This window comes from Peromyscus maniculatus, chromosome 2 (genome assembly GCF_049852395.1).
Source record: "Peromyscus maniculatus bairdii isolate BWxNUB_F1_BW_parent chromosome 2, HU_Pman_BW_mat_3.1, whole genome shotgun sequence".
In the NCBI taxonomy this organism is placed as follows: domain Eukaryota; kingdom Metazoa; phylum Chordata; class Mammalia; order Rodentia; family Cricetidae; genus Peromyscus; species Peromyscus maniculatus.
In genome coordinates, this window is record NC_134853.1 from 155,945,495 (window position 1) to 156,006,442 (window position 60,948).

General features: G+C 43.1%; 1 protein-coding gene and 2 long non-coding RNA genes across 7 annotated transcripts; 2 read left to right on the top strand and 1 right to left on the bottom strand.

The window, feature by feature from the left end:
- Nucleotides 1–6,340: 6,340 nt before the first annotated feature.
- LOC121827420 (uncharacterized) lies at nucleotides 6,341–10,031 on the top strand. Its single transcript, XR_006069707.2, has 4 exons — nucleotides 6,341–6,444; nucleotides 7,349–7,407; nucleotides 7,673–7,855; nucleotides 9,863–10,031. It is a non-coding gene; the product is annotated as an uncharacterized LOC121827420 (long non-coding RNA).
- A 7,014-nt stretch (nucleotides 10,032–17,045) lies between these two features.
- Nucleotides 17,046–59,766, bottom strand: Cdc42 (cell division cycle 42). 5 transcript variants are annotated; one of them, XM_076565446.1, is made up of 8 exons: nucleotides 59,030–59,122; nucleotides 58,488–58,534; nucleotides 53,819–53,854; nucleotides 34,641–34,795; nucleotides 31,426–31,498; nucleotides 26,495–26,604; nucleotides 26,195–26,392; nucleotides 17,046–18,531 (listed from the first exon to the last, which is right to left on the bottom strand). In XM_076565446.1, exons 4-8 carry the CDS (start codon nucleotides 34,743–34,745, stop codon nucleotides 18,442–18,444), a joined length of 576 nt encoding a protein of 191 aa, XP_076421561.1. In that variant the 5' UTR covers nucleotides 34,746–34,795; nucleotides 53,819–53,854; nucleotides 58,488–58,534; nucleotides 59,030–59,122; the 3' UTR covers nucleotides 17,046–18,441. The 5 variants fall into 5 exon arrangements, with proteins under 5 accessions (XP_076421561.1, XP_076421560.1, XP_076421562.1 ...); XM_076565445.1 differs by lacking the exons at nucleotides 58,488–58,534; nucleotides 59,030–59,122 and adding an exon at nucleotides 59,307–59,359; XM_076565447.1 differs by lacking the exon at nucleotides 53,819–53,854.
- LOC121827421 (uncharacterized) lies at nucleotides 44,690–45,647 on the top strand. The gene is made up of 2 exons (XR_013049401.1): nucleotides 44,690–45,279; nucleotides 45,422–45,647. It is a non-coding gene; the product is annotated as an uncharacterized LOC121827421 (long non-coding RNA).
- Nucleotides 59,767–60,948: the final 1,182 nt, after the last annotated feature.

Consider the following 60,948-nt stretch of genomic DNA (forward strand, 5'->3'; position numbering starts at 1 on the left):
TGTGGGGGTCACAATCCCTCCTACAGGGGTCACCTGAGACCATTGGAAAACACAGATATTTACATTATGATCCCCCCCCCCCACAAGACATTGTTTCTCTGTGTAACCATGGCTATCCTTGGAACTCCCTCTGTAGACCAGGCTGGCCTCAAACTCACAGAGATCTGCCTGCCTCTGCCTCCCGAGTGCTGGGATTAAAGGCGTGTGCCACCACCCGCCCGGCTTACATTACAATTCTTAACAGTAGCAAAATTACAGTTATGAAGCAGCAATGAAAATAATTATATGGTTGAGGGTCACAACACGAGGAACTGTATTAAAGGGTTACAGCATTAGGAAGGTTGAGAACCACTTCCCTAGAACATTCAGCACAGAGCAAGGTATAAGGGATGAGGAGTCCTTTCCCCTAAAGTTCATGCAAACAAGGAGATTGCTTCCAAAGCAGATCTTTCACTGGGAAACTGAAAAAGCAAGCATATAAGCACACATAAACAAGCAAATCCCTCAACAGGACTGACTTCAACTAGCACCTAACCAGAGTTGTGGAGACATGCTGTCTGTCTCCTAACAGCTCCTCGGCCAGCAGACCGCAGACCCTGAAGCAATTCAGTAACCTCTGGCTCCCTCCTGAAAACAAGGGAAAGCCACAGAGCCAGGGCCAGACTGGGTCTTCTAAAGTTTGTGTCTATTCGCCCAATCTCCACTTTTCTACTATGGAAGACCACGTCAGGCTACGATGGAGTCTGCATGCAGACTGGGAAGGACCCTAGGGTCCAGATGACAGTCACCAGCCGACCCTTTCTTTAGGAGTCAGGAAGTGTGTGGTGGGACAGGAGGGGTAGCACAGGACGGGAGGGCAGGCCAGACTCCCGCAGGCTCAGCAGGCACCCGGCCCTGCTGGGTCTTCCCTCTCTCTGAGTCCCCCTCATCCCTCCCCCTACCTTCCAGCACCTCTTGCAGCACGCACTCCTCCCCTCCCTTTCTTGGACAGAGGCAGAGCCGCCTGTGATGCCTCAGGAATGGCTGATGGTTGGTTCTCACAGGTGGGGCAGGGCGGGCAGCTACCCTGATCGTTGTGGAGCTGCAATGATGTGGGGCTGCTCTGAAGTCAGACTGATGGAGGAAGAGGCTGAGAGTAGGGCAGTTCCGAAACTCAAATCAGAAGGGAAAAGAAGAGGGAACCTACTCACCCTTCAAAAATACAGGCATGGAGTGCTAAGAGCAGCCTGGGAGTCTCGGGTGCAGAGATCTGGGTCTGCAGCCCTTTGAGCCCCACCCTGGCCAGGTGACCTCAGCTAGGTTAGCTCCTGTGAGTCTCACAGCTGAAGGTTGCTCTGAGAACTGAACTGCAGTGCAAGTCGGTATCCAATAAGCTGTCCTCTTTTGCCCTGGGCCATGCACTGTCCTCTCCACCTCAGGCCAGTGGGCAGTCAGCGACATGGATGGTGGCACTCCACATAGAGAACCTAATAGTCTCTGAGAATCTGAGGTATACTCAACAGAACACGTGACTGCTAGTCCCCAAACTGCTCAGATATCCATCTGAACCACAGCAGGCCCCAGTTTAAAAAGAGCTCCAGCATAAGGAGGGGAATGAGAAGAGACTCCCATCCAATTCCCTCTCAAAAGCCAGAGTCCCATAGAGCTTTCCTGCTGGAGCAAGAGGATCTGGATCCAGGGAGACAAATCAACAGCAGTTTTCAAGTAGACATTTGAAATGCTATGTCTCTTCTGGCCATCAGCTACTCTGTCACTCCCCCTCAGGGTTGTCCAGTGGCAAAGAGCTTTGGAATCAGCAAACCCCAATTCTATGACTTCCTAGCTGTGGACCTGGAAGAGAAACTGGAGGAAGGGTGCCCACACTGAAGATAAAAGCACACTAACGCATCGCCGGGGACACACAGGGACATGACAGTTTACTGCTTATACATCTGTATCTGCACGGTGAACCACGCAATCCTTCAGAGTAGGATATGGTGCCTCAGGTCCATGGAAGGGAGCATTGAATAAAGGTCAGATGAACTGAGGCAGGAAGCTGGGGAAAGGCTAGCCAGTCAACTGAAGCAGGAAACAGGGACAAGGCAGACTGAGCTGAGAAGGGAAAGCAGGAGAGTGGGCTCCGTCCGGTCTGTCACAGCTCTACAAAGCAACCAATTGCCTGTTACTCTAGACCTTCTCAACCTTCCTAATGCTGCAACCCTTTAATACAGTTCCTCATGTGGTGGTGACCCCAAACCATAAAATCATTTTGTTGCCACTTCATAACTATAATTTTGCTTGTTATGAATCATTACATAAAATATTTGATATGCAGGATGTGACCCCCCAAAAAAGGTTGCGACCCATAGGCTGAGAACCACTGCCCTAGACTCTCCTCCTCCAGAATAAGTGAATCCACTCATCACTCTCCCTAAAGCCCAGGACCCAGTAATTCCCCCTCCAGGGCCCCAAAAGAGAACCTTGGCCTGGCCGGTGACCCCTGGTTCCTGCATAAGGCCTCCTTGGAGGCCAGCCCACATGGCTTTATTATAAATGACGCCCTGAATGGCCATCTGACCCATCTTGTCTCCTGGCCTCCTCATCTCCAAGTCCCTGAAGCCTCAGCCAAAGACAACAGTGTGGGCTTGTTTCTTTGGGGCCCAGAATAGAAAGCTCCCCAGCACCTGGAAGCAGCTGGACACTGGAACTCAAGGACTATGGTTGGCCTCCTCGTCCTGTGCCAAGTGCATCTGTAAACACGCCTTCTCAGTGGCTCCCTGCAGCTGCTCCCCGAGGGGTCAAAAAGAGGGAGAAAAAGGCTAGAGTCAGGGCAGCCTATAGCTTACAAGCGAGAGCTGAGCTAGCAGGGTCTGGCCTTAAAGGGGGCCAGAGGTTCAATGAGGCTTTTCACTGCTGGCCTTGTGCCCATTGCCTCGGATGGGCTCACTAGTGCCCAGGACTGATGTCTTGTGCCAAGCTGCAGGGACCCCCATGAGCCATGGGGCCTGTGTCACTGCTGTAGGTCCCACTGTTTTACAAGTTGGCGGGGAGAATGAGCTTGCTAGGGTGGAGATGCCTGGATGCTGGGCTGTTGTGCGTGATCCCGTTTGCTATAAAACAGCCAGACATTCCTAGGACCTGGAATCACGCCGAGGCCATGAAGCTAGCCTTCCCGGCCATATATCTCCAGGAGGGGGGACAGGCCTGAGACATCTGAGATAATAAAGACATGACTGTCTCAGCCCTGGGGCTTGTCTCCCCTTTGTCCCAGGACTCAGCAGCCAGCAAGTTTAAAGACATCCTCCCCCTTCTCCTGGGAAAGTACAGTTTCATCAGATTCTACAGCCCATGGGGTTAGCTTCCCAAGAGCCAGGCCTGGGCTGGACTCCTGTTCCCAGCTCAGCAGAGCATGAGGTGATCAAGGGCCTAGCTTTTAGCAATGCACAGAAAAGGGTGGCTAACTAGAGTGATCACTCACGCCACAACTATGGCATGACAACCATTCTCTGCACACAGGTCTCTAGCTCTCAACTGCCCTACACCATAGGATCTAACTTTCAGGGATGAAGAACAAAACCTCCAAGAGGCAAACAGGCTTTTCTAAAGTCCTACCTATGGATGGCAGACACCTGACACTATTTTGCCCAGTTTTGAAGCTATGGACCCATTCTTGCCATGCTTTTAACTCAGAGCGCCTTACTCTGAAGCCTGTAACTCCTGAAGTAACTCCGATGCTGTTTCCTCTTCCCTAGCTTCCCATGGCTCAACCTCAGTGGCAAGGGAGGCTCCTCTTTAACATCTGAAGGAGAAAATTCATACAAGGGAGGCAAATCCAGAAGCCAAAGCCACAGCCTGGTCGCCCATGAGTCACTTCCACCTCAATCTGACCAAGTAATGGCAACAGCCTGTCACTAGGGTGAGTGACGACTTTGTGAAGGGAACACGGAGACATGAGAGGAGCCAAGGATGGATCTGGCACACTGTGACTTGAAAGGTTATGCCTGACCCTCTAACCTCAGGGGCTGGAAAGAGGCACCACATCACACACATGTATAAGGAGAGGGAGAGCTAGGCACAAAACCTACAGGCCCAGGTTCAACCTGTAAAATCTTGTAAAGCTCAACTCTAAGCCAGTTTCTCATTTGCAAAATAAACACCTGTTCCATTGGCCATACCAGTCCTTGCAAAGATGAACATGAAAGCAGCCTGTGACAGCTTTATAAACAGATGACATCACGGCCCACATGTGCTTTTTCCTTGCTGTTTTCTTTTGCATTCCTGATGTCCCCCTCTCCCTGCTTTTCTTCTTGTCAAACATCTGAACTCACGATGTTCAATATCACATGAGTTCAACATGCACAAAAACCTGGGAATGATCCTCCTAGTCCAGCCATTTTTAAAAAGTGCCAAGCAGAGGCTCAAACACCTGCTAAGACAACAGACATATCACACAGCATGAGCCCAGAGCCAGCTGGTTCCTGGTGCACTGCAGGAGCAGACCTGCTGCGGCACAGAAAGGGCCAAGATCTGTCTACTTCTGTCAGTCTGAGCTCCAGGGCTGCCCAGACACTCTCAGTTCACTTGACAGCAGAGCCTCGGCGGTCGAGATTTAGTGTCTCCCTAATCCAACCCTTCTTCATGGGACCATTGCTATCTTGAGGCTGCTTCCAGCTGCAGATCTAGCCATCTAGACTCGTCCCTGTTCTTCTCAACCTCCATCTACAGGACTTTGCAAACCAGGGAGCTTCCACTCTATTAGGTACATAACTGCCCTCCTTGAGAGCAGAAGGCCACCAAGAGAAACCAAACTGTAGGAAATCCTGAGTGGCTCAAGAAAATAAGGCTAAGCATCTTCCTTATTTCCCCACTCTGGCTTTGAACCACAACAGAACACAGAGGCTGTCTGCTCCGAGGGTTTGAATGCATGTTCTCAAGAGTCCTGCTTGCACATTCCAACCAGCCTTGAAATAAACCAATTCCTCCTAAATCCCCACCTACATTTCATTATTCCTAAATCTGTCTACAACAGAGGCTGTCTCAGACAAAAAGCTCCCCAGGGGCAGTCGACATCAAAAACTCAGCATGACTCAATTTAAAAAAAGATGATCCTGGCTGCAAGTTACCTAAAAGGCAAACTAATTCACAAGAATCACGCAGACTGGGGACTAGGGGATTGGCAAGCAATCTGTTTGAGAACTGGAAATGGGATCCTTGGTTGGGGGGGGGGATAGTGGGGCTCCTCAGAAGTCAAAGAACGGCTGCAGTGACAAGACTGAGGCTGGGAGCTCTTTTCACAGTAGTTTTGGAGTCTGTGCTCTCACTAGAAATGAGAAAAACAAACTAGTAAGCTTCTTGAGACCTGGGCAACAGCGGCCAGGCTTTTCTTACTGCTTCTCTGCCACCTAGTGGATATTCTGCATCATTACAGAGCTACTTCAAGGCCATTCAGACAGGGGTACTGAGGATGTCTGACCTTCATTACTTCACAACACTGCAAAGCAGGCAGATGCCCTTTTTCAGTTAGGGTAGTGGTTCTCAACGGTCCCAATACTGTGACCCTTTAATTGTTCCTCATGTTGTGGTGACCTCCCCTTCGAACCATAACATTATTTCATCACTACTTCATAACTAATTTTGCTACTGTTATGAACTGTAATATCTGATGTGATCCCAAAGGGGTCTCTACCCATAGGTTGAGAACGGCTGAGTTAGGGAAAGTCATCCCAGGGTGCAGAAGACAGCAGAAAACACATGGCCAAAGTCTCCCTCAGGCAACACAACTGCTTCTGAAGAGAAAGGAGGCTCCAAACCCACAGCGATTTTAGTTCTCCTTCAAGTCCCTACATGTTGCTGATCCCTCTGGCCAGTTACCAGCCAAGTCAAACAGATGACACCAGCTTCCTCCAGCCCCAAATACACATGTGCATATCGCCCCACTCAATTTCCCCTTTTGAAAATTAAAAGCCATACAAAAATGTGTACTTGGGTTCACAACGGATGGAAAAAGTGTTACCCACTCATGGATCAATAAGCAAAACGTGACAGTCACAGGCCAGATGTAAAGAATGAAGCAGGCAGGGCCTACGACTTAGTAGCAGAGCTTGCCTTGAATTCCTGCAGACAGGGGATGAAGTAGTCACACACACATGCTACAATACACAGGGCCCTTGAAAACACACTAAGTGAGAGAGCCAAACACAAAACACTATGTAATACATCACCCTGTATACATACATAAAACTTCCAAACTGAGAAAACTTAGGGTAATAGACAGCCTGGAGGCTGTTTAAGACTACAAAGAAGGGGCAGAGGCTTCGAAAGGAATAGCTCAAGGGCTCTGGAGCTTCTTTATGAGGTACAATGTTCTAGAATGCCTGTATGAAGAAAACCCGGAGCAGAAAAAGGGCTTCTTGCCAGCTGATGCCTTAGACTTAGGATTACAGATAGGCGGCTGAGTCTCCAAAGGTAATGGGGTAGATTGGGGGTGTTTCTCATGATCCTGACTTTGTATGAGTTTAGAATTACTATGAATTTCGAACACCATCACATTACTGTTTCTTTACCCCATCTTTCGCTTTCCTGAAGGTGTGTTCTGTCCACTCTAACAGAAGCACCGTGTACTAGTGGGGCTAACATCTGAATGTGCTAAGTCAGGCCAGAGCGAGACATTAGGAAGACAGCCTCAGTGCCTAGCACAGTAACAGTCCCAGCTCTTGATTCTGCCCTCACCTCAGTCTTCCAAAGATTTGGGTGGAGTCTAGCTGGCCTGCGTAGTCAGGGGAAATTCCCCAGAGTTCCTGTTTCCTGTGATATGTTTAAGTTCTACTAAGTTCTTAATAGCAAAACCTCCTTCAGGAGAACCCACGGTCCTGTCCCCTAATCAGGGCTGCATGACCCAGGTTAGTCCTACCCCTAAATGAGCATTATTCAAATTCAAGCTGTCTTTTCAGAAACTGAAGGATTAAAGGTAAGCCTGGGTCTCTTCTAAGTATGTAAAACCTTCCCTAAGCCAGGCAGTGGCGCATACCTTTAATCCCAATATTTGGGAGGCAGAGCCAGGGGATCTCTGTGAGTTTGAGGCCAGCCTGGTCTATTGAGCAAGATCCAGGACAGGCACCAAAGCTACAAAGAGAAACCCTGTCTCAAAAAACAAAATAAAACAAACAAACAAAAACTTCCCTAACAGCTGTGGTTGTAAATATTCGTGAGTGCATGTGCTTGCCTGGCATGTACCAGGCCCCAGGCTTGGTTTCTAGCACAGCATAAACCAAGCATGGTAGCATATGCCTGCTTGGGAGTAGAAGTAGCAGTATCAGAAGTTATCTATCCAGAGCTAGTAAATATTCTTCGTTCTCTCCTTTAATCCCAGCATTTGGAAGGCAGAGGCAACTGGATCTCTATAAGTTCAAGGCCAGACTTCTCTACATGGTGAGTTCCAGGCTAACCCAAGCTATTAAAACAGAGGGTGGGGGTAACTAAGAAGCTAGAGTAAGGCCTACACCAATGGTATTTAAATCTCTTAGCAAAATCCCATGCACAGGGGCACACAGCTCAATTTGCTTGGGGCAGTAGTGCAGAGCAAAAGTGATGAGCCTCCATGAGCTGCAGGAGCTGCTTCACACTAGCTTTTGTATCTGTAATGGGGTTCTACCACACAAATCAAAAAGTCTCCAACTCCCAGAGCTTTTTCCAGTGGTATTGTCAGCACAGTGGGAGAAGTGGAAGGGAACATCAAAAACCACGCTGCAGCAGAAAGCATAGCCAGCGCTCGAGCCAGCCACTGGGGGTCTTGGAAGAAGCTGGCAGTGAGGACAGAGTCCTTACAGCAGCAAAGCAGTGAGTGCGGACTGAGCTCAGCTCCCCAGAGGCCAGGCAGGTACTGTCTACTATTCAGATGGAGGGATGGCTCTAACTAACTTCACTATCCCTATTCCCTTAACTAATAAAGGGCTTCCTTTTACAAGGGCTTCAGAAAGGAAGACTCAAATCCCCTTCCATCAGACCAGGACAGGACGGTCCTCTGATGCTCCACAAAAGCCAGACAGCTGGCATCAGGGCTCCAGGTTAAGTCTAAAACTTCAGGCACATTCCCCACACCTCCAAAACTGGTTAGAGATGAGAGGAAGAGATAGGGAGAGGAGATGGGGGTGGGGGGAGAGAAAGAACAAACACGAGGATCCCTCATTCACGGAGTAGCCCAAGGGCAGGAGTCAGTCAACAGACCTTTCTGGCCCTGCTTGACAATGACAAGGAAAAGTGAGGATGCTACCCACTTTCCAGCCTTACAGAAAGCAATTCTCTACCCTCAGCAAAACACAACTACTTCCACTTTGCATGGGAAATGTTTACTGGCCTCAAATTCGAGATCAGAGGAGTAGTCAAGCCAAACTCAAGCCCCAAGCCTATGTATGCAATCTGCACAGCACTACAATGCCACGATGTCTAACTTCACTCTCACCGACTACCCCTGCCTCTCTCCTCAGGGATGTGAGAGGATCAAGTAAACCAAAAATGGCTGAGAGCCTCTGTTGGGAAACATGCAGCTAGAGCCCAATTGTCAACCTAATTCGGGGCTAACAAATGAAGGGAGGAAGGCAAGCAGGCTTTAGGGCCCGGTTTCCATTCCCAGCCTCGGGGACTCACCTAGGCCTGGCCTGCTCTCATCCCCACCTCCTCAGTGCTGAGAATCAAACCAACCCAAAGCCTTGGGTATGCTAGGCAATTGCTTTCCACTCAGCTACACCCTCAGCCCTTTCAAGATCCTCTATTCCAAGGGTTCTCAACCTTCCTAATGCTGTGACCCTTTAAAGCAGTCCCTCACGTTGTGGTGATGCCCAACCACACCATTATTTTCCTTCCTACTTCATAACTATAATTTTGCTACTGTTATGAATTTTAAATGCTTTGAAGACAGAAGTTTGTCAAAGGGTCATGATCCACAGGATGAGAACTACTGCTCTAAGCCAGGGAAAGGAAAGGGTGCCCTACTCTAGCATTGGCCCTATGGTTCCTTCTCTAAAAGGCTGCTTCCTATTTACCTGCCCTGCACAGGAAGCCTTTTCCAGCGCTGTCGGCCCTGACCACTGTGAGATGCTCAGGCTAAATTTTCAGCTGTGTGATTAGTCACATGGATTTTACTTCCACAGAACACTAGTCAAACCCACATGTTCCAAGTCAGAAAGATCTGTTCTAACTCTGGCTGCAGACATTAGGGAATTTCAGATCAGAGTCCTTCTCTAGTCCATGAAGGTATCTGCATTATCAGCTTCACGGGCTGTTATAAACTTTAGTGTGATGCATACTCTGCACTCAGTCAACACAGCTATTACAGCAAACGCGTGTTGTTTCTCTTATGGTCCTGAATGTTAAGGGCCACTCCCCTCTTTAGTTGCAGGCCTTTGAGAGTCAGCTCTCCCCACTACACATATCTCTCCTCATGTTGTGGTGGAGCAAGACTCTTGGCTTCCCCTCAACATGCCCAGGCTCTCCCCTATTTGTTCAGGCTCCCACCCAGAAATTCTTAGCGATGCACCTTACTCATATACCTACACACTCATACATCACATTATTTCTGCATGTCAACTAAAAGGACAATTAAATGTCATTGGTGGGAGCAGTGGTACAAGCGACAACCATGTCATCTCCAGAGCTGACAGTTCATTTTTTGCAGAAGCCCTTCCTGGTTTATCTTACCCCCTTCCATATATCCAACTATGATTTCTCCTACAGTGTTCAGTAACTCCCCACTTACTTTCATTCTGACAGCTTTCATTCCAGTTTCTATCCCAAAGACCTCTCAGCAGTTTTTTAAAAATACATTGTCTCTACACAAAAGGCATTTAGGAGACGTGTGGTTTTAAGCATTTCTTATTCTTTCCAGCAGAATCCTTGTGTTAGCCATCCTGAAGACGGTCCTTACCATTCTGAGACACAGAATACCACACAGCTTGTCTGATCTTCAGACATTGATTATCCAGGGACACCAAAAAGGACAGAAGCCAACTAAATACTGTGCACATGAAGTACTTCTATTAAAGAGCTAGAGAGAAATACCACCTCTCATCAGGCTCTTCCTAAAGGAAGTGGAACTTCCTTGCACTGTTAACATTCTTCTCAAAAAAAAAAAAAGACTGAGTCTGAGGGTGTAGCTCAGTTGGTAGACTGCTTGCCTACCATGCACAAAACCCCATGTCTGACCTCCAGCACTGTATAAACAATGTGGCAGTTCATGCCTAAAATCATAGCAAGCAGGTGGACAAGGTCATCCTCAGCTATATAAAAAAGGTCAAGGTCAGCATGGGCTACAAGAGTTCCTGTCTGGAATTAATGAGCTTCTGACTCAAGGAAGAACAAGTGAGTGAGTCTATAGCTAGCTAGAGAAAACACAAAATTTCTGACACACCACAGTGGCGCCAGCCAGAACTTCACACACCATGTTCTTCCCCCTGCAATGCAAATCTACACACTGCTAAAAGCTATGATCTCATTTAGTCCTCACACTCAGGTACAGACTCAACCATTATCTCTCAACAAGCTACTGAAGTATCGGGGACACTCACACACTGTGCCAAGACTAAACAGCACAGTCAAGGCTCTGCACAATTTTCCTACATTAGAAGTTCCATGGATTTTACATTTTGATTGCCTATGGAATTTCTAGGCTAACTCTTGACATCTTGAACAATTCACTAGTCTTCTCAGTCCAGCAAGTCACTAAAGGCAGCTCTGTTACTTTCTGTCACTGATTTAAAAACAAAAACAAACAAACAAACAAAAAATACCCATAAGGAAGAACTCACATCCAAATTATAATTTGGATTCAACCACCATTTTAACCTAAATTTACCACTAGGTGGCGCTAATCTCAACCATCCAAGAAGCTCTTATCAGAAACTCTTGTCTAGGTTCTGAGCTAAGTCTCTCTAGGAATCATTCTAAAGAGCTAGACAGTGTGGTGTTAGCAGAAGCCTTCCCACCTCTGCTAACAGGTGCTAAAGGTAGCAGCTTTACCTTCCTAAAGCTGCTCCAAAGCTCATGATGAGAACTAGCTCGGTAACACCCTCCAGTTTATGCCTCCAAGATTGGCCAGATACCTAAGTTACAGCTCACAAATTAATCCACTTTTGTGGTACTACCACAAAACAGGTACTACCTGTTTAATCCTTTACAACTAAAAATCAATCCTAGCTGGGGGGCAGTAGTAATGTACCCTTTTAATCCCAGCAGGAGGCAGAAGCAGGCAGATCTGTGAGTTCAAGGCCAGCCTAGTCTACAGAGTGAGTTCCAGGACAGCCAAGGCAAAACGGAGAAACCCTGTCTTGAAAAATCAAAAATCAAAACAAAACAAAAATAGGAAGAACAAAGAAAGTAAAAATTATTAACCCTAAATAATCAGAAAAAAAAATTCAAGCCACCTACAATTTCCCACCAGCTGATGGAACATGGGCCTGACATTGTGCCGAGGTGAGGTGAGACAGATAACAGAGATGAAATCTTCAGCAAAGGAACGAACCATTGCTTCCATGAATTTCCTAGAAGCCCAACTTAGCCTATGAGAACAGCTTTAATTCATATTCACATCTAACCCTAATTCACAAGACCGGGAATTTGCTACTGTGTTCTCTCCGGGAGTGAACTGAAATATTCCTGAGTAGAAAATACACCAACTTCCATGAAAACTCACAGCACACTGTCAGGTTCTAGAAGGTGCTTTGGCTTAAAAGCACTTACACCACACTTAACTAAGACAGGACAGAAGTCAGCTTGCTTTCAGCTATATGGGTTTTTTCAGGTCAAAGTGATGCTTAACTCTGCTACAGGCACATTAATCACTGACCTGCCAGTGATACCTATCTCACTCTCCTTTGAGGCTAAAGACACAAAGATAAGGGTAATTAAGGCACCTCACTGTCAGCTTTTAGTGTCCTATTCCAGACCTCCATAAAGGCACCAGGAAACTTCAGTCACTGTCTCAATCTAAGTTACCTTAGATTCCAGACCATCAGAGCCTCCCAAATAGATCACACCATAATGAGATCACCCTCAACAGGACCTGTAATCTCCTGGGAACCAGAACAGAGCCTCAAGCAGTAACTTCACCAAATCACCCAGCAGAACCTGAACTGATGATTCACTGACCAAGCAGACCACACCAGTGGCTTAATTATTCGTACCTCTGGACCCTGCCCAATCCTTCCTATTTTTATAAAGCTTAAGTCATTACCCGCAAAGAGGACTTGGGAGTCAGTGTACCCCCTTTCCAGTATTCACCAGCTAGCTTAATTGCTGGCTTTTGGCACTACTCGTCCCTTTAGTTGGTATACTGGGGGTGAGTGGCTAGGCTCAGCATACTGGGGCCCCTGGTCTCTGATGGTATACTCCAGTGAAAAGAGCAGAATAAGCAAGACAGACAACTCAGAAGCCAGAGGGCAACTCAATAGGATCAACAAAATAGCTTCATCACAGGGATGCGCTTCTGCCTGAGGGTCAGTGATTCCTACAGAGAACAGTGGCCAGAGACCAGAGCTCACAGAGAATGCGGCTAGACAGGATGTGACAAGAGCAGCCAGGGCTGCTTCTGGTGTGTACTCTAATAGGTAACAGACTACTACATCACCTTTCCCTTCAAACCCTGTCCCTTCTACTTCAGAAAGAGTGCAGTGAGGGCCACTTACTGCAGGGCTTTCTTGACATCCTGGCCTCACTAATCTGCACAATTATTTTAAACCTCCCCTTCAGGCATATATCTCAGTCTTCCTGCAACCCAGGACTCTAATGTATATACTTTCAATAGCCAAATATCCACCATCACAAAATTTAACAATTCTGTCAATAGCTAGCTCTAATGCCCATAGTACCCAAAGGCAGCAAGACAGTAGGAAGAATCTAGGAAAAAGCAGAGATAGAAAGCAGTACTCAGTGCTGAGGACTAGGATGGGGCCCTACTACTCAAGCCTGGGACTAATAAACTGTAAGCAAACACTATAAAGGGGAAGCCAGGAATGTGGGCCCAGCTGTCACACAGCTGTGCAGGGAAAAGATGTCTAAATTGTCTCATTTTCTTCACTACACACACAATTAAGGGATTATATGAACCACTCTCAATTCTGTGATTACAAAATACAAGGACTATGAAAGAATCACAAAACTGTTCACCCACCCAGCTGTCCTTAGCTTGCTTTAAATTCTCCTACCTAAATTTGACAGAAAGTAACAACCACTTCAGCAGGGTAGAGCAGTGCTCAGCAGTTATGAGCACTGGCTACCCCTCCAGGGAACCCAGATTCAACTCCCATCACCCACATGGTGATGCACCCATTCCTCTAGGCCCAGGGGATCTGTCGCCCTCTTCTGGCCTCCCCAGACACTACATGTATGTGGTGCACAAACACACATGCAGGCAAACACCCAAACACATAAAAATATAATGAAAAGCCTGATGTGGTGCACACCTTTTAATCCCAGTGTTGAAAGAAAGAGAGAGGGAGTGAGGAAGGGAGGGAGGGAAGAATATTACTAGTACAGTTACCCAGTGTCTTTCAAAGTCTTACAGGGGGTTGACAGCGGGCCACATGCCCATCATGGCCTGCAGAGAACTATGGGTACTGCAGCACATGCACAGCAAATACAGTGGATAAAGCAACCTATGGGGTACTGACATCTTTACCCTGCCAGCTTACATGGGCATTGCTTGACACTTAGTTTCCAGTGCCCCAAATGGGACACATCCTCACTAAATACTGGAAAATGAATGTATCATGGTATGTACATAGGCAAGCCTTGGACTGTCTTGGGAGCAGTTCAAAGTAGGATGAGAGCATATGCTTATTCAAGAAGAGGCAGCTGTCAAAACCATAAGGGAAAGAAACTTCCACTAAAAGGCAGGTGTTAGCTAATTAATTCTGTTATATTCTCTAGTGCATTAAGGGTTTTTTCTTTTGTTGTTTTGTGTTTTAGACAGAGTATATGTAGCCTTGGCTGTCCTGAAACTCTGTGTAGACTGGACTGGCCTCATAACAGAGATCTGCTTCCTGGGTGCTAGGATTCAATGTACTTAAATGTGGCCCCCTTTACCCCCACATGCTGCTCATGATTAAGTCCCTCATAGGCAGTCACTGCTCTCTAGAGCTGGTTCTGGAGTGAGAAATATAGGACCCAGCTGAGTGCACCTGAAACTGGAGGTGTGTGCAAATGATCCAACTTGAGAAAGTAAACACTAAACTACTATCCTTCTTGTGGTTTACAGCACACTACCACGGCCACAGCTACTAAAATGGGCTTTAAAAAGAAGTGGGGCACTTTGAAGAGACTCAGAGAAATTCCTTACAAGGCAGTAGCAATAAAAGAACACACATGGTGAGGTCTTCAGCTTCTCTGTATAATTATGTCACCATGCTCTGAAGCTGGTGAACATAGGGAATGATTTACAAAGAACAAGGAAAGCTAAAATAGGAGTGTGATTGGAAGCCCCTTTCCTCATACTCAGTCAGAGATAGTCTGATTAACTGGTCATTCCTCAAAGATTACAGCAGTTATTACCAAGTAAGATGGTACCTTCCCTATTTACATAAGAGACTTCATCTAAAGAGGAAAGCCAGGATCAGCAAGGATCAAATTTTGAATTTGATTTTTGCTTGCTTGTTTGGGTATGGAGAAATTTAAGGTATGGTGGGGGCAGGAGTGAGGTCTCAGGACCTCATGTTGCCCAGACTGGTCTCAAACTTAATATATAGCCAAGGATGACCTTGAACTTCTGATCCTCCTGCCTCCACCTCCCAGGTGCTTAGGTTACAGGCATATGCCACCATTCTTGATTTTCAATCTTTAGGGAGGGCCACTGTATAAAGAGTATTTGTTTTTGAGACTGTAGCCCAGGCTAACCTGGAACTCACTATAGGCAGGTGAAGATGACATTAAACACCTCATCTTCCGACCTCTACCTCCCATGCTGGAGATAGAAAACAGGGCTTCATGCATATAGAGCAGGCACTTGACCAACAGACCTACATCCCCAGCCCCAGTAAACTACTCTTTAGAACACGAGTGATGTATTAATATTGTAAATTCTGCTACAAGCTAAGTCTGCTATTATGTATCCCAGGATATCTATGAATTTGCCAACATATTTGCAGATGATCAAGCCATATTGTCAACTGGCTGGAGAGGTAGCTCAGTGGTTAAGACAGAGCACTGTTCTTACAAAATAGCAGAGTTCAATTCCCAAGACCCATGTTAGGTAGCTCACAACTACCTGTAACTCTAGCTTCAGGGATTCTGATGCCCTCTTCTGGCCTGAACAGGTTATCTGCACTCCTGTATGTATAGCCCTACAAAGACACAGACACATAGACATACACACAAATTTAAATTGTCTTTAGTGTTGAAAATGCCATGAGTCTAACCCACCATACACTACAGAGCAGTATTACTCATAAAGACTAAACAAATACTTGTTTTCTTGAGTCAAAGAAAACAGTATTTAAGTAAAAAAAACCACATTATCTCCATCCATTTGCTACCCATACATGTCTTCTAAGATGAAGAAGCCAGAATGAAAAGTACTTAAAGTTAACTTCAATTACCTGTCACCCTTGTTCTTCTCATGTGTATACATCTACCATCAATGTCAGGAGCGATGGTACACACCTTTAATCTCAGCACCCAGGAGTCAAAGGCAGGTAGATCTCTATGAGTTCAATACAACCTGGACTACATAGCAAGTTCCAGGCCAGCTGGGACCACATAGCAAGACCCTGTCCAAAAATATAAAACCAGGGGGGAAAAAAATGTTTTTTTTTTCCTCAATCACATGGTCTGCTTTTGTGTACTCACTCTTAAAATCATGTACTTGCTGGGCCGTGGTGGTGCACGCCTTTAAACCCAGCACTTGGAGGCAGAGGCAGGCGGATCTCTGTGAGTTCGAGGCCAGCCTGGGCTACAGAGTGAGTTCCAGGAAAAGTGCAAAGTTACACAGAGAAACTGTGTCTGTGGTGGTGGTGGTGGTGGGGATTTACTTATCCAATAACTATCCTCAGCCAAATCTTGGGCTAAGTACCATTCTAAGACAGGTACAGAGCCACAATGGAGGACCCATAGCTACTGTACTAAGATATTGGGACAGACATCTCTGCTCTCCAAAATATCATTGCAAAATCCAGTTACCCCTCCCTAGACTGGTCAAAAAGCAAGGTGCACTGGTTAAAACATGCAAAGCAGGAGTCAGCAAGATAGCAGCTAATGGCTCAACTGGTTAAGATACTTGCTGCCAAGCCTGACAACCTGAGGTTAATCATGGGATTTACCTATGAAGGAGAGTTCATGTGCCATGGCATGCTCATACATATACTTACAAACAAAAAAAAGTAATTAAAAACAAAACCAAAAAAACCCAAAAACTAGTAAAGCTTCACTGTGCCTCTTTCAAACTCCTTCCCACCCCACCCTGCTTTTAACACAATGCAGTCATGCCAAACTTGAACTGGACCAAGTTTAAGCTATCCAAACAAATAGATATAATGCAACTAAGGTAAATATATCATTCTTACTGACCGAAGAAAATGAATCATATTGACAAAACAAAATTTTCTAATATGAGAGGAAAAACTATCTAGGAACTCAAACTTGACTGCATTTTAGAAATGCCTGGAACACTATCTGTAGATTTCACTATGCAAGTTGTACTTTGTTAAGTAATCAAATCTGAAAGCCACCAATGCAGACAGGCTGGGACAAATGGTCTACTTTCCCACTGCTCTATAGGAGTATATTAGTGCTTCCTTCCAACAACATGAGATGAGATCTTCACAAAATTTCTGCACTAACAACTGCTCTGACCTACTCAGCATACAAGGTGAGGAGTTTCTGAGCTAGCTAACAATTTAGGAGGGAAGGAATAAACCTGAACGAATGGAGGAAAACAACACCAGCTTATTGCCAGAAAACAAAACTAAAGCTTTAAAATTTTATCCCAAAATCTGTTCGATGTTGATGTCATGTAACAATCACATCCTCGGTTCTAAATACCTGAAAAGTAAGAGGCGAGGGAAAACAACGACCTTCAGGCTGGCTTGTGAAGGGTTTTGTTTGTTTAATACATCTGAAAAGAATTCATATACAAAGAACTGAGACACAAGAAAGCATTGGTTCAGCACTGACGAATTCACAAGATTAGGACTGGGGAAGGAGATTACCTAAACATTTTTTAAAATTGGAACCTGCAAACAAAATAATCTGATAAAATCTCTATTAACACTTATGAAGAGTCATGAGACTCTTAACCATTTTTCTTGAGTGAGAGAACTTCAGCCAGTTGTTCAAGGGTTCCTCACAGGCATGGAAGAAAAAAAGGGGATAGCCCTGACTGGTCCCCATGTTGATTAAGTATGCTGTGCTCCCCACCCCACATGCTCATAGCTTCTTAATGAAGCAGGCCTGTAACCTCATCACCTGAAAGGAGATGGCGATCATCAGGAACCACTTGTCTTCTAGCACCATCCCTTCAGGAACTCTATGTACCAGGTCTTCAGCTGAACCTGGGAACACTACAGTGAGCTGTAAATCTATGCTAAGCATATAAGAAAATGACTGACAGGGGCAAAAGAACTTCTTTTTTTAATTAGGAACTCAATCCATTTGGTGTGTTTCAAAAGGTGCAATACTTTTTTTTCATTTATCAATGAAAGAAGTTAGAAATTATCCCCCCTCCCCAAATCAGCAAATGGCAAACAAACCCCCTTGAAAGTCACAGTCACATATAGAGTGCATCCTAGAAAGAGAGGCCAGACAGCTTCCATCCACCTTCATGAGTTTCATCAAAGACTGGATCCACTCAAGGGTGGAGAGAAAAGGCAACTTTCAAGAAGGAGTATGTTATTAAACGAGGCATTCTACACTCCTTCCTAAGAGCACCAGGTGGGAAACATTTGCTAAACTATACCTGGGGAGTGGAATGTGGAAATAATCTGTCCTTCTCCCTAAGGGCTGTCCACTGGTTAACAAATTTTAAAAAACAAGACTAAGAAACACACACCCCAAAAGGAGAGAAGAGCTGGGGTGCGGGAGACCTAAGATGCCCCAGATTACTCTCCAAAATGGAACCAGGGAGCAGCTTTGACAATTTGAATTAGTCTGTTACAAAGTCATCACAAGCATGCCTTGCTTTTAAACAAAAAAACAAAACAAAACATTGGTGGGGATTTAGTTGTTGTTTTTTTTTTTTTTAAACAAGGAAACAAAAACTAGCACTCATCACTTTTCAGACAATACACAATTATTCAAAATTAACTATTACTGGGAGGGGGGCATACCAATGGGCCTTGTCTCACATGAGTGCATGTGGGTAGGTGCAGGGCGTTTGTCATTATTGCAGAAACGAATTTTAATTTTTAATCTTTAGTTTGATTTAAACATTGCTTTTAGTATGAGGACACCACCGGCTGTGCAGAAAGGGCTCTGGAGAGGCGTTCATAGCAGCACACACCTGCGGCTCTTCTTCGGTTCTGGAGGCTCCAGGGCAGCCAATATTGCTTCATCAAACACATTCTTTAGGCCTTTCTGAAAAGGGGTAGAAAGAAGAAATGGGCAATCTGATTTTCAGTTTAACAACAGAGCTGGAGTTCATGTTTAAAACAGACAAACCCCAAAGACAGTGGGCAAACAAAGAAATATTAATAACCCTGAAACTTGACCTAACAATCTTGCTTCACCCAGTTGTCTCGTCAGGGCACAGGAGAGATTCAGCAATGCTGGCACAGATGAGCAGATACTCGTGAGTGGTCCTCTGAGTTTTTTGCAAACCAGTATGTATCACAAGAAGCAAACAAGCACATGTCATTTGACCATTCGATGAGTTGTGTGATGTATTGCTAGAATACTGTACGTAGGAACAAGGGAAGCAGCTCTGCATTCAAATGGAGCAGCAGTATGTAAACAGAGAATACACCTAGGCAGTGGCATCCATGTTACATGAAAGGCAGGGGGTGGGCAGCAAGGGTATGGCAGCTATAAATATATTCACTTTCAACTCCCTTTATCCCACTAATTAGACAGAGCCAAGGGGATTCAAGTAAGCAGAGGTGAGTACCTGATACAAAAGTGAAGTTAGAGCCGGTCAGTGCAGTAAGAATAAAGCTTCACCAGGCATTTATACAAACAATTGTATATTTTTAATTTCAAAATGTAAAGATAACCACAATTGTATGTTTCCCTCACAACAGTAAAATCAAAAGCAGGAATATATAAAGGTAGTAGCTTTACATTTCAACATCAGCAAACCTTGAGTCAACTGTTGAATGGATGTTAGGATTAGGAGATAATGTGTAACAACAATGAACTCATATAAAGCAGTAGCAGATACATGGATACTGTCCCCATCCCAGAATGACAAACACTCCACCTACAGCACAAACAGCCAAAGCAAGAGCAACACAAAGTTTCACTGCACACAGGAAAACCACAGGAGAATCCTCCCTTCCCCAATACACTCTACTAGCAAGTCAACCTTTTTCATAGTTTGTCATGCAATTACAATTAACAATCAGTAATTACTGAGTAAAGTGATGTTTAGCAATACTTTGTCCATCTAGAACTAACATCTAGAAGTGTTAAAACTCTTATTTTCTCCAAGACATCATTCTTAATACCAAACCACATTCCTTTTCGCAATAATAATTCAAACCAAAGGCTCTGAGCATCAGGCAACTCAAGCAGCAGAAAGTTAAACAAGTCTAATGTGACTACTGATCACAAAAAATATTCTAAGATATTGCATTCATGATCAAAAATGAATACAGTTTGCTCTAATGTGTTGAGTAAGAAGACGCAGAGGCTTTCAAACAGGATGGTTTTATTCCTTTGTTTTAAATGATCTTTCTACAGTAGTGGGACAGGAAGCAGCAGCAAAGAGGGGAAGGAGAAAACAGTTTAGAATATACAGCACTTCCTTTTGGGTTGAGTTTCCGGAGGCTCGAGGGCAGCTAGGATAGCCTCATCAAACACATTCTTCAGACCTCTCTACAAGACAGAGGGGAGGAGAGAGAATAGCAGCCAGGTTAGAGGATTAGAGACTAGCAGATACAATAGCAGTCTGGGTTAAGAGCTGAATTCACAGAAGCAATGTGTTTAAGGAAAGGAGACATTAGAATGTTCGTTTTTGAGTGAGAGAGTACTGAGAGGGTAGATAACTGGACAGAAATGTCACCTCAAAAAAAGTTAACTAAGCAAGGAAAAAATAATAAAAAATGCAGTATGTAAACTTCTAAAGAATCACATACTGAAATCTAATATTACATTTTGGTATAAAATCTCAAGAAGAACAAAATAGCTATCTAAACACAAGATAGATGTGTTGGAAAAAGTGAGATTCCCCCAACATTACTATTGATGATGATGACATACATATTTTGGAAATCAATCTATTAGAATTCCAGGCTTTTGTGAATTCAGCCCCTGAATAACTGAAGGGCACAAACAGCAACTAACAGGCATGCTACATGTCTCTAGGTTCAGTGACATATCTGGATGGGATTAATCGGGATTTAGTAAGTCAGTTTCCCAGCCACTCAAAAGGATTCCCTGTGCAACAGCAGCAGCAACTGGAAGGAGTTTATAAAGAATGAATCCCAGAAACAGCATGCACTTCAGGTACTCAGCAATGTTATTAGAGCAAGGAACCACCACCCAAGTCATAAGGAAACAAAGAATGGGGTCTCAGAATGAGAGTCAGCAAGCAGTCCGATGCTTTCAGATGTCTGCATGGGTCCAGCGCATGTAGCATGGAATGAAAACAGACCGTCCTGACATCTACAGGGACTAGACTACAAATACACTTACAGCTCTGCCAGAAACTCCAAGGATACTGTGATTGGCAGCAGTGGAACTCTCGAACCCAGACAGCTCCTACCCTTGAGGCCACAGGTTTACTACCCAGAGCAGTTTCAGTGTTCTTTAGGTCAGTTTGATCTTTGGTTAAAAATGTCCCCAAAGTTCCAGAACATAGCCCCAGTGGTGTCATCCACTGGACTACCCAGGCTTCCCTCCTTATACCCTACATAACCCCAGAGGAACCATACCCACACAATCCATTTAATACAAAATAAATGAGAGCAATCAAAAAATGAGATTTGAACATTTTCTTCTTTTACCTCCTTTTTCTGGTAGAAATACTATGTAAACACTAAAGTACTTCTGCTATCTGTCCACACATCTGTATGAACGCTCACAGGCAAGTAAGAAGAAACAGTGGGAGGGAAATACTTGAAGGACATAAACAGAGGAAGAGGACTGCTAGAAAGCAGGGTATACCCCACTGAAGAAGAACTCCTAGCCAGGTGAAGTGGCTTAATCCCAGCACTCAGGAGGCAGAGAGGAGACGCTGAGCTTGGAGCCAGCCTGGGCTACACAGAGTGAAACCTGTCTCAAAAAATTTTTTTTAACAATCAAAACAGCAATCCTTTCTTGTATAATTACTTCAGGAAAAGATCAACAAATACCTTATGAAACAAGGCTAATCTTGGCTTTACTAGTACCTTGTTATATAAAACTTTTAGTTATAGAGGAGTCAACAAACAGAACCTGAAGTTTAAACTACTACACAAACCCACAACCCCGCGCCCCCCCCCCCCCTTTCTATCTTTTACCTCTCTGACTTCTCCTAACTTCAGAATCTGGAAAGAAAAATGTTCCTCCTAAGTATCTTCCACATGCTTCCAGTTCTAAGTAACTTGATAATCTGCTCACATTGTAGAAATCTTACATGAAGTATCCAACTGTCTAAAATAAGCTTCACCCGTGACCTAAAACTGGTCCACATGGCCTACTTGCCTCTCCTTCCCCTAAGGAACCCACATCTGAGGAACAGAGAGCATGCCTCAGATACATGTTGTCAGGTTCCACACACTTCTTACCAGACACACATCCCATGTCTGCCTTCACTTCTCAAGGGATGGTACTAGAACACTATTTGGTTATTGTCTCAGTCTGTACTCTGTGAAAAGGTTAAGTTTTATGAATTTTTCAATATTTGCTTCTACAATAAGATCAACTACTAAACTGGGCTGGGGGATGTAGAACTAAGAAATTGTGCCTTCAAGTTACCCTACAGAAATCTGGTTAAGTACAAAAGCTTTACACTTAAATACAAAATCAAGCAAAAAGCTGGGAGTTTAAATTATGCATCTGGTCTTATATACACTGAATTCCTCATAAAAATCTAAGTATGCATAATTATACATATATCACTGATAAAAAACATTTGATCAAGAACCCAACAGTATTAAAAATGACCAATAGCTAAAAAAGCACAATGAATATAATTGGATTTAATAATATACTAGTAACCTCTATTTTAATTAGGTATGTAAATCAGTGAGTCCAATGCTAATTATTTCCAAATTCTTTCCTTTGTTCCTAGAACCACACTCAAAACCAGGAATGGACAATGTATGGTTAGTAACTATCAACTTAACAGAATCCAGACATACCTGGGAAATGGCCTCTGGGTATGCTTGTGGAGGATGAACTTAATTACATTAACCAATGTGGGCAGACCCTTCTTAAATGTGGGTGGAACCATTCCCTGGGCAGAGGAGTTGGGACTCAATAAGGACAAAGTGAGCTAAGCACTAACTAGCACATTCATTTGTTCTGTCTCTTGACTGGATGCATGTGAGCAGCTGCTTAAGTTCCTGTACCTTGGCTTCCGCCATGATGAACTGTACTTTACCCTGTGAGCCAGAAGAAACCTTTCTCCTGTATGTTGCTTTGGTCAAGGTATTTTGCTAGAGCAAGAAGAAAAGGAACTAAGACACAATGCTCTAAAGCCTCAGAAGACTGAAATGCACACGCATGTTAAACTCTCACTCACTGCTCCCTGAACTCGTCTCTAAGAACACTTCTAGTCATATCACTCAGAAATGTCAGAAAAATTCCAAAAGGGAAATAATACCCTTCAAAACACAGGACTGGAAATTGGAGAGATGGCTCAGTTGTCAAGAGCACTGGCTGCTCTTTCAGAGAGCCTGAGTTCAATTCCCAACACTCACACGGTAGCTCACAATTATCTGTAAATGTAGTCCCATGGGATCAGATACCCTCTTCTGGTGTGCAGACATACATGCAGACAAAACAGCCATATACATAAAATAGATAAAAATAAATCATAGGGGGGAAAAAACAAACCACAGAATTGGAGATAATAGATAATAAACGATTGAGGACTATGACAAAAGTAGTCTACACAGTAGCCACACCTCCTTTGACTCAAAAGCCTCAAATATTATTATTAATTTTCTGTCCCAGTTGAATTACCCTATATCATTTGTCAGAACTAGGAAGGAAGAAAGATTTTTAGTATCTAAAGACAGACAGACAGACAGACAGACAGACAAAAAACGCACTCATCTTGACTATCCAAATCATACAAGAGTACAACATGGAAGAGAAACAATGCCAGACCTTTAAGAGACTAACAAGGCTCTCCATAAACACAGCCCTCTCACAAAACAACATACTGAAGCCAGGCATGTTCTTCTTGGACAGCTTTGAGCACTATTACTGCTGAACACCACTCTGTAAAGCCAGGCTTGGTGGTACAATTCTGTAACCTCAGGATTGAGGAGACTGCGTCAAGACTGCCACAAATTCCACACTAGCGTAGACTACATAGCAAATCACTACCTCAAGAAAAAGGGGGCTGGAGAGATGGCTCAGTGGCTAATAGAGCCTCCTACTCTTCCAGAGAACTGGGGTTACATTCCCAGCACCCACTACAGGCGGTTCACAACTTCTGAAACTCCAGTAAGTACAAGTTGTAAAGGTCTGAGGATGTGAAAGCTTAAGTTGTGAGGGTCTAAAAAAAGTGATTTAAGGTGTGTAAATGCAAGTTATAAAAGTCTGAGGAAGTGACTTAAGGTATGTGAAAAATGAGAAATGTTTCAGATTTCTTTCCCTCTCAATATACTATTTGTTATCAAGACTTCAAAAATTTGGGGGCTGGAGAGAGAGCTCAACAGTTAAAGAGCACTGACTGCTCTCTCAGAGGACCCAGGTTCAAGTCCCAGCACATGGCAGCTCACAACGGTCTATAACTCCAGTTCCAGAGGATCTGATATCCTTACACACAAGAGAAGCTGAAAGCTAAAAAAAAGACGCCAGGCAGTGGTGGCACAGGCCTTTAATCCCAGCACTCAGGAGGCAGAGCCAGGAGGATCTCTGTGAGTTCGAGGCCAGCATGGTCTACAGAGAGAGATCCAGGACAGGCACCAAAACTACACAGAGAAACCCTGTCTTGGGAGGGTGGGAGGGAAGACTTCAAAAACTAGAAATTTTAATATTAATCAGAGGAGTTCTAATAAGCTATTGACCTAGACCTGGTAAAGCACTGGCTGCTATTATAGTCACAGGCTCAAATTTTTTAACTTCTTTTAGTTGCTTCCTAATATAGACTTAAAAGTATTTCTCACTGAGCTTAAACATCTTTGGCTTATAGACATTTGCTAACTGCTTTTTTCTACAAGGAGGACTTCAGTGGAGATTATAAATAGTTGTAATGCTAAAACTTTCATCTTTTTATAAACTTTAAAAAAATTCATGTAAGCTTCAGGGAGTCAAGACTTGGATCCACCTATCAGAGGTCAACCAGACTCCAAATAAGTATTCCTATCAATCAACAGCTTAACCTTTCCTGCCTACTGCCTATCCCTGAGTGCTGGAGATGCTGTGAATGTGTTGCTCTGATTGGTTGATAAATAAAACGCTGATTGGCCAGTAGCCAGGCAGGAAGTATAATGTAGGCGGGATAAGGAGAGAGGAGAATTCTGAGAGATGGAAGGCTGAGTCAGGAGACACTGCCAGCCACCACTGCCATAAGAAGGAAGATGTAAGGTACCAGTAAGCCACAAGCCGTGTGGCAATGTATAGAATAATAGAAATGGGTCATTTTAAGATATAAGAACTAGATAGCAAGAAGCCTGAGCCATTAGGCCAAACAGTTTAAATAATATGAGTGTCTGTGTGTTTATTTGGGTCTGAGTGGCTGAGGGCCTGAGACTGAGCAGGACTGGAGAGAACTCCAGCTACACCTGAGGATGGGCTCTCTCCTTCTTCTGGTCTTGTGACTCCTTCCACCACCACCCCTTGCCCCCAACTACCAGGACCATAGGCCTGGAAGTTTCAAGTCTATACCCAAGATAAAGATTCTCCCCTAAGCTCCATATCTCTACCTTCTGTTCCTAGCCTCTATCCGTCCCCGCAGATTTCTAAACAACTACAGAATGCAAAGTGCTCCAAACATGCCAGCCTCAGGTGGTCCTTCAGAACCAGCAAAGCCTGGACTTGCTGAAAGCTGATGTAAACTAAACACTGCTGACAGAATTTCTGATAGGCTCAAGCTTTGGACTAGCATTCCAGCTTCAAAGCAGCCTAGCCTCCCCTACTCCCCCAGCCTTAAACCAACATTCCAGCCTTCTTGGTCTCCAACAATAATGTCCTAATTTCAGCTAAGACACAGTTACAGAAGAGATTACATTGCCTCTTATCACAAACAAAAGGCTGGAACATAAGGTTCAAATTCTGGCAGTTCCCCTCTACCAAAGAAGTCAATTCCTTATCAAAGGCAGAAGGGACAAGCAGCTATCTATGGTGCTCCTTAGCATATCAAAGCACATGCCCATCTACATGTTCCCTCACTATCACAAGTACCTGTTACACATTTCAGAGTCTATGCTAGCATCCTGGCTCTTCTCACCCCACTGCTTACCCTAAACTTCTCCAGCTAGAAGCTTCCCTCCCCATAGCTTCAACTGCTCTTTCCACTATGTCCTCTCTTGACCCCCTGTCTTGGTCATCTTTCTCTTTCTCTCTCACTCTACCCATCTCTCTCTTCTCATGACCAAGTCTAATCTGCTGGCCATGTTCAGCCTACAGTTTTCTCTCTCTGCTCTGGATGCATCCAGATGCCTCTGGCTACACTCTCCCTCATATCTACAATAAAAACCTTCCTCTCAGTCATGCCTTGCATGGTCATGTTGTCAGTTTACACACTCTGCAGAACTAAACTCACAGTATACATTCACAGACGTAAGTAATTGTTTCTTAATTTTTAAGGGAAAAAGAAAGAAAAAAAGGAAAAGAGCCACTGCTATCCTAATACTCAAAAAATAAAATAATAATAATATAATAAAAAACAACTACAGGGAGATATGGGTTCCAGAGCCCTTACCTGTGTGAGGGCGGAGCACTCCACATACTTGACCGCCTTCAGATCCCGGGCCAGCTTTTCGGCAGTCTCTGGAGTGATAGGCTTCTGTTTGTTCTTGGCAAGTTTCTCAATAGTAGAGGGGTCATCTCTGAGATCAATTTGGGTCCCAACAAGCAAGAAAGGAGTCTTTGGACAGTGGTGAGTTATCTCAGGCACCCACTAAAAGGAAGATTTCAAAATGCTTTTGTCAATCCACAAGCCTCTTAAACTGTAACAGGACAACAGAAAGAACATCTGTACAGGGGAAAGAGTCTAACTCACCTTTTCTTTCACATTTTCAAATGAGGATGGAGAAACCACTGAAAAACATACTAGAAAAACATCTGTTTGTGGGTAACTCAGTGGTCGTAGCCTGTCATAATCCTCCTGCCCTAAAGAAAAAGTTAGGAGAAGTCAGCAATTGAAATCTGATGGCCACGTGGCATTAAAATCACAGGTCTAAGAAAAGGAAATTCGCAGGTCAAGAGCTAAGGCAATAGCTCTTTAGTAGGTATTGAATACCTAGCATGCACAGAGCCCTGGGTTCAACCCTATACCACATTAAAACCAGGCATGGTTGACACAAAACTATAATCTCAGCACTAGGGAGACAGAAGCAGGAAGGTTAAGTGTGTGCCAGTGTGAGCAACATGAGACCATGAGACCAGGTACCACCACCCCCGCAAAAAAAAGTCAAAGATGGATAGGGCAGAGCTAGCAAGATCACTCAGTGGGTAAAGGTAGTGTCATGAGTTAGGCTACCATGCCTAACAACCTGAGTTCCATCCCCAGGAAACAGATAGTAAAAGGAAAGAACCAACTACCCTAAGTTTACCCCCTCTTGACCTTCAAACACATATGCTATGGCATGTACATCCACATAAGGAAAAAATTTTTTAAATATTTAAAAGGAAAAGAAATGGATAGTGGAACACACACCCATAAACTCAGCACTCAGGAGGCAGAGGCAGGAGAATCACAAGTTTGAGACCAGCCTGGTCTACAAAGCAAGATCCAAACCAGTCAAAATGACATAGCAAAACTCTTATTTCAAAAAACGAAGAGGGGGAGGGGGGAATCACAGCTCTGTCAATACTTCAAGTGTACATACAGTTCACAGCATACTGGCCATTAGCAACAAAACAAGTTACCTACTCAAAGGTGTGGCTTAGTATTATATGCTGTTTGGACAATACTCCTGAGGTAATTCTATTTACATGTGTCAATAACTTAAACGGCAAGGAAACTGGAGTATTATTTGCTTTTATTTCCAGTTTTTAGTTCTTTATTAGTAACTCAATAAAAAAATGTAGTAACAATAAACTACTGCTACAGGTGTGATTCAAAAGAAAATTCAAATCTACTTCTGGTTATGTAACAATCACAGTGAAACCACCTAACAAAATACTAATCTCAGTAAAGCTCTTAGTGAAGACAACCACTATCCATAATAACAATCAAACTAAGCCAAATACTTGCCACATGCATGTTAAAGCCCATATCTGAAACTGGAAAGGCCTAAGAAAAACGAACTTGGCAAGAATCAATAGATATGTTAAAAAAAAAAAAAAAAAAAAAAAGAATAAAATACTTAGGAATTAACCAGGAAAATGAAAAGGGCAAAAAGTAAAGAAGCCCTAAGAAATGGAAAGACATCCTATACTCATATGCTAGATGATCAAATATTAAGATACCATCAATTCTACCCTACATATCCAATGCTAGAAGACCCTATTTTTATTTCAAAGCTTAATAAATGGGGCTGGAGAGGGGCTCAGCAGTAAAGAGCACTTGTTGCTCTTCCAGAGGACCTGGGTTTGATTCCCAGCAACCACACAGTAGTTCACAACCATCTGTAACTCCAGCTCTAGGGATCCAATGCCAGCTTCTGACCTCTGGGGGCACTAAGCATGCACATGATGTACATACATTTATGTAGGCAAAATACCCACATACACCATAAAATGAATAGTTCTAATTTTTAAAAACTTTACTAAAAGGCTACAGTGAGCAAAAGAATATGATACTGAGTTAAAGACAAATAGACCAAGGAAAAAGAAAAGCCAGAAATAAATAATACAAAACAATTTTGACAAGGATCCAATAGTAAATAAAAAGTACTAGGAAAACTGGGTAGTCACAAAAATAATGAAGTTTGGCCCTTATCTAATATTACACAGAAAAATTAACTCAAAATGGATCAAAGACCTAAACCTGAAAACTCTCAGAAAACCTAGAGCAGACCTTCATAGCATCATGCCTGACAATTACTGGAGGGAGAGGAGGGCATTAATAACATCAAAAGTACAGGAACCAAAGACAAAGTATAGATTAGACTTCATGAAAATGTAATATTTTTATGCATCAAAAGCCAGTATCAATAAGCTGGAGAGAAGGCTCAGTGGTTAAGAGTATTGGTTGTATTTCCAGAGGACCCAGGTTCAATTCCCAGTACCTACATGGAGGTTCACAACTGTCAGTAACTCCAATTCCAAGGGATCCAATGACTTCTTTTGACCTCCACAGGCCCTGCACGCATGTGGTGCACAGAAATGCATGCAAGCAAAACACCCATACACAGACAAAAAATTTTTAATTTTTTTTTTATATATAAAGGAGTATCAAGAGAGTACATATTTATTTCTCTGTGTATCCTTGGCTGTCCTAGAACTTGCTCTGTAGACCAAGCTGGCCTCAAATTCACAGAGATCTGGCTGCCTCTGCCGAGTACTGGGGTTAAAGACGTGCCACCACCCAGCAGAACAGTATAATTTACTGGCAGGTGCTTACCTCATCTGTATCAGGCCCTAGGCTCAAATCCAAACTCATCCCTCAAAAGGACTGTATCAGCACAGTAAAAAAACAATCCAGGAGCTGGAAAGATGGTTCAGTAGTTAAGAGCACTGGCAGCTCTTCTGGAGGACTAGAATTTGGTGCCCAGCACCCACATGGCAGCTCACAACCATCTGTAACTCCAGTTCCAGAGGATACAACACACTCTTTTGGCTTCAATAGGCATTGCATGCATGTGGTGCAGAGACACACATGCAGGCAAAACACCCATATACATAAAATAAAAATAAAATCTGAAAAAAAAATTATAGCGATCCAGAGAATGGGAGAAATAGCCTGCAAATCCTGATACGAATGAGAGATTATTATCTACAGAACTCCTAATATTCAACCAAATTACAAACAAATCCAATTCATGAAAAAGTAAAAAAAATTTTAAAAAAATTTAAAAAAAATTTAAAAAGCCCAACTCACATTTCTCCAAAGAAAATACAACCCTCACACATTATTGGCAGGAACATAAGTTGGGACAGCTCTTGAAAAGAGGTTCCTAAAATAACTAAAAACAGAATTTTCACACTATCCAGCAACTCCACTTACAGGTATACACAACTAAAAGAACTGAAAGCGGGATTTGTAAACCTATGTTCATCAACGTTACTGACATCAGATAAAACATAAGCAGTTCATAGCACCAATGTTTATAAGAGCTTATAACTAGAACCCAAACACATTAGCTCACATGTGAATAAACAATTATGCTGTATTCAGAGTAGGATAGTGCTCAGCAACAAAAACAAAGAACCATGATATACATGCATGGATGGCTCTCACAGGTCAAACATAAAGGATTCACAAGAAATCCTAGAAGAGCCAAATAGTGGGAACCTAGAAGTCCATCTGTGGCTGTCAAGGTCAAGAAAAAGCTGTAAAAGCACAAGCAAAATTTTAGGATATTAAAAATTAGATGGGCCGGGTGGTGGTGGCGCACGCCTTTAATCCCAGCACTCAGGAGGCAGAGGCAGGCGGATCTTTGTGAGTTCGAGGCCAGCCTGGGCTACCAAGTGAGTTCCAGGAAAGGCGCAAAGCTACACAGAGAAACCCTGTCTCGAAAAACCAAAAAAAAAAAAAAAATTGGATGGATGGATAGATGGATGGATGGATGGATAATAGATGGACAGATGGATGGGTGAGTGGGTGAGTGGGTGGATGGGTGAGTGGGTGGGTGGCTGGATAGATATAGATAGATATGATATAGATGGATGGATAGAAGAGACCCACAGATAAGGTAGATATATTGATTATGGTGGAGGTCAATACAATTCATCAAACTTAACACTTACCAAAATGAATTTTATTGTTATACTCAACAACTTTTTATCTGAACACACCTATAATCCCAAAGTCAGGAGGTTGAGGCAGGGAGACTTTATATTCAAGACTAACCTAGACTACACAAGAATACTGTCTCAAAAAGTAAAACACATTCTGAAGGTCTGATTCAAAATGCTTACAACTGCCCAGGTATAATAGCACATGCCTTTAATTCCAGCAATGGAAGACAGACGCAGGTGGATCTATGTGAGTTCAAGGCCAGCCTGGTCTACAAAGAAGAGTTCCAGGATAGCCAAGGCTACACAGAGAAACCCTGTCTCAAAAAAACCAATGAATGAATGAATGATAGATAGATAGATAGATAGATAGATGAAAATAATAAATATGACATTTACAACCTTGGTCATATTTAGGAAACAGAGTACTTCATTTCAGGGTCTTATGTAGCCCAGCCTGGCCTTCAATTTGCTATATATGACTTTGAGCTTCTGATCCTCCTGCTTCTGCCCAGAGAAGCTTCTGCTGTGACTACAGTCACACCAAATTTATGTGGTAATGATGGGGATTGAACCCAGGGCCTCATGCATGCAAGTGGAATATGCTACCAACTAAGCTACATCTCTAGTCCTCAATTGTGAGATTTGAACAAGGGGATGAAAGGAAATAATCAGCAGACATGTTTTCTGAGCTCAGTCCCCTAGTCTCTCTCCAGCCTCCAAACCCATTAGAGTTTACCTAATGACTCTCAGACCATATTGTATCCTCTCCCATACCATCCACCCAGGGTATTCCAAACTCCTATTAGCCATCCAGGGTCAACTATCTTTCTGAGTGTGGTCTTTTGAGGCAGGGTCTCTACACAGCCCTGGCTGTCCTAGAACTCACTACGTAGGCTAGACTGGCCTCAAACTCACAGAGATCTACCTGCCTCTGCCTCCTAAATCCTGGGATTAGATTAAATCCCCTTGCTAATAACAAAAAATAAGTGAATTACTAATATACTAATTTCATGGTGTCCAAAGAAGACATCCAGTAGCAACTGTTAGTGTTACAGATCAAAATATTATGAGACATTAAGTTTTCACCTGCAGTATCAAAAAGTCCAAGAGTATATGGCTCTCCACCAATCATAACTGTGACTGCATAGTTGTCGAAAACCTAAAAACAAAACAAATACAACATTGTTAGTAAGTGAGATAGTACAATTCCTAGCCACTTATTTCCTTCCCAAGAAGAAAATTCATCTTTCTATGTAACCAATCTCACCAACTATGCCCTTGCATGAGCTAAATGGTTCTTAATGACAAAATGAGAGACTGTGTCCTGGGATGTCCTACTACGTGAGGAACACAAAATCATAAGTGGTATCACAGAAACCAGGCCTCCAACTCTAGAGGACCCTTCCATCCATCTTCAATGAGATTGGGCAGTAAAGAAAAGGTGATTTTCATTCTTTCTGACAACTAGTAGTATTGGGAAGCTTTTGAATAAAACACTTTGCTAAATGAAAATAAACTAGCTTAAAAAAAAAAAAAGGCTAGAGCTATGGCTCAGTGGTGAAGAGCACTATTGCTCTTCCAGAGGTCAGGAGTTCAATTCCCAGAAACCACGTGGTAGCTCACAACCATCTATAGTGGGATCTGATGCCCTTCTAGCATAAAGACGTACATGCAGACAGAGCACTCATACATAAAAAATAAATAAATAAATCTTAAAATGAAGGAAGAAAGGAAGGGAGGGAAGGAGGGAGGGAGGGAGGGAGGGAGGGAGGGAGGGAGGGAGGGAGGGAGGGAGGGAGGCAGGGAGGCAGGGAGGCAGGGAGGGAAGGAAAAGAAAGAAAAAGGAAAAAACAAATTGGGTATGGTGGAATACCCCAAAATCCCCAGCACTTAGCCAAAAGAAGCAGCAAGAAAAACCAACCAAGGTCACTCTGACCTACTTGGTGAATTTAAGGACTGTCTCAAAAATAAATAACAAAAATTTTCAAATAATTCCCTTCAAGTCTAAAAAAACTTAAGACAGTGCTTTGCTTCAACAATGTTCAATCTGAAGGGCGGTGGTGGCACATGACTTTAATCCCAGCACTCAGGAGGCAGAGGCAGGCGGATCTTTGTGAGTTCGAGGCCAGCCTGGTCTACAGAGTGAGATCCAGGAAAGGCGCAAAGCTACACAGAGCAACCCTGTCTCGAAAAATCAAGAAAAAAAAAAGCAGAAAGAAATTATTTATTCACAGACAGCTACTTTTAATTCAGAACTGAAACTGGGCTGGAGAGATGACCCAGTGGTTAAGAGCTCATACTGTTCTTTCAGAATTCAGTTCCCAGAACCTACATGAGGAGGCTCACAACCACCTGTAACTCCAGCTCGAGGAATCCAGCACCTATGGTCTCTGTGGGCATATGGACATCATGCACACACAATTAAAAAGTAACTAAATAGCCAGGCGGAGGTGGCACACACCTTTAATCCCAGCACTCAGGAGGCAAAGCCAGGCGGATCTCTGTGAGTTCGAGGCCAGTCTGGTCTACAGAGTGAGAGCCAGGACAGGCACCAAAACTACACAGAGAAACACTGTCTCATAAATAAATAAATAAATAAATAAATAAATAAATAAATAAATAAATAAATAAATAAATAAATAAATAAATAAATAATAAGATTTAAAAAATAAGTAAGTAATTGATTAAAGGAAAGGAAAAAAAAAAAAACCAGGAATATGCCGAATGTGTCAGGTAGCATCTATCCAGGTGAGCCACTTGGGAAGCTAAGGCAGAAGAATCACTTGAATCCTAGACACCAACATGAACAATGTAGTGAAACCTTGCCTGGAGGGGCGGGGGGGATTCAGAAATCAGGAAGCATTAGACAGAGATATCAAGCAGACCTCTGTAAGTTTAAGGCCAGTCTGGTCTACACAAAAAGTTCCAGGAAAGCCAGGGCTACACAGTTGAGACCCAGTCTCAAAAAAAAAAAAAACAAAAAAAAACAGGTATCAGAAAAGCTTGATTTCCAAGTCTCAACTGCAGGTTGGAGCTGACTTTTCTCTCCCATGGAAGATAAGATGATGTATAAAATTCTTCAGCTCTGATCTCTGTCCTCTAACTGGTAACTCAGTCCTAGATGGGCATAAACATGCACTGTATACCAAATCCATTTCCATGTAGACACCACAGATATAGAATTTACTTTGGCCTATTTACCTAAACAGGCCCATCTAAAAAATTTACTCCACTGCTGATCTTTCCCTGACGATACACATACATACAAAACACCCAGAAGCTCACATCAAATAAAGTCCTGAGAGACTTGGAAATCACATTTACAAGTAAAAGCTCAGACACAAGTTTCCCAATGGATGTCCCATCCTGAGACACGATCCACATCTTTTTTTTTTTTTTAATAAATTTAATATGTATACAGTGTTCTGCCTGCATGTCTGCCTGCACACCAGAAGAGGGCATCAGATCTCATTATAAAGGGTTGTGAGCCACCACATGGTTGCTGGGAACTGAACTCAGGACCTCAGAAAGAGCAGCCAGTGCTCTTAACCTCTGAGCCATCTCCCCAGCTCCTAAGATTTACAGCTTATCTCATAAAGACCCTTGTAACTTCAAAATATCTTCTGATTAATGGGCCAACTCAAAAATGTCGTTTTAGTACCAAACTACTTTTTTTTCTTTTTGATTTTTTTGAGACAGGGTTTCTTTGTGTGGCCCTGGCTGTCCTAGAACTAACTCTGTAGACCATGCTGGCCTCAAACTCATAGCGATTCACCTGCCTCTGCCTCCAAAGTGCTGGACTTAAAGGTGTGCGCCACCACCACCCAGCTATCAAATTATATCTTTAAATTCTCACCCCTCAAAGAAACTTCTTTCTTGGGAAAAGCAAGCAGCCAGTCCTCTTACCTGTGGAGCTATCCCTCCACCCTCAGCTGTTTAATTTCAATTTTAAAGTGTAAGTCATTACCCATGAGAAGTCAGAAACCTTTAAAAATAGCAAACAATAGGCTGGTGTGATGACTGAGATGGTAAGGGCACTTGCTGCCAAACATGACAACCTGAGTTCAATCCCAGGGCCCACATGATCAAAAGAGATCCCTTCAAGTTGTCCTCAACCCTCCATACAAGTGCCAAGGCAGGTGGGGCATGTACATACATACACACACCCCACAAAGTAAATAAAGATAACGAAATTTAATTTTTTTAAAAGGGCAAAAATATTTCAGTTCAGGCAGGCAAAGTTTTTTTCAAATGAGATAACATTAAAATTCCTTTCACCATCAGAAAACCTTTATACTTACAGTTGGTACGTATTCCGATGGAAATTTGTTTGTTGTATAGGATATCAGGAGACATGTTTTACCAACAGCACCATCGCCGACAACAACACACTTAATTGTCTGCATTGCGGAAATAGTTTTGTATCCACTTTTAGTATTTCAAATTAGATGTTGACCTACAAAGAAATTAAAGACAATTATTCTCTTGACTTCTATTTATATACATATTTTTTTCCTCTCAACTAGTAACAGGTTCAGCCACTCAAAGAAAAGAACTAGCATTACTGATATAGCTAAAATCCTCTAAAAAGAAATACGGCAATTGCTCAGAGCAGCAGTTGCAAGGGTCCATTTGCTAAGTTTCTGGACCTGGTTGTTTTGTCTTAAGTATCAAAATCCAAAGTAGAACAGTAATCAGTATATTTCTTTTTTTTTTTAATTACTTTTTCTAATAACAAAAAGGAAGAGCCGGGCGGTGGTGGCGCACGCCTTTAATCCCAGCACTCAGGAGGCAGAGGCAGGCAGATCTCTGTGAGTTCGAGGCCAGCCTGGGCTACCAAGTGAGTTCCAGGAAAGGTGCAAAGCTACACAGAGAAACCCTGTCTCGAAAAAAGCAAAGAAAAACAAAAAGGAAGAGATAGGAGGAAGGGTCCCATGTGATATATGAACTTTGTGAAAGCTTACTTTAGTATGAACACATATGTACTCTATGCAAGATCAATTGCAACACAAAGAACACTGTAAACAATGGTTCATTACCCAGCCTTAGAGCAGCAGCATCCCAGAACCTAAGTACCAAGCAGCACAGTCCATTAACCCCAGAATATGTGAGCATTAGGAACTGGACAATGATCAGGTAATCTCTAGTCAGCAGCCATGGTAGCACCAGTTAGCCTAGTTATTACTCATGGCCTGAAGAGTTTCAACCTACATTTTAAAAATGAAAATATCAGCTCTTCTAACTATAGTGATTTATTTAAAAATATAATTACATGGGCTGAGGAGATAGCTCAGAGAGCACAGCACTTTCCCAGACAAGCCTGCCAACCTGAGCTCAGATCTCCAGAACCACATCAAAGTCAGGTGCAGTAGTGAAAGTGCCAGTAATCCCAGAGTGCCCCTCCAGGAAGGGGGAGGCAGAAGCTTGCAGCCTAGACGGTACACAAAGCAGTGAACAAGAAAAACCCTGACTCAAAACACAAGGTAAAAGATAAGGACTGCTACTCAAGGTTGTCCTCAGACCTTCACTAATACACCACAGCAGTGCAAACACATTATTACAAATGTGCCAAGAATTTACTGTAAAAAGAAAAAAAATTGCAAGTGGCTATGGCATTAAAATTTTGCCAGGCAGTGGTGGCGAACACCTTTAATCCCAGCACTTGGAAAACAGAGGCAAGCCAATATCTGAGTTCAAGGCCAGCCCAGTCTACAGAGCGAATTCCAGGACAGCCAGGATTACATAGGGTAACCCTATCTCAAACAACAAAACAACAACAACAAAGAATTTGTTACACTTAACTCTGAGATATACTTCCCCTCAAAAAAATTTTTTAGATTTGTTCTGAGTGTTCTGCCCATGTGTATGCCCATGCACCTACCATGTGTGTCTGGTGGCCAGGAAAGTCAGAAGAGAAAGTTGTGAGCCGCCACATGGGGCTAGAATGGAAGTCAGATCCTTTACAAGAACAAGAGTTCTTAACTACTGAGCACATCTCTTCAGTGCCCCTCCAATTTTTTTGACATCTGCGAAATCAAGATATGAAATCCTTGTGTGTCTGTGAACGTGTGTATATCTGTATATAAGTACATATGCACTTGTGTGCAAAAGTGTGAAAGCCATAAGATGGGCTCAAGTGTAATTCTGCAGCTGCCATGCAGCTTGTTATTTATTTATTATTTATTTATTTATATTTATTTGTTTATTTTATTTTTGGGTGTTTTTTTTTTGGGGGGGGGGACAGGGTTTCTCTGTGTTGCTTTGCGCCTTTCCTGGAACTCGCTTTAGAGACCAGGCTGGCCTTGAACTCACAGAGATCTGCCTGCCTCTGCCTCCCGAGTGTTGGGATTAAAGGCGTGTGCCACCACCGCCACCACCGCATGGCCTAGTTTGCTTTTTTGGAACAGGGTTTCTTATTGGCCTTGTGTTCACCAAGTAGAAAAGATAAACTGAGCATCAAGTACCAACTTTTTTTGTGGGTTCTGGAGATTGAACTCAGGTCCTCATGCTTGTACTTTACCAACTGAGTAATCTTCCCCAACCACAAAGGAACAAATACTTCCAACGGCTTGGAGAGAAATAAATAAATCATCTGCATAATCCCTGGTGGGGGGAGGTTACAATTTCTTGCCGGTTAGAGCTGCCATCTTATTAAACATGAAAATATAGTCCTCTGGGCCAGTAAAATAGATCAGCCAAAGAAAACACTTGCCACCAAGCCTGATGACCTGAGTTCAATCCATGGGACCCACATGGTAGGAGAGAAGTGATTTCCACAAGTTGTCATCTGACAACCACATGTATATCATGCATGGCACATATAGGCCTCCCCCATAAACAACCAATCAATGTATAAATTTTAAAAAGACAGATAGATATCTCCACTAATTCAAATATAAACCCAAGGGTTGGATGCCATGTCTATGTATTTTTAAAACTAGTTCCCTTCACAACATTTAATCACAATTTAGAAATGTTCATTAATACTTCTGTACAGGTGCCTAGAACATTTCACACATCACTGTACTTTAAACACTTAGAACAGACTGACACGTTTATAAGATGATGAATGAATATAAAACTCACATAAAATATAAAACTACAACAGTAGTCACAGGCAATATAAACTGCCCCATTACTCACAGAAATATGGGCTAGACATGGCGATAACAATAATCTCAGCACTTGGGAAGCAGAAGTAGGAAAATATTGAATTTGAGGACAATGTGGGCTACGGAATAAATCCCAAACCAGCTAAGATTACATAGGCAAGACTGTCTCAAAAGATAAGAGAGGCTCAGTCAATAAAATGCTTGCCTTGTAAGCACAAGGACCCGAGTTTGTTTCCCAGAACACACCTAGGGGTCTGCAAGATGGCTCAAAAGGTCAAGACAACTGCCACTAATTCTGATGACCTGAGTTCAACGCTGGGAGCCCACATAGAAGCAAAGAACCAACTTTCCAAGTTGTCCTCTGATCTCCACATGTGACATGACACTCTATGAAATCCCAAACACACACACACACACACACACACACACACACACACACACACACACACACTGAATGAATGAATGAATGAATGAATGAATGAATGAATAATGAATGAATGAAAAAACTTTTTAAGCTGAGCACACCTATGCATGGTGTACACATCTGCAATTCCAGAGCTAAAGAAGTAGAAAAAGGCTGATCACTGGAGCTTACTAACAAGCCATACTAGCCTATTTGATAAGTTTCAGACATGTGTACCAAAACATTGAACCATGGTGACCACCAAATCCATAGTCAAATGGGAAGAGGTAAACAGTCTTGGCACCCCATTTTCAGCTAGCTCTTGAGGTGAGGGCAGTTTTGTGAAATAGGTTAGTATGCTAGGAAAGTTACATTAACTGACATGGCATGAGAAAAAGATATTACATTCACACTAACCCAAAATACTACTAAATGTTTTCATTTTAAATACACTTGACCCTAAAGCACTCCATTTTATCTAGGTACAAGAAAGAGGAGACACTACAGGAAATCAGAAAATAACTATTCAATTCCACAAGTCTTTCTTGCCAATCCAACAGAATGACTAGCCTGGCTACCAGATTAGGTAGAATATATAAAACCAAAACTCTGTCTCTGTCTCTCTCCTGTCTAATCCTTGGAGACTGCAGTTTACATAACCTTAGCATAAATTGTGGTAGATATCTATATACAACTTTTAAAAAAAATTTTTTTTACAGTCAGGCATGGTGGTGCACACCTTTAATCCCAGCACTCAGGAGGGAGGCCAGCCTGCTCTAGATGGTGAGTTCCAGGACAGCCAGGGCTTGTTAATATAGAGAAACCCTGGGGTGGGGGACCAAAAATAAAAGATGGAAAGTGAGAAAGACACTTGACATCCACCTCTGGCCTCACACATGTACACATAAACACACAAAGTGCTCATACTATAAAACAGTCCAAATTTACATGCATGCACATTGTCCTGTTTGGCTCTACATCACACAACATGTGAGGTGGTGCAAATATCCTACTAAGAACACAACACTGCTTGGGAATTCCTCCCAAAAAGCTTGATGCCAGAAGGTGGTGACAACACCTTTAATCCCAGCGTTTGGGTGGTAGGGGCAGAATTCTCTGAGTTTGAGGATAGCCTGGTCTACAGAGTGAGTTCCAGGACAGCCAAGACTGTTACACAGTGAAACCCTGTCTTGAAAAAAAAACAAGTTTGACAGAGTCTCATGTATCCCCAACTGGCCTCAGAGACAAGGTTAGAAGCCAGAATTTTGTATATGCTAGGTAACTGAACTACATCCTCAGTTCCCAAACATTTCTTCTATACCTCCACCATAGCTACCTTTTTTCCCAAAACAAGAAATACACTGTTAACTGTTTTTGAACACTGGATTACATATTTCAACTTATTGTATTAATTCTCCAAATATTACTCAAGACAAAGAATGAGAAAGTTAGAATGGAAGGTCTTTTAATGAACTAATTTTCTAGGTAAGAAAATTAAGCACTAGGTGAGACAGCTCACACCTACAGTCCCAACACCTGGGAGGCAGAGGCAGGAATAGAACATTACAGCAAATTCCAGGACAGTGTTCTGTATAGCCCTTAGGCTCCATAGAGAAAAAGAGGAAAGGAGAAAAGTATGGCTTGAAAGACTTGCCTCAAAGCCAGAAAGCTAATATATATGTATCACGCCATTCTTTTCCAACTCTAAACTTTACACAAATGGTGGTACATGTCTGTCATCTCAGCAAAAGGATCGTGAATTTGATGCCAATCTAGGCTATATAATGAAAATGTACATGTGAGTGCACATTCATGCATATTTACGTCACACATAGAGTTGTTTTAACTTTATAGTTTTCAGAACCATCAGTAAACGGGAATTCTTCAAAAGTCAAAACAAAAAGCTGGGCATAACTTGAGAGATGGCTCAGTGGTTCAATTCCCAGCAACCCTATGGTGGCTCACAACCATCTACAGTGGGATCTGATGGCCCTCCTCTCGTATGCAGGTGTATATGCAGACAGAGCACTGATATATTTTAAAAAATTAAATCTTTTGCCAGATGGCAGTGGTGTGCACACCCTTAATCCCAGCACTTGGGAGGCAGAGCCAGGCAGATCTCTGTGAGTTCGGGTCCAGCCTGTTCCACAGAGCGAGATCCAGGACAGGCATCAAAAACTACATAGAGAAACCTTGTCTCAAAAAAAAAATCAAATAAACAAACAAAAACAAAAAACAAACAAACAAACAAACAAAAAACCTGCTGGGCATGATAGCAAATGCCTATAATCCTAGCACTAAGAAAACAAAAGCATGTATGTCAGAATTTCAAGGCCATCCCAGCTGCTTATCTGAGGCAAGCCTGGGCTACCATAAAATGGGAGGGTGGGGGCTTGCTTAAATAAGTACAGCTCAGTAGTAGACAATGTGCTTCACATAAAGCCTTGATTTCAATCCCCAGCACTTTTTTTTCAAGTCAATTGTTAAATATTTAAATAAGCTATATAATTTTCAACTTGGTATTTCAAAACAGTTTGAAAACAATACACAGGGCTGGAGAGATGGCTCAGAGGTTAAGAACACTGAACTGCTCTTCCAGAGGTCCTGAGTTCAATTCCCAGCAACCACATGGTGGCTCACAACCATCTATAATGAGATCTGGCGCCCTCTTCTGTATACTAAATAAATAAATCTTAAAAAAAAAAGAAAGAAAGAAAGAAAATACACAATAATGTATGAAGATACCATAAAACATTTTATTAAGAGAATGGAAATTAAAATTCTCCCTCTATAATTTTTTTCACTCATTCAACAGATTTTATTGAGAATCTGATACGTACCAAACTTTACACCATACAAAGCCATCTCTAATGTATGGAACAAAGTTCATGCCCCCTAGAGACAACAAGCCTACTGGGTACAGACAGTATGGATTTATCACTTCCATATATTCTTCCTGACATCACTGATGACTGATGCCTTTCTCAGCAGTTATTCAGAAAGATCAACAGGAACTCAGAAGCAGAACACAGGCCTAACTTGCATATTCTCAGGTTCAATCCCCACTAAGCAAAAGAGAAGGGAGGCAACAATTCTACTCTCTTAGGAAGACTTGGGCCTGGTTTACTGATGGTTCTACACCTTACATAGGCTCCACCCAGAAGTGGACAGCTACAACCCTTCTGGATATCCTTTTTCAGGATAACCCTGAAAAACACCAGCGAAGGGAAATCATCCCATGGGCAGAACTTCCAGCAGTACACATGGTCATTCATTTTGTTTGGAAGGAAAAATGACCAGATGTTAAGATTATTCATTTGCTATAGCCAATAGACTGGCTGGCTGGTTAGGGACTAGAAAGAGAATGATTGGAAAATTGATGAGAAAACATCTGATGAAGATGTAATGGACTTCTCCAAATGGACAAAGGATGTGAAGACACTTGTGTCCCATGTAAATGTTCATCAGAAGATGACTTCAGCAGAGGATAATCAAGTAGATAGGATGGTCCATTCTCTGGACAGTCAGCCTCTTTCTCTAGCCATCCCTGTTGTTGCCCAATGGTCCCATGAACAAAGTGGCTGGCCATGGTGACAGAGATGGGGGTTATGCATAGGATAGACAACATGGAGTTCCACTCACCAAGGCTGACCTGGCTATAGCTGCTGCTGAGTGCCAGATCTGCCAACAGCAGAGACCAACACTGAGCCCCAGATATGCACTATTCCCCAGCTGACCAGCATCAAATATCCCACAAAACAAAGGTTTTTCTTTAGTGGTTCTACTATCTTGTTAATCACAGCTGATTCTTCAGCCCCAGCAAAGCAGAATCACAAATTCTTAACTCAAAATAGCAAACAGCCCTGACAGAGTCATTAAGGGACTCTCAAACTTCCCTCTGAAATTTCACAGGCAAGTCTCCATTGTCTGCATTGCTCTTAACATTCTTACCTTCAAAGCTTCTACAGAACAACTCACCAAGCCTTGAACACTTAATGGCTTTTCCAGCCCAAAGTTCCAAGCCTTTAATTTGCTTATAGGTCAAGAGGCACAATTGGTAGCCTTGAAGGACATCAGTATTGTCTTGCCTGGCATCATCTTCGGGGAAAGTCACTGCTGGTTTAGCAGACAATGACAGATTAATTTCCCCAGTCAAAGGTGGAAAAGGCAGTATTTTAGGGGGTGGGAAGTGAGTACATCTTCTGCTGAAGGTGGAAAGACTATTTCCTCAGCTGAGATAAACCCTTGGGTGTGGTGATACACTGTTTGTAATCTAAGACATAAAAGTTGCCTGAAGATCAAAGGACAGAGCCAGCCAGAGTTAGCCACAGACAGAGGTCAGGCAGTGGTGGCACACACTTTTAATCCTAGCACTTGGGAGGCAGAGGCAGAGGTCCATCTGCATTTCTGTGAGTTCAAGGCCACACTGGGTTACACAAGACTAATCCAGTCTAAAAGAGAAACAGAGCCAGGCAGTGGTGGCATACACTTTAATCCAAGCACTAGGAAGGCTGAGACAGGAGGTGATGTGGCTAGGCAGAGAAAGGAATATAAGGCGGGAAGAGACAGAAACTCGGGCTCCTTCAGGCTGAGGAATTGGTGAGGTTAAGAGGTGGTAGCTGTGGCTTGCTCTGCTTCTCTGATCTTTCAGCTCTCACCCTGATAATCTGGCTCTGGGTTTTTATTAAGACTAATTAGGATTTGTGCAACACTTGCGAATCTGAGAATTCAAAGTTCTCAACCTCAATAGGGTCTTCCCACATATGTCCATCCCAAACTACAGAATCCCACTCTTTATTAATTTATTCCCTTACTTTAACCATCACAGGACTTGAATTTTCACTATAATTCAGCTAGTCTTATAATACGAGCTTGGGTTTCATTTTCTACAACTTGAGCTCTGTGGCTGCTAGAGAGAAGATTCTCTTCCAGGGCACACTTAGAAACCTTTAAACTGTGCACATCTGGAGCCTATCACTGAGTTTATTGTTGTCCTTCACCATATTCTGAGATGCTAGAAGTTGGGTTAATTTTTGTTTTTGTTTGTTTTGGGGTTTTTTTTTTTTCCAAGACAGAGTTTTTCTATGTAGCCTTGGCTGTCCTGGAACTCGTTCTATAGACCAAGATGGCCTTGAACTCAGAGATCCGACTGCCTCTGCCCCAAAAGAGTGTTGGAATTAAAGGCTTATGCCACCACCATCTGGCTGAAGTTGGTTAATTTTATCATGGAGCTCATTCTTTTCTTTTGTCAGTTTATCCAGGGATGCTAGGAACAACCAATCAGCATCATCATTTTCCTTATTTTTCTATAAATTGTCAAAAGCTTCATATACAGAGTCACCAAATACTTTATTATCACAAAATTACTGAATCAGGATAATAAATGCATTCGTTTCCTTAAGTTTGTAAAATAGTTCGTACCATGGGCTTTCAATATTCTTTGAGCTTCTAGGAGAGGTTTCAGTAAGTGGAGAAGCTTCAGTAACTGGAGGTGTTGGCAAATTGGAAAGCCTATTCCAGATACTTAAAATATCCATCCTTATACTTCTGTTGCTCTAAAACCACTTCTGGTACCATAATTTGGATTAGTCAAGGTTCTCTAGAGGAATATCTATCTATCTAAAAATAGACAGATAGATATGCATAGAGATGGATAGACAGATAAGCACAGAGATAGACAGACAGAAAGACAGTCAGTCAACCAACAGAAGGTCTAAGAATCTAGTTAACTGTTCAGTCCACAAGGCTGGATGTCTCAGCAGGTCTTTAGTATACACCAGAATTCTGAAGAAGTAGGCTCTAATACCAGTGAAGGAATGCACTTGCCATCAAGAGTAAGCAGGCAAAGAGTGAAAGCTTCTTCCATGTGCTATATAAAACGTACTAGAAGTTGTGGCCCAGATCAAAGGTAGATTTTCCCACCTCAAAAAATGTGGATTAAAGGTGCATCTTCACACACTTCATCTAAAAAATCAGGTAACACATACCAGGTAACAGCTGCATTTACTTCAGCTCTGAGACAGACTGAGGGCAGCAGGACTACAATCTTTTACTTTGCTTCTAAGAATCTCGCACTGCCAAGATAAATTATTAATCAATGACCAGCCACTTCAATTGTCCAATATGATTTGTGCTTATTCAAAGTCTACCTTTTTTCAAATCATCACCCAACCTTCCTTCCACCCAAAACCTCACCTCTGCAAAACCTCCCCTACTTCTAGATTTCAAAAGCTGCCAGCTGTCTGACCTCCTGCTATGGTTTGAATGCTTGAATCCCTCTCCAAATCTCATGACAAAACCTTAAATCCTGTGGTAAGTAATGGCATCAGGAGGGACCTCTGGGAAGAGGATTAAGTACTAACTAGTGGATAAAAGAGCAACAAGAAAGCATCATTTGTTTACTCAGCCCCACAAGAAACAATCTGCCTTGATCCTGAATATCCCACCTTCCAGCCTAAGAGAAATTAGCTTCTGTGTTACCTAGTTCTTGGTATTTCACTATCACAGCCCAAACAAAGAGTTTCCACAGCAAGGCCCTTTTTGGTTCTAAATCTTTCATCTTTTCCCCTGACCCTTTGTTCTCCGTGCTTCAGGCCTCCTGTGTCTTCAGACATGCCAGGCTGCCTGTCTTTAACAACATTCCCTTTCTCACTGTTTTTTGTTTTTGTTTGTTTCTTGGAGACAGGGTTTCTCTGTGTAGTTTTGGTGCCTATCCTGGATCTCACTCTGCAGACCAGGCTGGCCTCGAACTCACAGAGCTCCGCCTGGCTCTGCCTCCCGAGTGCTGGGATTAAAGGTGTGCGCCACCACCACCCGGCTTCTCACTAATCGTTGTATACATGTTTTGTCTGCATGTATGTGTACCACCACGTGTGCAAGTGAATATGGGCACTAAAAGAGAACACTGGATTCCCTGGGACTGCAATTAGGTAGTCTTGAGTCACCACATGGGTGCTGGGAATTGAACCCAGGTCCTCTGCTAGGGCAACAAGTGCTCTTAACCACTGAGTCAACTCTCCCACCTCCTTCCCACTGGTCTGGCAGATGATTCTCATCGTTCCCCATATCTCAGTCTAAATCACATATTCAGGAAATTTTCCTGACCACCTGATCCAAAGTCATAGTTTCCTCCAGTGGTGGTTTGAATGAGAATGTCCTTCATAGGCTCAGAAGTTTAAAGACTTGGTCCCCAGTTGGTAGCACTGTTTGGGTAAATTTAGAAGATGTAGCCTTGCTGGAGGAAGTCTTTTTGGGGTGCAGGGAAGAAACTTTGAGTTTTCCTAGTTTTCTCCTTCTCAGCTTCCTGCTTGTGGTTTAAGACGTGAGCTCTGAGCTTCCTGCTCCGGATGCTATGCCTGCTGCTGCCATGCTTCCCAGTGGACTCTTAATCTTCTGGAACAGAAGCCCATATACTCCCTTTCTCCTGTAAGTGATCTTGATCATGACGTTTTATCACAGCAGTAGAAAAGTAACTAATATACCTCCTCCTTACACTCTATAGCACTGTTTATTTTCCCTATAATATGGTTGTAATTTTTAATTATCTTGTTTACTTATACTGCTGCAGCAAGAGAGACAGATCCAACAAGATGGTTGAGTAAATTTTGTTTGCTACCATGTCTGACAACTCGAGTTCCATCCCTGGGATCCACATGATGGTGGAAGGAGCAAAGGTACTAAAAATAAGATACTTTCCACTAAATCCTCAAGGGCAAGGACTCTGCTTTATGTCCAGAATATTGGCCACATAGTAGGTATTCACCCACTAAATAAATCACACAATCAAGCTACCTTATCCCCAGGCACTTTCATTCATTCTAATACAAGTTTGCTCTCTGAAAGGACTAGGCTCCTCTCTGTCTCCCTCTCACAGCATCTAATGCAATACAGAGCAAGAAAAAATTTAAAATGTTTAATACCTTTAAAATGTTTGTTATCTAAAGTAATAAATATTGGGAAAGCATGAAATTTTCAAAGGCAAGTAACATTAACTTTTTAGATTTTTTATTTATTATAATTGTATGTATGTGTGTACAATGTGTTCGTGTGCCATGTTGCACGAGGAGGTCAGAGGGCCACTTTTACCACTCAGTTCGTTCCTTCCACCATCGATTCCAGGATCTAAACTCAGGTGTCAGGCTTGCTGGGTCACCTCACCAGTCTGTTTATTTTTCCTGATAGGGTCCTATATATCCCATGAAGTTACTTCACAGAATTGCTACAAAAAGAAACAAGCTAATACATATAAAGCAACTAGTATAGCACCAGCACAGGGCTGAGTAACCGAAACCTTATAGTTATCCCCAATTTAAACTTACAGAAACCAAAACAGCCCTATACTATAGCTGTAACTACTAATAAGGAGAACTCAAAACTCTCCTTATTTGCACCTGCCAAGGTTGTCAAATCTGATCACTCCTTTGGAAAATCTCATTCTGATCTCAGACACAACTTAAACTTTGTATCTGTAATCTGTAGCCCAATGACTAGGAGTGGTATAGAAAGGATTATAGCCTACCTCTATTTTATGGGGGGGGGGGGGGAGAGACAGTATTATTAGTCACAAAAATCTAGTTCCCATATATGCCCAAGGATAGACTAGCAGCAAACATCATGAGTTGGTTTTTTGTTTTGTTTTGTTTTCAAGACAGGGTTTTTCTGTGTAGCCTTGGCTGTCCAAGAACTCACTCTGTAGACCAAGCTGGCCTTAAACTCAAGAGATCCGCCTGCCTCTGCCTCCCCAGTGCTGGGATTAAAGGCGTGCGCTACCACCAGCTGCATCATTAATTTTCAAATCAAATGGCATAAAACTCATTAGCCACATGTGTGTGACTGTACAATGTGAATGTCATCACTTCATTTGTGAAGGAACACAGCGGTATCACCATATAGCCGGTGAGAATTAACTGGATTACTCCCATATACAGTACTTAACCCTCAGGTATGCATGCCCATTATCCATGTGAAATAATTCAGGTAAGAGCAGCCACAGTGGCATTCTATAATCCACCAGCACATGTGAAATTGAGGAAGGAGGACTGCTGTGGACACAAGACCAGTATGAGCAAGATAGTGAATTCTACGAGAGCCTGGGCTACAGAGTAAGACCCTGTCTCAAAAAGCAAACGGCGCCTGGAAAGATGTCTTAGTGGTTAAAAGCACTGGCTGCTCTTCCAGAGGACCCAGGTTTGACTCCCAACACCCATATAGTGCTAAAAATCATCTATAACTACAACTCCAGGGGCCTCTGTGGTCAATGTACACATGGTACATAGACACATATGCAAGCAAAACACCCATACATATAAAATAAAAATATATCTTTAATTTAAAAAAAAAACTTAAAAGACTATTAAGCAATCTGTCACAGCAAGGTGGATTTTATACCATGAAGTAAAAGACAAATATACACTCCTGAAAATGAAGTAAATATTAACAAACTATTTGATGAGGAGATTACAGTTAGAATTGTCCTCAAACTATTAGGGCCTGCTACACAAACACTTGCTTTAAAAAAATACCAGGACCAGCCGGGCGGTGGTGGCGCACGCCTTTAATCCCAGCACTCGGGAGGCAGAGCCAGGTGGATCTCTTTGAGTTCGAGGCCAGCCTGGACTACCAAGTGAGTCCCAGGAAAGGCGCAAAGCTACACAGAGAAACCCTGTCTCGAAAAACCAAAAAAAAAAATAAAATAAAAATAAAATAAAATAAAAATAAAAAAAAAAATACCAGGACCAGACTTCAGTTTCTCAGCCATCTTGGCAGCAGCCTTGATTAAAGGCCATCCACACCTAAGAAGGAAAATGGTAGCCACAAAGACAACAAAAACGTCTCCAGAGTGGGTCAACTCTAGGCTCCAACTTGCTATGCAAAGTGCAAAATATAAGCTGGTACAGGCAGACTCTGAAGACGACCAGAAAGGGCAGAGCAAACTGGGTCACTTTTGCCAACAAGTGCCCCAACAGTGAGGAAATCTGAAACAGAATACTGTTTTGTGTTGACCAAAACTAGTGTCCATCACTACAAGAACAGTAATACTAAGCTGGGCACAGTATGTGGAAAATATTACAGAAGGAGCACACGGCTACCTAATCAGTCCATTCCAATATGAGAAGCATGTCAGAACAGATGGGACAAAAATAAATCTGGGAAACCTTTTAAAATAATATCTGCCAGAGCTTGTTTTTGTTACTGTTGTTGGTAGTGGTGGTGTTGGGTGTTTTTTGTTTCAAGACAGGCTCTCACTATGAGTTACCTGGCCTGTAACTCAAGAGATTTGCCTGCTGGATTAAATGTGTGTGCACCTAACCAAAGCTTATTTTCAAAGTATGTGAGAGGTTGAAGAGATGGCTCAACAGTTAAAAGCACTGGCTGGTCTTCCAGAGGATCCGGGTTCAATTACCAACACCATCTGTTGGGCTCATAACCACCTGTAACTCCAGTCCCTGAGGATCCAATGCCTTCTGGGTTCTGTGGGACACCACACACATGTGTGGTATACAGATACACATGCAAGAAAACACCCATACACCTAAAAGTAAAATAAAAATGAGTTTTCTGTGCATGTGTTTACATGTATGTCAAAACCAACAAGAAATCTCCCATACCAGGGCAAAAAATCCAAATTTCATATATTCTTTGACCTGGCAATTCCATTGGTAAGTCTACCTCAAAAAAAAAATAATAATAATAATAGTCTATAAAACAAGGAGTTCACACAGAAGCCTTGCTTATAGGAGCAAAAGGCAAGACTAACTATACACCCAATATAAAACTGTACAGAAGTTATAAAGAAATGCCATAAAAATGTTTTAAGGCATGAACTGTACTGACTGCTATGGAGAAAACTAGGTCTTCACCAAAATGTGTATGTTGAAGTCAACCTCTACTACTTCAGAATTTGTTCTGTGCAAGGCATGGTGCAACATGCCTTTAATACTAGCATTTGGAAGGCAAACCTCTGTTAATTCAAGGCCAGACTGATGAAGGGAATTCAGGCCAGGCAGAGAGATACAGAGTGAGACCCTGTCTCAAAAAAAAAAAAAAAAAAAAGAAAAAAGTCTTTAGTAGCATTACCTTTAAAGAGGTAATTAAAGAAAATGAGGCCATATGGGTGGGCCCTATCCATGACTAGTATATTTATAAGGAAAGAAGACTAGAAACAAGGTTATCACTGACACAGTGACAGAGCATTTGCAGAACCAAGTGTAGGTATGATTCCCAGCACAGACATCACACTCCCTCAACAAAACTGGCATGGTAGAATACATGTGTAATCCTAGCACTTGGTAAACTGAGGCAGGAAGATCACTGCAACTTCAAGGCCAGCCTAAGCAACATAGCAATAACCAGGCTAGGCCATGACTAAGAGTAAGACTGTCTTTAAAATAATGGAAGGAAGTAGCCCTGAGGTGGTGACAACACCCTTAATCTCAGCACTCAGGAGTTCCAGGACAGCCAGGCTGTTTCATAGAGAAACCCTGCATCTGTGTGTGTGTGTGTGTGTGTGTGTGTGTGTGTGTGTGTGTGTGTGTGTGTGTGTGTGTGTGTTTGGAGGTGGTGGTGCTGATAAGGAAATGGCTTACTTTTGAAAGTGCTTTACGCCGGGGGCGGTGGTGGCGCACACCTTTAATCCCAGCACTCAGGAGGCAGAGCCAGGTGGATCTCTGTGAGTTCAAGGCCAGCCTGGGCTACCAAGCAAGTTCCAGGAAAGGCGCAAAGCTACACAGGGAAACCCTGTCTCAAAGAAAAAAAAAAAAAAAAAGTGCTTTGCTGCTCACACATAAGACCCAAGTTTGGATGCACAGAATCCACATTAAAAGCAGTGCATCTGGCCAGACAGTGGTAGTGCATGCCTTTGCTCCCAGTGCTTAGGAGACAGAGACAGGTGGATCTGAGTTTGAAGCCAGCCTGGTCTACAGAGTGAGTTCCAGCACAGCCAGGGCTACACAGACAAACTGTCTCAAAAAGCAGACAAACAAACAAACAAAACAAAACAAAACAAAAAAAAAAAAAAAAAGGAGTGCATCTGTACTCCCAGTGCTGGGGAGAGGAGAAAGTAAAATGGGACGGGGTGGGGTGTTGGGGCAACACCACTTGTGTAGCCAATCAGTGAGCTTCAGGTTGAGCAGCGAGCTTCAGGTTCACTAAGAGGAATGTACATACACAGGGGCATGTGCGCGCGCACATACATACACACATACACACATACACACATGAGAGGGAGAGGAAGGAGAGACAACAGTGTGATAACACTCAAAGTTGGCCATTTATAAAGGAAAAGCCCTCAAAAGAGAACAACCATATTAATACAATCTTAGACCACTAGCCTCCAGAACTGTAATTAGTGATAAATCTGTGATATTTTCATGGTAGTCCTCGAAACCTCTACAGTGTCATTAGAATTTTGTTTGTTTGTTTGTTTTGTTTTGTTTTGTTTTTCGAGTTTCTCTGTGTTATTTTGGTGCCTGTCCTGGATCTCGCTCTATAGACCAGGCTGGCCTTGAACTCTGCCTGGCTCTGCCTCCCGAGTGCTGGGATTAAAGGCATGCACCACTGTCGCCCAGCTAGAATTTCTTAATACATAAAATTTTAAGAAGCAGGCTGCAAGGCCAGCCCCTAAAGATATCTTAAGAGCCATAAAAAATATTCATAGCATTTCTCTCAGTAATTCTATTTCAGATCATTTTTCCAAAAGGAAGAATAGTTTATCAAGAAACAATGGGGGGCTGGAGAGATAGCTCAGCAGTTAAGAGGACCCAGGTTGGATGCCCAGCACCCATATGGAAGCTCACAACAGTCCGCAACTGAAGTTCCAGGAGATCCGACACCCTCCTCTGGCCTTTGCAGGGACCAGGCACATGCAGACAAAATACTCATACACACTCAATTTTTAAAAAAATAATTAAATTTTTTAAAAAGAGACAAAGGGACTGGTGGTAAGGTTTGTTTGGTAGAGTATCCTGCATGCACAGAGCACTAAACTCAATCCCTAGAAGGGTATCAACCCAGCACAGTGGAAGACACCTGTAATCTCAGTACTCCAAATGTGGAGGAAAGAGAATTAGAAACTCAAAGCCATCTTGCATGACTCCTTGTTAAACACATACACTTACAATGGAATACTGTAAGAGCAAGACAGCTGATGCAACAGAAAAATAAGTAACACCACACAACAAGATTAAATGTTACACGTTCTTAAACTGTGAAGAATATCAACATGGTAACACAGGCTTGGTATTAATGGCCCATGATTTTAATTCCAGCAGAGGTAGGCAGCAGCCTGGGCTACACAGCAAGTTCCAGGCCAACCAGGGCTACACATTGAAACTGTATCCAAAAAGAAAAAAATAATTACAAAAAAAAAGTCTCAAAAATAAATAAATAAAATCTAAGCAACTAAGATCTGATCTACGAGGATTTAAGTTAGGAACAACAACCTCTCTTGTAATGGGCTTCTGTTATATTAACTACGAAAGTCAGCAAGACATTTAAATGCCTATTATAGCAGTATACTGAGCAAGACAGAAACTTCAGTAACTTACTGAATAGACAGACTGTACTTTATATAATGTTAGAATGCTCAAAATATATCACCTTTACTGGCTTTAAACAAAATTGTTAAATTATTATTCTCAGATTGCTAAAAATTTATATTATCAACAAGTGCTAAAAGGTGTTCAAAACAGTAGCAGACACAGAAGACAGTCTAGAAAGAATAAATCTCTAATTAGATGAAATATCAGGTAAAGGCTGCAGATAAAAAGAAAACTAAGAGCCGGGCGGTGGTGGCGCACGCCTTTAATCCCAGCACTCGGGAGGCAGAGCCAGGCGGATCTCTGTGAGTTCGAGGCCAGCCTGGGCTACCAAGTGAGTCCCAGGAAAGGCGCAAAGCTACACAGAGAAACCCTGTCTCGAAAAAACCAAAAAAAAAAAAAAAAAAAAAAAAAGAAAACTAAGGGTTGAGGACAAGGCTCAGATGGCAGTGTGCTTGCCTAGCACACACAAAGCTTGAGTTCAAGCTCCCTATCTTGAGCACCATAGAAAACCTGTCACGGCTGTGAAAACCTGAAACCCTGCACTCAGGAGGTGGAGGCAGCAAAGTCAGAAGTTCAAGTTCAAACTTGGCTACACAGTGAACTTGAGGTCAACCTGGGCTACATGAGACCCTGTGCCTCTCCTTTAAAAAGGAAAGAGGGAAGGAAGAAGGGAGGAACATACTTGGGCCTAGATGGCTCAGTGGATAAAGACACATGCTACCAAGTCTTAGCCACCTCTTCATTTTCTTCAAATTCTTATCTATAACTCCGATGTAGATTTTATGACAGTTTTGTCTTGTTCTTTAGTCGCTGGTCCACCACCAACACTAGGAACTATAACTGTCACAAAGCAAGCACACAAAGGGTCCTGAAGTTCCTAAATTAGTAAGACAATGAGTGTGGTTTAGATATGCATCAAGTCAAAACTTGTTCTTTGAACTCAAAATAAACTCTTTATAATATACTCCTCTAGCTTCCTGATCTACTACTATCTGCATAAAGAATCGAAAAGAAATTAGACACAGCAGTAATAAAAAAAAAAAAGAAAAAAAAAAAACACCCTCAGATAAATCGAAGTCATGCACATATCTTGTGCTCAACATCTACATTATGGTGTTGCCCAAACAAAGGCTGATGGGAATGCTGAAGGTGATAAAGCCAAAGTACAGAGGTGAAAAACAAGAGCTAAAAGACACATGGGGCTGTCTACAAGTCCTCTACAAAGAGGGGAGAAAGTACCTCTTTGTAATGGAATAGGAAAAACAATACAAAAAAATGGAGATGCCAAACAGACCAAACACAGAAAGCTGAAGGCGCTGGTGATGGGGAAAAAAGTGTGTGTGTGTGTGTGTGTGTGTGTGTGTGTTTTGGTTATTGTGTACTTCTAGTGACTTGTCATACCTTATCAAATTATATAAAAATGCAGAACTTAATTTTGCATTTTCGTTAAGATACACTGACAGCACACAGAACACTTCATTGTTTTGGATGGAAAGAGCATGCGTCACTAGCAGACTGTTTCCCAAACTTTACTAATGTGGGAGGAAAGCACACTGTTCCGTGCTGGTTCTCAGGAGGGATTCCCTGATGTTGACACAATGCCAATCTCAGCACAAATGCCTTCTGATGTGGGAAACCCAAATTCATTTCTATCTTCCTCCCTCTCCACCATCAACATATACTTAGCTCCCTTTTCTGTTTCCTGTATGTGGTGTGTACGTACGTGCCTATGTATGTTTCATGTATGTTCGAGCACTTGAGGTTGTTATCTGGGAATCAATCTCTCTCTCTCTCTTCTACCTTTATACACTAATGCAAGGTCTCTCAGTCAAATACAGAGTTCACCAACATGCTTAGTCTTGCTCATCAGTTTGCTCTGGGGAATCCCATCTCTGACTCCTCAAGCTGGTATTACAGGTAAGGATATCATGACCACTGGCTTTCCTCACACTTGATTTACCCATTGATCTATTTGCCCAGTCCCTAAATCCCTTTAAACCAGACACATTAGAACTATTTGCCTTTGTGTATATGTGTATTTTGCCTGCACCCTGTGTGTTGTGTGCAGCACCCACGGGAAGCTTTGCCTGCCTCCGCTTCCCAAATGCTAGGATCAAGGCTTGTACCACGACAAACAGTAGATATGTTTTGTTTTGTTGTTTTAAAATGGGCTCTGTGCTAGGGATGTAGCTCAGTTAACGGAGTGCTTGCCCAACATGCATGAAGCCCTGATCTCCAAAACCCACATAAATCTAGCATAGTAGTACATGCCCCTGATTCTAGCACTTGGGAGGTGGAAACAAGAAAACCAGAAGTTCAAAGTCATCCCCAACTACAAAAAGAGTTCAAGGCCTATTTGGGATTCATGAGCGAAAGAAAGAAGAGAGAGAGAGGTTGGGGATTTAGCTCAGTGGTAGAGCGCTTACCTAGCAAGTGCAAGGCCCTGGGTTCAGTCCTCAGCTCTGGGGAGAGACAGAGACAGAGACAGAGACTGACTGAGACTGAGACTGGCTAGATAGCTCAAAGGAAAATAGTTTCTACTATGCAAATTTAATGATTGGAGTTCAATAGCCAGAACCCACATTAATGGTATAAGAACAGACTCAACAAAGTTGTCCTCTAAACTTCACATGAGCTGTGGCAGAAGTGTACACACACACAATTTTAAATCACACACACATGCACAGATTTTAAGTTATGTTTATGATTTTGTGTTGGGCCACATCAATAACTATCCTGGGCCACACCACCAGCCCCAGCAGTATTTGGTTCTGTAACAGTAGGGAAAATAAAAATGTAAAGGAGATAACAATCTCCACCTGGAATTTTTAGGATTCAATAGATTAGTCTGTGGGAGGAATGGTTATAAAAACATTTAGATGTGAAGTAAACACAGCTTCTAAGGTCAGGGGGTGGGGCCTAAGAGGCAGTAATAGTGAGAGCAAACACCTACACAGCTCTGCCTGCAGGTGATTAGTCTTAAAACATTTCATATACATTAACTGATACAATCTTCCACACTGTGAGGCAGGTGCTGTTACTAGCCTTATTTTTTGTTTTGATATTTATTTGAAACAGGTCTCATGTAGCTCAGCCTGGCATCTAACTTCTACAGCCAAGGCTTATGATCTTAAACTCCAGATCTTCCAACCCTCCTTCTAAGTGCTGGGATTACAGGCCTGAGTTACCTGACAGGCTTGCTAGCTTCACTTTTCAAAGGATAAACTGAAGTCACAAAGCATGACATAAGATTGTACATGGCTAATAAATGACAGATCAAAGTTTTCAACTCAGGCAGTCTGGCTCCAAAGTCTATGCTTCTAACCTCTCTAAGCAGCAGCATCTCCAGAAATCACGGCAGCAGAACTAAAACAGCAGATGGAAATAAAGAGCCTCAAGAAAATGATGTGTTAAAGCAGGAAGTGTTAAAGAAAATAATGAGCAACACAGCCAAGTCAGAGGTTCTCTTCCTGTGACAGTGCACCAACATGGCAGCCTAGGTACTCAATTTAAAAAGAAACTGGAGATGGCCCAGCTGTTAAAAGCACTTGCTACTCTTGCAGAGGACCCAAGTTGGTTCCCAGCACCCACAGCCAGCCCTAACTCTAGTTCCAGAGGATCCAACCATCTCTTCTGGCCTTTGTGGACACCAGGCATGCACATGGTACACATATAAGCATAAATGCAGACAAAACACTCATTCACACAAAATAAATAAACTAACTCACTAACTCTCCCCCTTCCCCTCCCCCCCCCCCTCAGCTGGGTCAGGTAGCTCAAATCTGTAATCCTAACTACTGAAACTGAGGGAAGAGTATGGCAAGTTCAAGGCCAACTTGATAACTTAATGAGACTCTTAATTTTTTAAAATTAAAAACTTAATTTTTTTTGAGACATGATCTCATATAATTCAGACTGGCCTAGAACTCCATATCACCAAGGCTGACCTTAAACTTCTTCTACACCCTCCTGTACTCCCCAAGTGTTAAGATTATAGGAATGTGCTACCTTGACCAGTTTAATTTTTCTCAACTGCAAGAAGGACACATTTAGGTGACAAAATATTTGTAGTCTCTTCATGGAATAAATACAGTCTGAGACCAATGTTTCAGGGTAACTAGTGAAGAGGAACTCTGACACCCTGAACTTATGACACCAGCAATGGCAGACAAAGATGAATAAACACTAAAAAATGCTTCAGTAAAATACTTTGGACAGAAGAGATGAGAACTAAAAGTAGAAACTCAGGAGGGGCAAAACATCACATGACCAGGAAACTTGACACTGCAAGGGGGAAGAGGGAAGCCGAAATAAGCTACTATTTGCAAACAAAGAAATACAGGAAGATGAGGAAACAGGCGTTAAGTCTGGATACATTTTAGGAGAGTAAGAGAATAATTACCAGAGATTTCCTAATTGATGGCAAACTTTCCAGATAGTCAGCTGCAGAAGACACTGCACTGAGCAGACAGATGAGGTCAAGCAAGGAGCTTAGCAATAGTTTCAGTGAGTCCAGAACAGGATATGGCTGGCCAGGGAAATAGAGTACTCTCAGGAAACAAAACAAGAGGGCCTATAGGATGTGCAGAAAATAAGAATGGTAACCCTCAGACATTACCAATCTCACTCATCCAACAAATATTTATTAAAGGGATACAGGATGACCATACCAAGTCAAAGCCCTTGATTCACAGAATTTTATGTTCTATCAGGGGAAACTTAGAGCAAACATTTGCAAAGACTGAAACGGCACTATCATAGAAATACAGAATAGCCCTTTAACATTGAGGGACAAAGAGAGCTGTTTATGGGAGAAAAATGCACCCAATATGAACTGTTCCCCTTCATAAGAGATCATGTAGCCTAAAATGATTAAGTATTTCTTATCCTTTAAAAAAAAAAAAAAAAAGCTAAAATGAGAACTCCATTTAAACTGTAGCACTATAAATCAAAGTGCAGTCTGACCTGAGCTTCCAAGCCCCTATTAGTGCTCCTTCCCAAAAAAGACAAGAGTACATTATTTTCCAAATTTAATGGCTTTCAGATAAAATATTTTTATCAGGGCACACATAAAAATAACTAGAAATGCTTCTTTCATAGATCATGAGATGACAAGTGGAGCAGCTTTAACTAGATTCAGCAGCTCACAAAAGAGGACACATGGGGAGGGTTGGGAGGGGAACATGTTGGGGAGAGGGTTGGGTGGCAGAGGAGGGAAATAGGGATGAATATGATCAAAATATAAAACACTTTGTATACAGGAATGAAAATATAAAAGAATAAAAACATTTTTAAAAATATTTCAAATGCAAAAAAAACTAAGAAAATAAATCTTGACGTTTTGTAAACTTTGTAAACTTCAGGATTTAGTCTTGAGCTTGCTCAGATTACTAGAGAGGGGAAATGTTTACTAAGCACAGGGGGTTGGTCACAATATGAAAATATTTTAAGAGAATTTAACAGAAGACAAATACTGTGTGTATTTGTTTTGTTTTTTCGTTTGTTTGGTTTTTTGGGGTTTTTTGTTGTTGTTGTTTTTCCAGTTTCTCTGTATAGCTTTGCGCCTTTCCTGGAACTCCCTCTGTAGCCAGGCTGTCCTCGAACTCACAGAGATCCACCTGCCTCTGCCTCCCGAGTGCTGGGATTAAAGGTGTGTGCCACCACTGCCCGACTACTGTATGTATTTGTTAAGTGTGTACACATGCATGATGGCACGAGTATGACTCTCAGGGACAACTTTTGTTTTTTTCAGGACAGGGACTCTCTAGCCCTGACTGTCCTAGAACTCTATGTAGACTAGGCGAGCCCTGAACTCAGAGATCCACCTGCCTCTGCCTCCCAAGAGCTAGGATTAAAGTCATGAACCACTAAATCTGGCTAGATAACAACTTTTGAGAATCAGGCTTCTCTCCTTCCACCATGGGTTCTGAGGATCCAACTAAGGTAGTCAGGCCTGCCTGACAAGTGCCTTTATCCACTGAACCATCTCACCAACCCAGTTACTTAATTAAAAAGAAAAAAAAAAAAAAACGCAAATTGGTACACATACAAACTTTCTAAATAAATACAAATTGGCCCACACAAACTTTTTAAATATAGAAGACTAAAAAATACAGTAGTAGATAAGTGCTCCAATTTTATACTCCTATGTCACATTACGGCTAACTGTAGTTTGGAAGATTTAGCACCGTACCTACAAACTACAGAAAGCCAATTTGGATACAGCACTCTGGTGTTGCTTAACAAACAATGCCATTTTCTATACAAACGAGCAGTAATGGGAAAATTCTTTCTCAAACATGAGCCACCCTTACAAGGATGCATTACACAACTGGAGCTCATTTAGTCTGCAACGTTAATATTCAACACTGCTGCGTTTTATAATCCAAGGACCCAACTCTGGTGATACAAGAAGCCTAAAAATATTACTCAAGTTTTGGGGGTTAAAAATTAAAACCAAGGGTGGTAATTTAAGTAGCTTGTGCCTGTAATCCTAGCACTTGGGAGGCAGAGACTACTTCTGTCAGTTTCCCCTGACAGAACATAAATAAGTCCTGTAAAGAGAGACTTGGAAGGAATGTCCCTTTAAGTTCAAGGCTAGCCAGAACTAAATATGGAGACCCTGTTTCAAAATAAAAAATAAACCCAAAAGCCGTTTTTAATGATAAAACTAAAGCATGCAAGTCTAACAAAGACTAATCAGGTGTATAATTAAATTCTCTTTTCGGCTCACTCTTAGCACCACACACGGAATTTAAGTTCCTGACGTCAAGTTAAGTCACATTAGTCAGTGTGGCAAAGAACTGCTCCCACAAGAGAGTTCACCCGAGTACAGCCAAGGGACCCTTTAAAGTTCATGCCTAACCAAGTGGCTGCAGGCAGTGTGTATCTCCTGGCCAAAAATAACCTAGGATATTAAACCTTCTCGTACTTCAGGTGCATCTCAGGCAGCCATCAACGCAGGCAACATGACTTCCAACAAAAAAAAAAAACCCCACCACCTTATTCTGAACCGATGTGCTGAGTGGAGTCACCCACTAAGGCTGCATGCAGGGTGTTGTCTTAATTTGGTGAGCCCTGAGTTAAAACTCTCACCCCTTATGCTGCGATGACGTAATCTTCCACACTGCATTTCTCCCGGACTTAAAGGGGAGGAAAGAGGAATTAAAAAAAAAAAAAAAAAAACCAACAAAGAAAAAATTTCCTGCTAGTAAGGAGGAACCGAGCAAGCGGCCAGGCGGGGTTTCGGGAGGCACTTGGGCAGGTTCCGGAAGGGAAGGAGGCCGGCCCATTCGTGGAAGCCCCGGGAGCCCCGGGCAGGAGAGGACGGACACGGCGCGGGGCTGGGGACCGCCGAGGGGCGCAGGCGCAGAACCGCCCGGTCCGTCACCTCGGCCCCGGCCCGGCCCTGCGGCCGCAGTTCCGCTCCCCTCCCCCGCCCGCCGCAACGCGTCCTCGGCGGGGCCCGGGAAGCAGGAAGTCCAGGCCGACTACGTAGCGGCAGCCCCCAGCCTCCAACCCGGGACCCGGCCCTACGTCCGCTGTCCCGCGTCCCCGCGCCCCCGGGGCCCGCGGGCGGCCGGAGGGGGAGGGGAGCGGGTGGGATGGGTGTGCCTGGTCAACTCGCGGCCACTGACAGATCGGCGGCGTTGCGCCCGCCGCCGCCGCCATCCCCGGCCGCGCCTCGCTGCCATTCGGGCCCCAAGCCTCTCCGCGACCCCGCCTCGTCCCCCTCAGAACCCGGGCCCGCGGCCGCACGCGAACCCGGCAATCCCTCCCTCGAGGCCCGCAGGCACCGGGATGACCCCGACCGCGAGCATCCTCGAGGGCCGGGGGAGGGCGGGGGGCGCGCGACTGGGGCCGGGCGGTGCACAACACGCTCCCGCGGGGAGGCTACCCGGGCCCCGCACTCACCTCAGCTTCTCCGCCGGGGCGTTGGCAGCACTGCGCGGGGCCTCCTCGGCTGCCGGACAGGGGCACGCGCCTGACGTCAGCACGCAGGGGACGCACAGTTGGGTGCCCGCGGAAGTGGGAGGGGCAAAGAGAAAGAAGGGGCCGGTATGGCCCTGGTGGGCGGGGCTTAGCGATAGCTCCGCCCGTGTCGTGTTGCGCTCGCGCGGGTTGTGGGTTCCTCCCATGGTCAGATTTATTCTCTGCACCATTGAACAGTGATTTTATTCGTAATAAAACTATGAACAGAAATGTTCACAATGTTGTCACTAAAGTTTATTTTGACCCTTGAAACTTTGTGAAGAAAAGCGTTGTAAATGTCTTATTTTTTATTTTTTATTTTGAGACAGGGTGTCATTATGTAGCCCTTGCTGTCCTAGAACGGCTATATAGACCAGACTGTCCCAGAACTCAGAGATCCTCCTGGTTCTGCCTCCTAAGTGTTGATATTCGACACCGTGCCTGTGCTGTCTTTTGTTTGTGTTTTGTATTGCTTTGTTTTGTTGTTTTTCGAGACAGGGTTTCTCTGTGTAGCCCTGGCTGTACTGGAACGTGATATGTAGCCCAGGCTGGCCGGGAACTAAGAGATCTGCTTGCCTCTGCTTTCTGGGTGCTGGTATTAAAAGTTTGCATCCCGATGCCCAGGATACCTTTTTTTAATGACTTTTGAGACAGGATTTCATGTAGCTCAAACTGGCTTTGAACACAACTGTGTAGCAGAGGCTGACCTTGAACTCCTGATCCTCCTGCCTCCACTTCCCAAGTGCTGGGATTATAGGCATGCACCTCCACACCCTACCTCTTTTTTGCTTCTCAAAAAGCGGTAGTGCCTTGCTGTGCATAGCCCTCTGAAGCCCACGGGCCTCTGAACAACCTGCCGGTCCTGGAGTGAGAGTAGAATAGTGCCCTCCCTGGGTCTTGTTTAGAGCTAGAGACTTGGCCCCCTCAAAAAGGCCCTGCACTTACTGGCTCCTCTTCCCTGGCCCCTGGTTGGCTCCTGAAAGGACTCGAGCCAGCCCAAGCATGGCAAACATGGCTCTGGCAGGCCTTGCCCTTCTCCCCCATCCCCTCTGTCTTGCTAAAAACTGTTAGATTATGGCCCTAAAGCTAGCCACCAAGGTCTCTTCCCTTATTTGGCCACTTCCTCCTGAGGCTGACTACCAATGTCCAGCTATTAAAATATTGTAGTCCAGCAATCAAAAGCCCCCCCCCTCCGTGGCTGCCCTAATTAACCTGTCCAATTAAAATTAAACACCTGTCCTAACACAAGATTCCCTTTTACCTTTCTAAACCGCCATTTTCCTATGGACCACTTCTGTCTCCTCTCTATCCAGAGGCGGTCCTTTGTCCCTTGGGACAAATACTCCTGCCCCTTCTCCCTTGTTCCCTTCTCCTTCTCCCTGGTCCTCTGTCTCCTGTGTCTGTCTCTTATCCCCGCCCTCTGTCCCTCTGAGGTAAATAAATCTCCTTTGTGCTGAGAACTGGGTCTTGGAGTGTCTTGTGCCGAATGCTCCGATCTCTCAAATCCTTCTGCCTTTCTCGTCTTCTTAACACCTGTTTATTAGCTGTCTTCCCAGTTAGCGTGCAAGCCGACAGAGAACAGAGA

Excerpts from the sequence above, each read along its gene's own strand:
- Cdc42 (XM_006980849.4), bottom strand. The coding sequence starts at position 34,745 with ATGCAGACAATTAAGTGTGTTGTTGTCGGCGATGGTGCTGTTGGTAAA. Across the intron at positions 31,499-34,640 it reads CATCGGAATACGTACCAACT|GTTTTCGACAACTATGCAGT; the intron begins GTAAGTATAAAG and ends TTTTGTTTTTAG. Across the intron at positions 18,532-26,194 it reads AGTGCTCCGCCCTCACACAG|AAAGGCCTAAAGAATGTGTT; the intron begins GTAAGGGCTCTG and ends ACCCCTTTTCAG.